The sequence below is a fragment of the Argiope bruennichi genome, chromosome 4, assembly GCF_947563725.1.
Source record: "Argiope bruennichi chromosome 4, qqArgBrue1.1, whole genome shotgun sequence".
NCBI classification, from domain to species: Eukaryota; Metazoa; Arthropoda; class Arachnida; order Araneae; family Araneidae; genus Argiope; species Argiope bruennichi.
This window is the reverse complement of record NC_079154.1, coordinates 89506713-89578801: the sequence shown is the minus strand read 5'-3', so window position 1 is coordinate 89578801 and position 72089 is coordinate 89506713. Positions and strand designations below refer to the sequence as shown.

Genomic DNA, 72089 nt, shown 5'->3' with positions numbered 1-72089 from the left:
TTCATTTCTTTCTCTGACTTTTCAATATAAAATGAAATCTAGTAGGTCCCTGTGTAATAGATGCCAAATTCGTCGCTAAATGGTCGCCAAATTTGTCGTCAAGCTCTGAGATTACTGACACGGCACCGGATCAGCAACCGACAGTGCTGATCGTAAAACGGTCTTTCCAGTAATTGCACTAGCCGTGCTGGGAAGCAACATTACGGGTTTATAACATTACATAAATGTATGTGTGTGTATGTGTAATTTGGATTTATTTCAGAAAGGCCTGTGCTTTATCTGCTTTTCCTCCCTAGTGACAACGGCATTCAAGCCAAAAATAAATGGACAATCTTCGAGGATCAAATATTTCTCTCCATATTTTCTGATATATTTAAAAGTTTCTTTTATCCATTTTGGCTATAAAAAGTATGTTTAGGACATAAGAAATTAAAGTTCGTTATTAATGACACTCGGAAACTTCGCTAGTGTGCTAATAGCTTCATACGGCTTAGATTGAGCAATTGCTCGGAAGATCAGAATTGAAATTGAAGTACTATAATGTGACTTTAAGTTGTTTTTACAAACAAGTTGAAATACTGATTGGTGCCACTTAATCGCAGTATCAACATTAAGAGAGAATGTTGTACACCAAGTCAAATGACTGATAAATCATAAAATTGTGTCTGAGAAATGAGGGTTAAGCCTAATTTGAAGCTCATTTAAGCCTCAGATGAATATATCATCTAGAAGGATACCTTAATAACCAAAAATGATTTCTTCAGACTTTTGTTATAGTATGTAGTGAACCAGTTGGCAAATCGTTTTATCTCCGTAAATGACAGCGTTCTGTGTCATAAATAATTTGGCGAATTGCATATGGAAGCAAATTATTAATTATATGAAAATGCCAGCATTGTCATTTAATCTGAATTTAATACTGTTTGTTAGAGATACTCTAAATAGTCTGTTTATAATAGACATTTAGGAAATAGAGCGTGCATTTGTAGAGAGAAAGAGAGAGTTATTTGTGTATTTGCCAATTATGAATCCTTTTAGCTGTTATGGTAGATCACAGATTCTATTAATAATGACGAATTACAAAGAAAACTATTTTTTTCCCTTTGAATTTCTACTTCCAGTTACTGATATTTTTTTAAATTTCCACAAAGACGTTTTCCCCTCTTAAATACATTAAAATCGGTTTATGAGTCAATATTCAATTTACAATCAATCCTTCCTTGTTTTTCTCAAAATTTTATTATTGAATCATAAATATATTTCAAAAATTAATAAATTATTATATTTTAATAGAAAAAGAAACATTAATATAATGTACAGCATTTTTGCCATTTATTGACCAGCAGGAATGATAGAATCTTGGAAAGGATTTAAATTATCACCTTTCTAATGTGTTCAACAAATTTTATTTAAATATTTAACACCAGGAGAAAAGAAATTTTGCAGCATTAAACTATGTATGACTGAACATAATGTGCGTAGTTGTTTTCCAAATATCGAGTAAAAATGTGCAGTATTTCAAAGAAAAAACATTGCAGATAAGTTTCAAAACAATTTCCCGAAACTTCGTGTTTGACATAAGAAAATAATTATTTCAAGAATCCCTTTTCATTTTTACTCTTCATAAAATAATCAAACGAAATTGTGATTAGGAAGAAGTATAAGAACTTTAATTAATATCTTGTGGTGATTAAATTCGTTGTCCCTTAGAGTAAATATTTCATTCCTTATTAAAACAACTTCAGTCTTATGCTACCTGAAAAAACAATCCGTGGTGTGCCTTGAAGGAAAAAGCAGAGTTTCATTTTTTCGATCCATCCTTTTTTATTTCAGTACAGTTGGCATAAATGCATTTATCAGAGATATGAGCCTAAGTGATTTTAAAATCTTGTGCATTTGATCGATTTAAACAAAACCAACAAACTATTAAAGATATTTTTTTATTTTGTTTTTACTAGAATTTTGATTACTGAGGAAAAACTAAAATTTAATGGTTCCATTTCCCTAAAGAAAAATTCTACAGATTTTCTGTCGAACGAATGCGGTAAATGGATTTGAATGCAACTTTATTCTTTTCAAACATGCAGGCATTTCTAAGAAAGAAGGTTTAACCTAATTTATAGGCGCCTTATGAATAAGAATCATGCCATAGTTTACCAGACTTGGAGTTTTGAATATTTTATTATTTCATGTAGTGCTTTTATCTTCCGCGGAGTTTTTTTTCCTATAATACCATAGAGAATTTATGGAAGTTTGGTTTTTTATAACTGAAACGCAATGTAAAATTGACAGCGAATACGTACATCACATCTAAAATGGAAAAAAATAATCCAGCAGTTTATTTGAGGATTTAAATTTACTTTTATGAGGCTGAAGAAGATTACAGAAGTAGAGTTTTTAAAGTATTTTGTTTATTAAAACTGAAAATGTACTTTTTATATCATATATATAGATTTGAATATAAAAAAGGTAATAAGATATTATTGAAAATAATTTTGTGAACATTTTTGTAAAAAAAATATTTGAATGAACTGCTTTCTAAGTGTTATTTTGTTTTCAGAATAATTTTTATATGCTATTTTAATAATGCATGCGTTTTCTTATGGTGTTTACTAAATATTTTATTACTATATCTGTAAACGATGATTTCCAATGATTGTTTTATGTATATAATATAGTAAGTGACAAACTATACCTTTATCAGTTAATAATTGCACTCATTGACCCATTTAACCTTAATAAAAGATGATTAAAAAAAATAATTTTCAGATTTTTATGTTGAAGATATATGTTATGTGAGATTGTTATATTGGAGACATGCAATTTGATTATCTCCGCTTTCGAAGAGAAATATGGGAGAAATTAAATATTAAATAGACTAATGAGGCAACTGTAGTAAAAGGCGCAAGTTAATTGAATTGCAAACTGATGAAATACTGTCATTACATGAACATTACATTTAAGTAATTATTGAAAAAAAATCTACAACTTTCTTCATGTTTTGAAAACAATGCATTTTCTGGTTACAATTTTCTTCATGTTTTGAAAACAATGCATTTTTTGGTATATTTTTTCAAAGAATATGCCATAAATATTCAAGAAATTTTGTATCTTGTTGTGGTGCTAAAATGGGAGTTGCAGAATGCACTTATCTTTATTTTACGATAAAGAAATTGATAATAATTTTGAAATGTACCTCGTAATGAAAAAAAATAAATAAAGAAGGAATAATATTTTCATTATTAGCTTATGTTGTCATGAATTCAATTTTAAGAATAATATATAGCCATAAATATAAACCAATGGTTCCGGTAAAAGAGGAAGTGCTGAAAAATCTGCATTTTTGAAAAATTCTTAAAAGTTTAAAACAGCTCGAAAAGTTTTTGAAAATTTTTAGAAATAATTCGCAATTTTTGTGTTTTATACTTTTAAAGTACCTATTTTTCCAGATCAAATACAATTAAAATATAATTCCAAATATTAAAATTAAAAAAAGAATAATGTTTATTTGGGCATGTGCCGCTTTAAAAAAATACTACTATTTAAATGAATGTCACAGAATTTTTTTTAAAAAAACTAAATTCTGTGACACACTATAAGGAAATAGGATTGAAAATGTAATAATTACAAACAAATTTCTTCATTTTTGAATTTTTAATTTCTAATAATAATATTATAAATAAAAATATCTTGTATCTGATTCTGAAATTAATATAAAATAATCGAAGTACTTGAAATAATTAAAATTATAAAAGTTAATAAAACTACTTGCATATTGGTGTTTGATATGCATTGAAGTTTAAAGTGTTTTATTTTAGTAATTAAAATAATAAACAAATATTATTGACAACAGAGCATTTTCTTAATTTTTTGCAAATTAAGTATTTATATATATTCTGTAATGATATCTACGATATAAAGATAAAGCTATAGATATCATAATTAATAAAGACAAATTTTCAGTAGCTCAAAGCATTTTTACAGCAATAAAATAGAAAGCGAATTCAGAGAATCTCAATCTCCATAAACAGAAGTCATTAGGAACACTTTTATTATCTGATTCTTCATTAGGCTAGCAAATTTCGAAAATATTTCAAAAGTTATGGACGCAATCCTAAACTGCCCGTAATGGCACCAGAAATGGTTTGTGAGACCAGCTGCTAAATGGATACGTTGAAATTATTTTAGCTCGAAAGCTTTGATTTAAGCTCGGAATTTGCAACATTTCTGGACGGAAAGCATCGCAAGGTAAAGAAAATAATTCGCGTAAAAGAGATTTTATGATCATTTTTATCCCTGCTCTGAGGGAACAAAATTGGTAACATGGGAATAAAAGAGATAAACATTACATAAAATGATTACTTTGATGTTTTCTGAAACGTTATATGACTCTTTTGACAAGAATTGCCACATCTGCTGCAATGATATCCTGCTAATTTTCGTATACTTCGAAATATGCTTCGCTTGTGAATAAAATGCATCTCAAATATTTCAACTGTTTATTTTACGTTTTTAATATGTAGAAATTTTTAATATGAGAACTATAAAGTTCAGATTTTTAGTTAGGAAAGAAAAAAAAAGTCTTGTCATGGGATTCCTCTTCGAGATTTATTCATTAATCTGTATTTCTAATTTTATAGTTATTCTTTGTTTGGCATTTATTTAATTAAATGCCAAACAAAATTTATTGGCATTTATTTAATTAAAGTGATATTTCAAACGTAAAATGAAATGGTGGGGCATTTATATAAGAAGTGATAGAAATAATGTTTATTTTTTATTGAATAAACGAATCAATTTTTTACACATTATATATAGCATAATTTTCAGATGTTTACAACTAATAATACATGCGATTCACATAAGTTTATCAAAAACTAAAATGCCTCAAGGACTATATATACGCTATTCTGGCTTAAAGGAAACAAGAAATTGATTGGCATTTATTTAATTAAATTGAAATTTCAAACGTAAAATGAAATGGTGGGGCATTTATATAAGAAGTGATAGAAATAATGTTTATTTTTTATTGAATAAACGAATCAATTTTTTACACATTATATATAGCATAATTTTCAGATGTTTACAACTAATAATACATGCGATTCACATAAGTTTATCAAAAACTAAAATGCCTCAAGGACTATATATACGCTATTCTGGCTTAAAGGAAACAAGAAATTGATTGGCATTTATTTAATTAAATTGAAATTTCAAACGTAAAATGAAATGGTGGGGCATTTGTATAAGAAGTGATAGAAATAATGTTTATTTTTTATTGAATAAACGAATCAATTTTTTACACATTATATATAGCATAATTTTCAGATGTTTACAACTAATAATACATGCGATTCACATAAGTTTATCAAAAACTAAAATGCCTCAAGGACTATATATACGCTATTCTTTCTTAAAGGAAACAAGAAATTGATTGGCATTTATTTAATTAAATTGAAATTTCAAACGTAAAATGAAATGGTGGGGCATTTATATAAGAAGTGATAGAAATAATGTTTATTTCTTATTGAATAAACGAATCAATTTTTTACACATTATATATAGCATAATTTTCAGATGTTTACAACTAATAATACATGCGATTCACATAAGTTTATCAAAAACTAAAATGCCTCAAGGACTATATATACGCTATTCTGGCTTAAAGGAAACAAGAAATTGATCATTGAATATTCATTGTAAATATGAATCCATGTACATTCATTACAAGAGCTTTGATTGTTCATGCAAAATTCGTTCAACCCTCTCTGGAGAAATTTAAAAAAGAAAGAGATCTGTAAGTGGCAGGATACTTTTGGTCAGATAATTCATAAATATAGGATATTTTAAATATTTTCTCAATCTGATCAGAATTAATAATGAAACGAAACTCTCTATGATATATCGTATTAATATGTTTTGTGGAATAATACATAATCATTCCTTTTCCCCGATTTGATGGAGATACAAAATATGTCATGATTTTCGTTGATTAAACAATTTTTGAAATAATGCTATTTGATTTAGAGGAAGTTTTGTCAATAAAGTCGATCCTGAAAAGAATAAAAATAATTTATTCCCTTCTTTTAGTACATATTAATATTGTTTAACATTAACTTTCACTTTATTCGATAGTTTAGATTTTGTAATTTATTTTTTGTTTATACGGGCTTCAACGAAAATAATTTCTTTCTCACAAACACTTTATCAGATATGGAATCTGTTGAATGGAGGAAAAAAAGTATTGAAAAATAGTATCTAAGTATGCAAATAAAATATTTAGCCAATTAAATTAGGAAGCGGGTTTCATACTTCCATTTAAGAAATTTAATTTTATGTTTTCAAAAGAAAATTCAGTAATTATATATAAATTTCATTTCCAGAAAATATGATTCATTAAATAATTTAATACATATTTTATATTATATGTACTGTATAATCTTTGTATTTGATTTTTTTTATTAGGTGCATAAATGATAATTTTCGATTTGTTAACAATTAGCGGTGCCGTTAAAATTTTACAAAATAATTCAGTTATCTAATAATTATGTACCCAAAGTAGGAGTTCAGATTTGTATTTGTAATAACATTACAAAATTTAAATTTCTAACTGTATCATTTTATTTTAAATTGTGTAATATTCTTCAACTTAAAAAAATTGTTTGAATAAAAAAGGGCACATTTTTTATTTTTTATTAATATTTCAATACATCTTAAATGAATCGCTTCGTAAAGAATTTGTTTTTAAGTGATTAATTTATTATAAATGCTAAAAAAGCAAGACCCACTTCTTAATTATCTCGTAAACTGCAACATAAATTTTCCATTTATAATACACGATGATTGTTAAATTCCAAACAAAGTAGCCAATTGAAGTCTACATGTTTTTGACCAATATAAATAAAACATTCCATCTTTAAAAGTTCATGATTTTTTCATTGACCAGGAATGGGATTTCTGTGTAATTTTGCAATTTGTTACGTGAAGAACCGAAGTAGCAGGATTTCATCGGAAGGAAGTGACATTTTCATTTCATATAAAACAGTGGAAAAATTTTCGACTAAGGAAATCTTTCGTCAGAAGATTGCCCATAATCTAATTTCGAAGTTCAACTTTAGCAACTAACTTGATTTATAGTACAGAAAATGGATGATAACTAATAGTTTGTTATAGAAAAACATCAGGTCATGTTTCCATCAAATATATATATATATATATATATATATATATTATTAATGTAATATATATATTGTTAATGTAAATAAATTAAACCATGAGCCGGCGTCCTGGCATAGGGGTAGCGCGTCTTCCTTCTGATCTGTACGGCCTGTTTTGGGCCTGGTTGTTTTCCATCTGTGTTCTATATGTGAGGTGTATGAATGTCCCCCCCCCCTGTGAAAAGGTGTTGAGCAAGCGAATGTGACGCATGAGTAGCTAAGCATCTTGGCCCTAGATGGCCACCGATTTTAAGCCAGAGAGTCTCTCTGAAACAAGAGAGACTCTCTGGCTTAAAATCGGTGACTTCGTCAGCGGACATGTATATGACAACAACAATTAAACAATGGGAAAATTCTTAAAGCTTCATGACGATGTAGCACAAAAATCATCAAGAGGACTATCGTTAGTTGTAGAAAGTTCTTTTGGATGCATCTTTGTACGTAAAAGTCTAATAAACAAAATTAATGCTATAGAATAATATGTGGCACAACTAGGTAATTTTATTTTTTGAAAATGCTTGGATAAAACGGAAATATAATTATTTATTCAAAACGAAATATTTATTAATGAAAAACAAGATATTGATTCATTGATATATATAAATTTTCACAACTGAGTTAATTAATTATGCTTTGTTTCTTCATTATTTCAAAAGTGCAAATGTTCGTTCAATTGTCTTTTTCGCTCCTTTAGGGTAATTGTTTGTTCCTGTTCTCAGACATTCAATACATGTGCTATTAGTCGTAACTTAAATCTGCAGTCATGGGTTCAGATATCCTAACATTCAATGAATTGTCTCCTGAATCGTTAAGTATTTTGCTCTAAAGAGAATATTTTTTTTTATTATTATTATTTTCTTGATGACTATAATATCAAGACAGTGAGAAGACTGTAACCAATATACAAGGGGTATTCAAATGAAAAGGTACGAACCGACACTGTGGATATAAATGAAGACTTTATTCAAAGTATACACCATAGGCCTGAGCACAACACTGCATTTGATTAATGAGCCGAATGATTCCTTGTTCCCAGAATTCCTGTGGTTGTTACAAGACCCAGTCTTTCGCCGTCCAAGGTCCACTACTTGTTGAATTCCACGACCATAGAAGAACCATTAACTCTGATGTGTACTGTGAGACACTCCGAAGACTACGCTGGTCAGGGACAAAAGACCAGAGCTACTCACGGGAAGTGTCATTCTGCTCTATGATAACGCGTGTCTACACGTCTCCAGTGTCACACACGTGGAACTGGCTAAGTTCAAGTGGGAGCAGCTCGATCATCCACCCTACAGCCCGTACATATTTCCCTGCGATTTTCATAAGTTTGGCCCCCTGAAAAAACCTCTGAAAGGGAAGAGCTTCAACTTGGACGGCGAACTCAACGACGCTGTGAATGGCTGGGCCTCGTTATAGCCACGTGAATTCAGGGAACAAGGAATCCTTCGGAGCGTTAATCAATGGGAATCATTGTGTTCAGACCTATGATGTACACATTAAATAAAGTCTTCATTTATACCCACAGTGTTGTTTCGTACTTTTTCATTTGAACACCTCTTTTAAGTTAATGGCGGGGCACTGAGTTTAGTGATTTGGATATTACAGTTAATTACCAATTACTTATTACTGGCACGTGTGCTGCCCTCAACGATCGTTTGAAGTATGACCAGTTATCGGGATGTGAACCCCGGGATCACATCATCACTACATAACTTCAAGAGATATAAGAGATTGCTTTTTTTAATCATTACAAAATATTATACAATATTTTGGGTAATATTCAATAATATTACAATGCAGAAGAAAGTCAAATATTGTAACAACAATATTGTACAATATATAATAATATTTAAGACGTCTACAGTTTTAATAGCATTGTTACCAAAATCTTCTGGTATAATCATATTAGTTTTAACTTAATAATTTGTTTAATTTGAGAATATTTTCTAAAGAAATTACAGAAAAAATGTTTTCAGGGAAAGCAAAATATTGTATAATATCATCCAGAATAAATATTCGAAAATATAGCCTTCCAAATTTTACAACATTAAACTATATATATATTTAAAATAAACTATATAATACAATATATATATTTACAATAAGCAACATTGTACAATATTAAACTATACTTAATTTATTTATACAGCTATTTCTCATCCTATATTTGAAATGCTCTCAAAGGAATTCTCAAAGTCTGGTGTTCACACAGGAAATTCATTTAATAAAATTTGAATATATTTTCAGAAGTGAACGTAAGCCTATTAAATAATGTATTATTACTACAGAAGTAACAGTGTACATTCTTTTTCATAGACGAAAAGAAATTTAAACTAGAAAGTACTTTTAGTATGAAAGATTTCTATGTATTTAGTTCAGGAATCCCAAGTCTCAGATTAACACTGATGTAAATATTTAAAAGTCAACATATTCTCAGAAATATCATAATCGAGCGGAAACTTTCTTGAAACGTGTTGAAAAGCGCAATGGTGGGAAGGAATTATAAGCCACAGACCATTTTCATACCAGAATTAAGTACTTTAGTTAATTAAATTTCTCCCTAATTCCACTAGCCTTAAGACTCTGAAGTCGAGGATTACTCGCGTAAAAGTATTCATTAATAGTATTCTGTAAAAGTAGAAAAATGGAATTTTTGAAAATAATGAACGTCTTTGGAATACAGATCATTTTCTTAATAATTGCTTTAGCTTCAAATATATATATATTTATAAAACTGTATTCATTTTTTTATTTATTACCAGGTTTTTTATTAAATTCTATTTTACTTCTTTCTAATGTAAAAACTTATATTGCAAAGCTTTTCAATAATAAAAATTGGGAAAGCAAATTTTCTTATTGGTTAATCTTTACATAAGCATCATTAATAAAGAAAGAAAATACATACAAGGGGAGTTCAAACGAAAAGGTACGAAACGACACTGTGTGTATAAATGAAGACATTATTCAAAGTATATACCATATGCCTGAGAACAACGATCGCATTGATTAACGAGCCGAATGATTCCTTGCTCTCAGAGTTCCTGTGGCCGTGGCGAGACCCAGACTTTACGGCATCCTTGAGTTCGCCGTCCAAGTTGAAGCGCTTCCCTTTAAGATGTTTTTTTCAGGGGACCAAACACATGAAAATCGCAGGGTGACATGTACGGGCTGATGGTCGAGCTGCTCCCACTTGAACTTGGCCATTTCCACTGGTGTGACACTGGAGACGTGGGAAACGCGTGTTATCATGGTGCAGAACTACACCCTCCGTGAGTAACTGCGCTCTTTTGTACTTGATGGACGGACCTACGTAGTTTTCGGAATGTCTCACAGTACACATCGGAGCTAATAGTTCTTCTGTGCTAGTGGAATTCAACAAGTAGCGGACCTTCGAAGTCAATTGGACGGCCCTCTTTATAACAGCTTATGCTCTCTTCTGCGCATGCTCCGATCTACGCCAGAGACTCCAATCTCATCTCTAGATGTTTCGCTCCGTTCTCCCTTAGAGGCAAAGGCAAATTTGTTAACGACTACGTTTCGTACCTTTTCATTTGAACATCACATGTATATATATTTTGAATTGATCAATGGAAAATTAATTCTTTTTTTAATATATGACGAAAGTACTATGTTTCGGCCATTATGAATTGAAGATTAATCATTTCATGTTACTGCAATAAGCGTGAAGAAGCGAAATAAATAGTTGCTATCAAGTTTTTTTTAATCGAGTTTGTGATTTAAAATTCAAATTAAGTATTAAAATTTTAATATTAAGCAAATTATTAGTTAGGAGGGTCAATATATCTGGGACAGATTTTAAAAGGCATTAAATACTGTTTTTTAAATGAGCAGGGGGACGACATGGCATACATATACTGAACATAAAATAATTGGCACAATGGTTGCACTTACTGACGCTGTTGAAATGCATAGAAAATAGTTGATTTCCCTAACTATTACCTCATGTAAGTAACAATTAGAATATCAATTTTCTTTTAGATCCTTAAAATCCTGAATAGAAGTTACTTTTCTAAATCAAAAGCAAATTAGTTGTACGAAATTTCTTTTTGGTAGTAAATTTTATTTCTAATGCTACAAAATACAATTTGTTACATAAAAACGCGGTCTGAACAGACCGTTTGATCAAATTTATTGTGGTAAATTAATTTTGCCAAAATTATACTATATTTTCTAAGCTATATTTCACGACAGACATTATTAATTTTATCCTTAATCAGAATCTAATGTTGCAATTTCAATTTATTCAGAATTTTTACATCATATTAAAATACAAAACTTTATACATTCACATGTGGTAAACCCTTATACGCAATGCATCTAAACTGGATTTTCTGACTCTGAATTTCAGTCACAGAAATTCTCCATTATAAGAATTTTGAATGAAGTACATTATATGTATAAGTAAGTACATTATAATTATTTTGAGAAGAAACACATTATAAGTATTTTGAAAAGAAATACATTGTAAATATTTTGAAAAAAACAAACAAACATTATATTTATTTTAAAAAGAATTCTCTCTTCATATGACAAGCAAGAATGAATAATATGGAGTAGCTTCCTGAGCTGTTCAGTGCTGTTTCGGCTAGAGTTTGAAGTTTCATTTCTTGAATGAAGTTTAATAAAAAACCGTTTTTCTTTTCAATTGGTGCTGATTTTTCTTTGGTAGTGAAAACATTATTAAAATTAAAGGATTTAATAGATGCATTCTCTATAAGAAAGAGAAAAGTTTAAAAGTATATTCGCCATTCAAATAAAGCAAATAAATTTATCTGAATAATTTTTACAGTGAAATGTATTCTCTGTAAGGATATTACTGATTTATTTTCATTGCAGATTTATTAGTATTTTTTTTAAAGATAGGGTCAATCCTTTCTTCTCCAGTATGGAAAAAAAAAACGTTGAATAATATACCCCATCCCTTTTCTTGATTTATCAATATCAATCAGCTTAAACTTTTTGTCTCAAAATAAATCATAAGAATTTATTCATAAATTTCATATTACTATTTTCATATTCTTGTTTTAAATTATTTTACTTTAGCCTGACAAGAAGTTCAACGAAAAATAAAAAAATTAACACAACTTCATTTTTATCAAGAAATCTATTCCATGTAAAACTTTTAGGTTGCTATAACCAAGCAATGTATTTTTTGTTTATTAATTTCAGGTTTGATTTTAAGGTTTTGGAATTTCGTAACAAGTTTAACAGCATGTGAATATATTATTCTGTAAGAGTGTAATTCTTACACATATACCTTTTATTCTTAAATAGTGTTCCTTTATTCAGAGTGTTTGTTGTTACATAACATATTCTGATTTGTATTTGTGAAAACATATATAACATTACTTAAATATTACCTTATGGATAGAAAAATAAATATTTGAGAAATGTTCGACAAGGAAAAAAAAATATTTGAGAAAATGGCCATAGACCAATGAAATGTATCCATTAATATTTCACATTAATTAAAAATTAATCAATTTGAAGAATGTCGTCATATATGAAGAATGCTAACTCCTATTTGGAAAATTCAAATGTTATTAGTAGAACTGATGTTATTTGTACTTTTGAACTTGCATTCATTTCATCGATACAAAGAGAATTAGCCGAACTGTTTAAAAAGATAGTTCTTGAATTTTGACAACTGAATCGATAGAAAAGACTATATTGTCAATATAAATATGATAAAAATTTTGCATGAACTCCTCGGCCACTATATATATTACTTGTAGATAACATTATATAGAAATGAGCACATAGCGTTTCACTAGATTCTCTTTTTATTAAATAATGCATCTTGGACGTTATATCTTAATTAATTAATTTTTAAATTATTGTCAGCTTCAACAATTGTTTGGAGAATACGCTATTGATAAGTTAGTATAAATTTACCTGGGCTAATTTTATCTATCACCTTTCATTTTTTTGAAGTGAAAATTAATAATAAATTTATCTTTACTAATTTCCGGTTTACAAACCTATAAACATCGTTCAGTACCATCGAATATTCTGAAATCTTTAGATTTTGCTAGTATTGACTAGTTCAATTATTCTTTGAAATCCGACGTCCAGATTCAGCAAAAATAAACGCTTCATTGGAACTGGATTGAAAACATCCAGCATTTCTAAAGAATGGTCTCTGAACAATAAACGTTTTCATAATGAACCTAAATGACATAGTTTAGCTATAGACTATGCTAAAACCATGCTAATATTCTGTTCGGATATATTCCAAGTAATGAGGACTCGGTATAACAATTTGAAGATGGTGAGACAATGTTTCGAATAAAATGTTTCTTTTCTTACAGCACAATGTGTATTGATCAAGACATTCTTCTTAGAGAAAAATAAATAAGTATATCATTAGAAACATCAACATCAATAGCATCACAAAAAGTACATGACCTTTCAATTTCCATAATAATTCATTTTTCTAATAGCTTGTGATTTATTACGATTTCATGTGGAAAAATAGTGGAAATTCATTCACTTTTGATTATTATCATTACTTATTCTTCGAAGTAAAGTACTTAAATTTCAAAGACAAATATTAAGCTTGAACTATTTGACATCCAGGATATGGTGTTTCAAGATTTTGATATTTAACAACAAGAAATCTGGCATGAAATTTAACTTGAAAAATTGTTCTTGATTTATATCTATTAAATATGTACATCAATTAACAACGTTTGAGTGTAATTAGCTCTCTTCAGACTTAATATTTACGCATTTAGAAACATTTTATTAAATGAAAACTTTGATTAATTCGACAACACACGAAAGAAATTTTGGATTTAACATACGTGAAGATTAACAGTATCCCGCAAACCCCCGCCAAATATTACGCAACGAAACGAATTAAAAATGGTTAAATTGTATCAATGACATTTATATTAGATTTTAACTGTACTAATTTCAATTAAAATTTTTAAATGTTGAGAATTTTAATTGGTGTTTTTGCTATATTTATAGAAAATAATTATTAAAGTAAAAATTTCTATTACAGTAATATAATAGTTATTATTTTTAGAATAAATTGCAATAGAATTTAGTTTACTTTTATGATGAGATAATATTTTGATGAAGGTTTATGCGTCTATTTGTTCGATTGAATAATAGAGAGATAAAATTGATACTAACAAAAAATTATTTTTTAATGTAAAATGCAAAGGTTATTTTGATAAATTATATGTTAAATAATTTAGTAAGAAATTTAGCTTAAACTAACTGCATTTCATTTCTGAGAAATATTAATTCTATAGTATTATTACATAAATGTCAACTGGTCTTCGAGCTCGAAGTATTTCTTTATAATAATTGCATTTTTTATTAATACCTTCTTAAAAATCAGAAAATACCAAAAAGATGTATGACGTTAATTTAATTTCGATATCAATATTCATATGATAAAAGTACCTCACCCAAAAATATAGCTGTTTACGAAAAAAAAGCCAATATCAATCATTGTCGTATTATTTGTGTTATCCATCACCTTTGCATCAGGATGGAAATTCTGTTATCTTTTCTTCTCTTTTGTTTCTTCGCCAGCTGCTCGCGTGTCAGCTGTTAAATCCAGCAAACAGCTAGGTTATATGTAAACAAATATAAAGTTGTATAACTCTAAATCATTTGCTGCGTTTAAAAGAATTTTCATCCATAAATATAGAGCGAGATTATATAACATTCAATAATTTTGTGAATACCACGAAATGCTGAATATCGTATCAAAAATTTTGCATAATATGTAACAATATTCAAAAGGTGTTGGAATTTTTAAACGCTTTTCCTTCAAAAAATCTATTTGTGTTAGCTTAATACTTAATTTCGATTCAGATGAGTTTTGAAAAATGAATCCCCAGCATAATTTTTTTTTTCTGAAATCATCTCCATTATTGTGAAATCAATATTGTGCAACAGAGTTTTTTCAAAATTTTACAATATTATACAAAACAGTGTTCTATTTTTGTTACTTAAATCATGATTTCTTATTCCATATTTGAAATAAAACTGGAAGAATTCTAATGCTGATAAATATCAAACAGTCCATCTAAAGCATTTCTATTAAATAAATACAATAAATAGTTAATTATCATTTCCAAAAAAAATTGAAAGTGATCTTTTATAGTTTTATGGATAGAAAGAAATTCAAACATGACTTTACGTTCGGTATCAGAAACTTATTTAATTGCAGTATAACATGCTCCATATTAATAATGCTGCAAATATTAAAATTCTACATATTCTTAGAAATATCTTAATCCAGCAGAAACTTTCTCGAAGCGTGTTGAGAAGTGCAATGGAGGAAAGGAATTATAAGCCACAGATAATTCTCATACCAATATTAATATCTTTGTTAATTAATTTGGCCTCTAATTCTACTGGATTTAATATCCTTAAGCCAAGGATTACTCGAGTAAAAATTTCGAATTTTCAATATTCTGTAAATATTGAAAATTCGAATTTCTGAAGACAATGAACATCTTTGGTTTACAAATCGTTTCCCAGCTTTAAATTTAAATTCATAGATTTCCGTATTATTTATTTTGTTACAAATGTAAAACTTTATATTGGGTAGAAATTGGTAGGCTGGCATCCTTGTCTACGAATAGCGCGTCTTTCCCATGATCTGGACGTCCCGGGTTTGAGTCCTGATTCGGACATGGTTGTTCTTAATTCTGTTTTCTATCTGTAATATATATAGCACAGATCCTCCCCTTTAAAGAAGGGATTGTGCAAGCGAGTGTGTGAATGTCATCTTCATATGAGCTAGAAGTCAGATTTCTGCTCTCGGGTGCTCAAGAAGGGGCCTTTACCTTCAGAAGCTACTGCATAAACTTGGCTTAAATCGCTGACTGTGTCAGCGGGCTTGTATAAGAGCCTAAGTAAGAACAACAGAATTCAGCAGCAAAAAGTATTAAAATTTCTTATTAGCCCATGTTCTCATTAGCATCAGTAGTTAAAACAAACAGAAATAAAATTCAATAATAGAAAGCCAATTTCTCTTTTTAAAAGATATGAAATATAAATTGGGCTTTGACCACAATGAGATAATTGGAAATTATTGAAATTTCTATAGTTAAGTGACAAGTATGAAGCAATGATACGATAATTTTTATTAGATGCTATAAAGTTTCAACTTCGATTTTGTGGATTAAAGTTCAAATAAAAAAATATAAGAATTTAAAAATCAGGCATATAACCAGTTACTATGGTCAATATAAATAAATTAAATTTTTAGATGAGCTACATATCGACACAAAAAAATATGGGTTGTAATAAAGCACAAATTAAATAGAAAATATTTGTGTTAAGAAGATAGTAGTGTTTTTTCTAAAAAAAAAAAAAAAAAAAAAAAAATGGTTTGAGAAACAGGATGTTATTTGCAGGAAGCAATAAGAAATTCCAATTTTTCTTAACCTTTTCGAGAATCATGTGAAGTATGTTTACTTCCAAATTCATTAAGCTTTCATATTAAGTCATGTAGGTAGGAAAAGTTCAGCCAAATTTTTCAATAAGACAGAAAATTAAATGTCTCAATTCTTTACCTCACACAAATTGGTGTGCCTTAATTTGTTAATTAATTATGAATTAACCAAATCAATTAATTAATAAAATTGCATGTATCTAATAGTCTAAATTAATACATTTTCTTAAGCCAATCTCAATCCTAAAAGTATTTTAATATGCCATGATTAGAAAACAAATGGCATTTTTTAAGGTTAAAGCGTTATTAATTTCTATAGTAAATTCGTGAATGAAAGTTATTTTTTAAAATTACTTCCTTCATGAAACTTATATTTTAACATTCTTGTCTAATATTGACTTTTGGTGGATGATATTTCTAAATACAGATTTAATCGAAACATGGACGAAATAGACCTATTGATCCAATTTAATTTGTCTGATTCACTTGATGAAATTGTATTGTATTTACTGAAGTCTATTTTAGGACAAGCATCATTAATATTTTCCTTACTCAGAACCTGAAATCAATCCATTGTCTTAGTCTTTAATCCTACATCATATCTAAATAAGAATGCGCATCGTCTTTGTCTTTATTTCTGCGTCATATCCAAATTAGAAAGTGCATTGTTTTAGTCTTTCTGTTTACGTCATATCCAAATAAGAATGCGCATCGTCTTAGTCTTTATTTCTACCTCATTTCCAAATAAGTATGTGCATCGTCTTAGTCTTTATTTCTACATCATATCCAAATAAGAATGTGCATCGTCTTTGTCTTTGTTTCTACGTCATATCCAAATAAGAATGTGCATCGTCTTAATCTTTATTTCTACCTCATTTCCAAATAAGTATTTGCATCGTCTTTGTCTTTATTTCCACTCCATATCCAAATAAGAATGTGTTCCCTGTTGTGATCGATTTCGTGTGAGCTAATTCAATATATGCTGTGCATCTAAGATGGGGCCCTTGATTCATCGTTTTCTTCACTGACACTTTACACATAGCCTGTTTGGCTCTAAAAGAACATAATAATAATAATAAAAAAACATTATATGCATTTCAGGAAGATTTTCAAGCAGCTTTCAGATGGAAGATTCAGAAAAGTTAAGGAGAAAACAAATAAAAAAAATGTTCATTTAAATTGAGTGCGTGTTATAAATATCGGGACTTAAAATTCGTGATATTTACTTCATATCAAAAATCATTTTTGTGCAATTATGTTCTTTTCATAAAAAAAATCTAGGTTTGCTATTAAAATGCAACAGTTTTAAATAAACTTCTACTTATTTGATGTTTTGTTAATCTGGAACTCTTCTGGTCTCATATCTGCTGAGAGTCTATTGAAAAAAAAATGATAAGAAATGGAGGAAGCAAATAAGTAAAAATTAAATAAATTCCTATTATTTCTAATCGATATTCATCCATGTTAATTTGCCATTGAGAAAGGTTCTCAGCTTTTGCATATTAATACCAGAATTTAAAAGTTGCGCAAACTTATATGGTATCTCTCGTCTTACAGTTAACTGTACGTTAACTTTGAAATATATAATCTTAAAATGTTCGCTAGCATCGCTTTTCCTTAATCTCTTACCAAGTGGCACTAAGATTCGCCTACAAATTGCGGAGATATATAAAAGATTCTAAATACAAAAAATGGCAGTTTTAGTACACGCCATCTAGTTATGATTAAAATTATTTGAATTTCATAATGGACATGCACAGTTAAATCGTAAGGAACAAAAAGAATTTAAAAAAATATTAAACCAAAAGCCTGAACAATTTTCGCATATGCTATTGTTTCCTTTAGCTTTATTTTATTGTTAATAATTGCGTTTAATTATGAAATAACGATAGCGTGTACACAAAAAAAATGTATTCAATATCATTGCAACAACGCGAGTAATCCTAAATGCAATAAATAATAGTTTTAATAGTGTTGTTTAAAAATGTATCTAAAATGCTTCTTAAAAGTTTATTATAAAGTATGAAATAAAATATTAAAAATTAAAGGTGTATTATAAAGTAGAGAAAAATAATGAATAAAAAAACATATAACTGAACATAACTCTAAAGTACTGTTAAAATTAACCTTGAAAATTTAGAACTCTTGAGATAGTAAATAAGTCATTGAGATTAAACGCAACATTTTTAATAATTTCCAATTTAAAAAAAAGACTATTTGTCAAATTTAGTAGTTTTAGATTTAACGTCCAACCCAGCTTTAAATGATTTATTTCATCATGCATGTTGAAGTTTATGGATAGCATGTCAGTATATAAACATTATCATCTGAAAATTAAACACTTTTGTTTATTTAAACCTTCAGTTAACTGCCTCTTTAACATTTTTCAGTGAGATATTTTGCAATCGATTGTAAAATCGTATTCTGATATGCAAGAAGATTGAAATTTACCACGCCTATGTATTTTTATATGCAATGTGATAGTTAATTCAGAGTTTAAATATCATCTAATCATAAGTTAAATTTAATTTTGATTTTGAATAAAGAGTGTTAGGAGAAATAAAAAAAAATCTATGAAATAAAAAGTAAAAACAAAGAGAGACAAAAAAAAATCAACTACTTAACTAAAATAAAAGAAGTGCATTTTTACCTTTTGAAAATCAAATCGTATTTTGGGGAATTTTCATTAGCAGTTTGGAGGTTTTTCAATACACTTCCAGAAACCTTTTGAAATTTTTTTATCCACTGCGGTAATGAACATTTCTCTCTTTTATTCCTTGCGGTTAATGAAAAAAATATTTAATTTGATTTTATCCCTGTCATTGTTTATGCTATTTAATCTGACAAATCATATATTTATAAAAATCAATCACTTTCTAGTCAACTGAAGCATAACTTAAATGAGAAATATTTTTTTCATTTCTTATTTCTGTTTCATGCTTTATTTAATATAATTCAGTGCAATTTTATAATATGTGAAAATATTAATTAAAAATGCTTAATGTGCAGTTTTACTCTGTGTTTTATTTTCTTTTATTTATACATTTTTCGAAATAGTTTAAAATATTCTTAAGCATGAAAAAAATTCAAATAAATTATAATGTTTAATATAAATTCTTATTAAAGAGTTTATTATTATTTTTGTAGTTTGTAGATGTCATTATAATATCAAGTTAAGCCGGAATATATTTTCTTTGAATTAATGATATGTATACTTGATATTTATCTTACAAATGCCATCTAATTTTTATTAATGTAACTAAAAATATTAGCATTTAATGAATTTATAGCATCAATTTATATTATAAATAGACATAGTAAAAATGCCTGGTATTTTTAATGTAATATTTGAATAAAGATTGATGAAAATGGAAACGTAATCACCCAATCTACTAATAAACCAGACTTTATCTTTTAAATAACGAAAAGAAATATAATGATAGTATCCTCATTAAATTTGTGAAGGAGGTGGCATGTTAATAGAAGAGAAAAAATTAATTTTGAATAATAAATGAAATAAATGCATATAAAATGCAGTACAATTTTGCGAATTCAATAAACAATGAGATAAAATATTTTTTTTTTTTTTTATAATTCTAAATTTAAAAGTCATTCTTTAAAATCTAATAACAATGAAATGTTTCCATTGTTTCATGTAATTCCATTCTTAAATTAATATAAAATTATAATTTATTTCGTATTTTTATGCCCTTTTAGAGTTTTCTTTTTTTAATATTTAGTGACATAAAACATTAAAAAAAGCACTGTCTGAAAATAAAATTTTATCTAATTATTAATTCACAAAAGAGTAGCAATTTATTTGTGCAAAATTTATAATTGAAACATTTATTTTAAAGAATTGATATCGAAATATGAAATGCGTCTATATTTTTTGTAATACTTAAATGTCAATAATTAAAAAAAAATAAGTCTTAATATACAATGTATTCATATTCATTTTAATGAATTTGTAAACAGGAGTTTTTGTTAAGATAAATATTTCTTTGTTGAAAATGTTTCATGCAGACGAAATGGATTTCTTATTATTTCAACCATTTCAAATCAAATCAAAATATAATTTAAAATATTTATTATTTAAAACACAAAACAGATAAAAAAAATTCAATAATTATTTTTTTAACTTTTTAGAACGTTAGAAAATGTTTTAGTTTACCAGGCATCATTATCATTTTCTTATTAATATTAAAATAATAGTTGGCGTTGAAAAGTAACTAACTAACAAAATTATATTCTGAATTTAATCTTATTCCTTATAATGTCATTTAATAAAATGGCGCTTAAAAAATAATGTATTAAGATGTTGTTTTGTTATAAATTTGGAAATTTTAAACTAGTATTTTCATGAAATAGAAAAATTTTGAAAGATTGAAAGATATTCTTCTAATTGGAGATTTGCGATGTTAATTGAAGTCATTTAATGAGGATTTGTAATTTTATTCAAAAACAAATTTGAAGAAAAAAAAAGAATATTGTAATCAAAAATTAAGGAGCGGAATATATTCTCCTCGTCTTTCTAATATAAAAATAAGGCCACTCTTAATTCAAATTATGATGGTTGATGTAATACTGAAAAAATTAAAAACTCTGGATGCTAGTGCTATTCATTTTCATCATATTTCTACGGAAGAGTCAGTTTCCACATTAATTTAAGTTACAGAATATTTTTAAAATCAAATACTTATTATTATCTGTAATAATTTGAGTATATAAGCAAATAACTCCAAGCAATTCAAAAATCTTATCAATGGTAAATTTTTAAATGATCGAAACATTTGAAGTAATCGTGAGAAAACACAAAGGGATAGAGAAGAAGAAGCATTTAAGTGGAAAATTCTTGGATTTCAAAACAACAACAGTGTGTAATTATTATAGCACCCTAATTTATCCACAGATAGGTTATATTTATCAGCAGAGAGATCTAAAATATCCCTGGCCATCATTCAGGAACAATAAATATTTGAGAAACTTAATTAGTTTCTATTAAATGGAATTAAAAATCCTATAAGATTGAATTTTTCATTATATTTCTTTAATTCAGTCTTTATAAGAAAAAAGGGTAAACTTAAACTATCAAAATAATACAAACCACTCTAAAGGGAAAAAAAATCCCGTAGATTTCTTCAATAACAGAAAATATTACATTCTTATTTATTTCGTCACATATTGTAGAAGATTCTTTGCTTTCTTTTCAACATGGTAATGTCCTTTACCTGATAATGCTTAGTTACATGGACAAAACAGTAAATTTACTTAAATCCTTCAATTATAATAAGCTGTGGTCCATTTTAGAGAAGGCGATATTAGAGAGTATTAAACAGAATTATTTTATTTCATTGCATCATTTTTAGTAAATTGGGCCATTATATTAAATTAGTGAATCTTTTTATATGCTACTGATGACGTAAATGCATAAATTTATTATGAATGCTTCGCATTTTTATAACATTGCATGGGAAATTTTTCCTTTTATAAGTTTAATTCGTTTCTTTAAATATATCATACATGCATGTAGATTAATTGTATCAATTATTACAGAATTATATTTTAAGTACATGAATATTCTAATATCTTATTTTAGTTAAATGCGATGATTTAAGTTTTTTTCCCTTCCATATTTGGAAATCTGAGCAATTCATAACATTTTGTTCTTATTTATTACCCTATTTATTTAAATAGGGACAAATCAGTTTAGTAATTATAGAGCAACTAAACAAGGAAACGAGAGGCTATGTTTTTAAGCCATATAATCCTTCAGAAAGATGGAACTGAATTATTAAACACCTATTTAGCAAATATTCTTTAAAGATAAATCCTTGAAAATTAAGTCTTCAGAATTTCCATTTTTAACCAGAGCACTTAAGCAGGCTTCTCTTCTCTAGGAAATAACAGAATTGTCCTTGGATCCCTTGAGTTCTTAACTTGGCTTTGCTATCCTTTTCTAATGAGGAAACAGAGTTTTATTCAAATGTTTTCGTCTCTGGAGAGGAGCTTACAGGCATTTCACGCATGGTTTTATTCTTTGATTATCCACGCTAGAGACTACAAGTGGATTTATATTAAATCGTTGCTGCTTCATTTGCATTTTTCTGTCATTTAATTGCTATAGGATGCTATATTTAATGCCAACTTAATTAGATTAAATGATTGATTCGCGAACATATTAATAAATCTTAGTTAATCAGGGAATCTGGACGTGGAATCCTTTTGAAATTCTCTTAACAAACCCCTCTCTCTCAATCTCGATAAGCTCTAGTTAACCTATTTATGCGAGTCGACTTTCCCAAGACTATATCTCGAGTTTGTTCACAGTCAACTAAATCATACTCTCAAAAGGGATCAGAAATGAAAATTTTCTTGTGAAATATCAGAAACTGATAACAACTCAATCTAACGCTAATCCAATTTAACGTCGTTTGTATGACTCTATTTCCAAAGCTTTTGGAATGAAATAAATTAAGAATAAACTACTGTTGATGGAAAAATTAGCATTTGCTATTTAAAGCTCTTCGTAATAAAAAGTGAGAAAACAATATACTATGAAATAAAGTACATGCTTAAAGAATTATGCCAATAAAAAAAATATTAAAAAAATTAAATTTGAAGAATTTTTTAATGCGCCTTCAAAGTAAAAAAAAAAATAATAATAAATTTTGGATCCAAATATTCTAACAGGGTTTTTCCACCCCACCATGACCAAATCACAGGGACAGCACTGGCGGGAGGTATGTTTGCCTTAAGGGTCATTGTCAGCTACGCTACAAACTTTTCTGTCTCTGATTTTCTCTGGGCTAATCAGGGCGGATACGAGAATCAATCACCTTGCCAGAACCTTCGTATCCTCATATTTGAAATGATCTCTCATAAATATTCAGATCAATATAAAAAAAATAGTCTATTATTTGATTCATATTTCATATGTCATATGATTTAATTAATTTAATTTGAAACAATGTAAATTGAAATTATCTATTTATAATTAAGATTCTTAATGGTAAATCGAATAAATTGTAATATAATATCAATAATGATAGAAATATAGAGTTATTAATGAATAATTTACTTATTGTGAACCAATTTTAATTAATAAATTAATTTTGTGATTAAATGATTATTTATTTAAATGATATAAATGATTATTTTCCATTTTGCGGCAATTTTAAAATATAAATTAATAAATGATGATCAAATGCATATTCAGTTAATAGTTAATTTACATACTTTATTCCATTATTAAACATAGATATTAATTTATTTAAACTATATGTTGTATCTATTCAATTCATTAGTTTAACTTCAATTAAAGCGATAAAAAAAAACAAGAAACACACAAGTTCTGTATTATAATAATTGATTTAAATATATCTGAATAACATATTTGCATTTAATTCAGAATTCGTTATTTCATTTGGTATCAAAAGAGCAAATTCCATATAATGAATTAAAATCAATAAGTTTACAACTTAAAAAGTATATAGAAGAGCACTTAGATAAAAATGATGCAGTAATTCTCATTTCATGTATTCTAAAAATAAATATAATCCTTTGTAAAGACACTATATTTGAATAAATAATTTATTTAAATCCAAAGATCTGAAAATTAAAAGTTTTTTTTTTTTTTTTACTTTTAGTTGATGGATCTGTAATAGACTTTTTCAAATGAGGGAAAAACTATAAATATATCATTTCGCTTTTTACAACTGTTTTCCAGACAAAACAAATAAAAAAAAATCATTCAAAATAGAACAAATTAATATTAAAGTTCTGTATTGTTTTGTTTTTTTTTACTAAGAAGGCTGCACGATTTATCTTAAAGGTATAACAAATCTTTTTTTGCTTATTAGTTAGTTTAATAATTAAATATTTTTTTTGAATGGAAATACAAAATTAAAAAATGTCACTTGCATTAATTAATTTCATAAAGATTTCTCTTTCTTCAAATGATGACAAAATAATATATATCTTAAAAAATCAAACTAACCACATACCTTATATCCCTGATATCCAGTTAAGAATTCCAGGTAGATACAGACATATTTTCATCTGCGAAAGAAGATAAAAGTTAAAACTAAGTATTCATTTAAAAAAAATATTTAAAAAAAAATTTTAAAAAATTATGAACTGTACAAAACAGTATTTACTTATATGTCGTTTTTGGTATGCGATTACAAACTTCAATATCTTAAAAAATTGTGTTTCATTTATAAGCAGTAGCACTGCGTGCTAGAAGATTATATTACTTCTATGGTAATATGCGTTAGAATCTCAGAAGATGTTGCATTCAACATGAAAGAAAATTTTTATTCTTGGATTTGATTCAAATAGTTGTCTCTTTTTAAAAACGGTTATTACTATTGTAACGTCCCACGTTTCACACACCTGATAATGGCCATTTCCGGCCAGATGTATCAATACTTGTCAATCCCCCCCCACACACACACATTGTTAAGTGCCTCCTAACTGCCAGATGGGGGATCCTCTTCCCCAGTAGGGTAATTGAGTCTGGTCATTAGTTGTGTCCATCTAAAGAACCGCACGTGCGTTTTTCATCGTTTCAGGGAAATAAATCGTATCTTCAAGGGAGAAGAGCGTCAAACCATTCCGATGTTAAACTTTATTTTTTCATTGTGAAGGGATCATTATCATCATGTGTTAAACGGCGTTCCTATGACCTGCTGCCTTCACAGATGTGGTCATAAAACTGCCACCCTTCTCTTCGTGGTGCCACCACTGCCTGTCCTGCTGTTCCAACGATCCGTCGTCTGAAGAAAACAGCTTCCCGTTCTCACATCATTTCCAGAGCTCTCTACCGGAGGTTGATATTAATTTTGGAAGTAATTTTAAATAAAAGTGAATGAAATGCTTGAGTCAGATAATGACCAAGAAAATACTTGTTCTGCAGCAGCTTATGTGCTCTTAAGTGGCGACAACTTGAGAAAAAAGACGGACAAGAGCAAAAGACGTTGGTAGATGACTTCGTTGAATAAAAGTCGAAAAAGGTAATCATAAATTTGATTGTAATAAATTATTTATAAAATTTAAATGAATAAATCACTTAAACTAGCTGCATTTAATCTAACTTCGATATATTTATTTACAGATACAGCGCGACTGATATGCTGAGTGATTTAAAGCAAGAACCCTCTGGCAAATTTGAAAATTTTTACCAAATGTCGGCGTTTGATTTTGAATCTGTGTTGGAAAAAATCGGAAAATTTATTGCGAAGAAAAGTACCAACATGAGAGAGACTATTCTGATTCAAGAAATGCTTGTGACAGTTATGCCAGCCTGTCCTATTTATTTAAATTTTCAAAATAGACTATATCTAGATGCATAGATGTTGTGTGTAAGGCTATCATACAAGAGCTGAAAGAAGAAATGAAGGTAAGAGGCACTAACTTACTTTAAAAAATTTTGTTTATGTAAAAGCAAAAGTTAAATGGTAATTTAAGAAATAAATTAAGAATTTATTATCATAAATATAATGAAATGCTATATTACTGAAAGGTATAAATACTTTTTTTTAAAAGCATGGCATTAAAAGAATCATAAGCATTGATGATGTTTAAATTAGTTTTATTCACTGTTCACATAAATACTGTGCTCACACAAAACCCACAATTATATATGCATATATTTCTTTTAACTTCATTGGCATTTTTATTCACCATTCGCATTTCAAACGCTTTTGTACATACTTGAACAAGAAATAGAGATAGTTTATGTCTTATCAGAATAGGAAATAGATATTTAGTTGGTAAGTGCGTTTCAATAGATATAATCTCTTTAAAAAATATTTTAAACTGTAATTTTTTTTAATAAAATATGACTTAAGAAATTATTTGTATAAAAATATTTCAATTTTTTTTATATGTAATTAAAATATGTTGTAGTATTTAATGAATTCATATAACTTTGGTAATACTATTGTTATTGTATCACCCACTTGGATTTTAATACTTTTACTTACACATTATATATTAATATAATATGTATTATACATTAATATAAATTTTACTTATATATCATATATTATCATTATGCTTTTAAAAATTAATCTAAAAATACATTTCCTTCCAATAAATTTCATGCATAATTTTCTCATATCTAGTATTAACTCAAAATAGTACCAAAAGATTGCTTTAAAATTTTATAAATACTTTCTTTACTGTACTAAAATACTTATACTGTAGAAATATATATGAAGTTTGATATTATTAATACACTGGTGGACAAAATTAAGAGATGGAAAGCATTTTCGCACATTTCTCTAAAAATACCGCACAAAACCTGGACAGTTGATTGCCATGTATGGTCACTGTAGCGCTATTGGCCCTGAGATAAGTTTACGTATTCTTGTGGGCGTTGCTAAGCCAGCAGGAGGTATAAATGACCGCATCGAGCTGTTCATCTCATTCCACTCTTCAACACAGTTGCAGATTTTAGTGCATTTTTGAATAATCGTGTTGTTATTTGCTGGTTTTTAGGTGAAATGAGTGAACATCATCGTTTAGACGACGGTATGAGGTGGAGAATCGTGGGTATACTTGAGGCAGGACAGTCCCAAGTTCAGGTTGCTAGGGAATTGGATATAACGCCAAGCGTCATTTCCAATTTGTGGAGTCGATTTAAAACTAGTGGGACAGTATGCAGACGACTAGGACAAGGTCTCCAGAGGGCTACAACGGCCAATGAAGACCGGTATTTGTTCGTTTCAGCTAAACGCCAGAGGACGGCTACAGCCACTCAATCTTCTAGGAACCTCGCTGCTGCTACAGGAACATCAATTTCGAGTAAGACAGTTTCCAGAAGACTCCATGAAAGAGGGCTGTATACTGTATGCCAGGAAGCCCGCTATTTGCATCCCACTCACTCCTTTTCACAAAAGAGCGCGTGCAGAATGGTGCAGACAACATCAGAATTGGACACAACTTCAATGGGCTAATGTTCTCTTCACCGATGAGTCCAAATTAAGTCTACAACCTGATTCTGGACGGTTATTGATATGGAGGGAACCTGGAACCCGATACCATCTCAGAAACATTATGCTGGTGGAGGACTCATGGTTTGGGCAGGGATCATGCAAGATACCCGCACACCGCTCCATGTGTTTGACAATGGCTCCGTGAATGCCCAGAGGTACAGGCAGGAGGTCCTAAAGCCCTATGTGCGTCTTTTCAAGGGCGCTGTTGGCCCTGAGTTCATTTTTATGGACCACAATGTGAGACCACATAGGGCTCTCATGGTTGATGAGTATTTGGAAAGCGAGGACATTCAATGAATGGATTGGCCAGCCAAATCCCCTGACCTGAATCCTATTGAACATGCTTGTGATGCTCTTGGGAGAGCTAATTGCGATGCGCCAATCTCCCCCCAGAACCATTCTAGAGTTAAAAATTGCTCTGGTGGAAGAATGGGAGGGTCTTCCACAACCCCTCCTTAACTCCCTTATTAACAGCATGCATACTCGTTGTGCATGCTGTCGGTCTGTCAGGGGTGACCATACACAATACTAGAGGCAACACACACTGTACAAGCCTCACTTTTATTGTCATCTTTTATCCTTAAGTTCAGACTACATTGGATTTATTGGCAATAGGTCTTGCCAGTGAATGGCACTTTCATTTTTGTTTTGCATACTTTATTATCATGGTATAAGCTATATCCATATGAAATTTCATTTATTTATATTCAGCACTTTTTGAGATATTTGGGAAAATATCTTCCATCTCTTAATTTTGTCCACCAGTGTATATTAATAAATATAATGATTACTATTTTTAAGATTTTGTTTAATTCTACTACATTTTTTTCTTATCTAAAATGTCTGGTTTTTATTAACATACATTTGATTTGAATACATTTGATCTCTAAGATATTTGAAAGTTCTGAAAATGTTCACCAAAAACGTCGTGTATTAAGAAATCTTAGATATTAATGATAATATATATATATATATATATATATATATATAAATCAATTTTTGTAAACATTTCATAAATTGAAATTCAGAAAAAAAATTTATAATATTTTCTGTATGAAGCATTTTTTTTTTAAAAAACACAGAAGCAAATTTTTTAAATAATTTATTTTATTTTTTCTATTAAAACTGAAATTTTGATTTTCATTTTATGATGCACTAGTCTGCGCCGGTAAAAAGTTAGTAACAGAAAATATTTTTGGCTGTTGCTGATGCTTCTTCTTTTTCTTCAAATTAAACATCAAGTTATTTATTTCGTGAATTGCTGTTTCTCTTGTCTCAGAATCTAAAGCTCTGAGTTGACAGCACAGCAACTCACAAAATAATAATAAAAAAAAAAATAAAAAAAAATAAAAAAAAAAAAAAACCTTTAATCTTTGATGGGTTTTGGCTTTGAAGCAACTTCCTTCAAAAAGTGAAAATGTGCTGGGATGAGCTGGGAATTGATGAGTGTGGCTAGATGGTGTTTCCTCAACAATATCCTCTTCAGAAATGTTTTCTAGTCTCTGAAAATAAAGCGCAATTTTTAGCCTTATTGAAATCATGTTGTTTATTACATTTAAAATAACTTTATATTTGTGTTGTATATGTAAAATATTTTTTTTCAGTTGCCAAAAAATGAAGATGAGTGGTTGTGCATATAGCATAGCAATATTAAAATCAGTGGAACTTTCCAAACTGTTTGGGAGCGATTGACGAAAAACACGTTGTAACACAGTGCCCAAATAACACATCTACAGAGTTTTTTTTTTTTAACTATAAATGGACTTTCATCTTTGTACTACTGCCTCTAGTAGATGCACGATATTGTTTTACGTTTTTGGATGTCAAGGGCGGATATGTGATGGAGGAGTTTTCAATAATTCAACTTTGTTATCGAAATTGAAAAAAAAAAGACAACTGAAACTTCCGCATGATAGACAATTGCAGCCATTAGATAAAAAATTGCCGTATGTCTTCCTCGGAGATTCAGCATTCGCCTTAAGTCGTCACATGATGATACCATATCCTGGTAATTTTGAAAAAGGTTGCACACAGAGAATTTTCAATTACAGGTTATCTCGTGCAGGCCGTGTAGTTGAAAATGTTTTCGGCAAAATGGCATCAGTTCTTCGCATTTTTAGAAAACCGATGGCCTTACAAGCGGACAAAGTAAGCAATGTCACTCTAGCGTGTGTCCTTTTGCATAATTTTATGCGAAAAAGCCCATCATCTTATTCTCCGCCAGGTACATTTGATACCGAAGCAGATGGGGAAGTTGTTCCCTGATCTTGGAGCAATGACCAAAGCGGAATGGCTTCCTTCATGCCCTTAAAGAAAGCACCTAGAAAATCGGGAGAAGTAGCCAAAGCTACTCGCAACTACTTTGCTGAGTATTTCTCAAAAAGTGGAAAATTATCTTGGCAAGATAAATATTGTTGAAGCTTAAATATTGTTTTTTTTTTTTTTGCTTTCTATTTGGTATTTATCAATTTAAATTTAATTGTGAATATATATTGTTGACATTTTAGTTAGATAGTTCTTATTCTTAATTGATATTTTGTATTAAATTGCACTTGTTTCTATTTTTTATTATTTATATATATAAGATATAATTCAGATATTTCGTAATAAATATGTCATAAATTGCAATTTTAATATTTAAAATATTTCAAGTTATCTAAAACATTAATAAAAATCTTTATTTACCTAAATATTCATAATTACTGCAATTTTCATAAGAAATTTGCGTTTAAATTACAAATTCTTTTCTTAGTATGTATACTGTTGCAACATCTTTGAATAATTACTTGAAAATTTTATACTAATAGTGAAGGAAAATGTCATATTTTCTGTTATATTAATTTAGCTGTCACAAATTTTTTTCTGTAATCTTAATCGTTCTACTCATTACATAGGTTCATGTAAATAATAACTACTTTCTATCCTTAATTTAAATTTAAAATTTCTTAGTTGATATAATTATTAATTATCTTTATAATTAAATTAAAATTAATAAACAAATATTAAATATGAGTAACTTCAAATATTAAGAAAAAATGAAATAAGTTAATAAGAAAAGACAATGAATTTCTTACCTCAGATGTTTTGGTACTCTTTGGACTCCTTGGCGGATATGAAGAAACGCATTGATTGCATTTTTTGGTACGCAAACCATTCCGGCTATAAATTTCGTCAGTTGCAGAAGCTGTTTTAACTCTCTCTCTCACTTTCATCGCCAGCTTCCTGAAAGTGGACATTAAATGTTCTTTCTTTTATTTTTAATAAATTTAAAGAGCATTCAAGGCTCATACTGCTCTGAATTCGTCTCCAAGCATCATATACCTGGGCCCGATCTTTGTGACATTGATGTTGTCGATTCCATAATATCGATTCTGGTTCATATAGATCCAAAAATTCAATTACAATTTCATTGCTCCACTCCATTGCTATGGAGAAACCGATGGACACAACTGCTTCGCAGGGGTGTTCAAAATAAACTGACTCTCAAAACTAATTGACCCTCAGTTTCTTTGACCCCCAGCCCCCGAAGCCCAAATAGATTTTCTGGCTCTTTGATGTTTGTCCATTTTACCGATATTTTGCGGGAAGCTCTCCTACGTCTACAGGCGTACCACTGGCGACAAGAGAGTGTGGTCCTCCAGTGGGTTGGATGTCAGATTTATGACCAAATGCGTGAGGTGGCAGGTCGTTGGAACGCCGCTTTAGGTAAGGGTCAGCTACGAGGATGGATCATTGAAGGACATTCCCACGATCGAAGGGAGACCATTGTGGAAGGACTGCTGAACAGCCATTGGGTGACAGGGAGCTCAAGTGCACCAATGTGTAAATGAGAGGCGGAGACTTGACAGAAAATAAAATTCGAGATAATTTTGAGGAGAAGGAGAACAGTGAAAGTGGTTTTGAGAAGAAGTCAGAGAAGCTTCGTGTGATCCTGTCTTCTGAGTTAAGATCAACCCGATGAAGATCGGTGGATTCCTACCTGGAGTTGCCGGATGAGCTAATAGTGGGTTAATTTTTCTCGCTATGTTACTTCTCCGAATTCATCGAGGAACTCTTCATGATTAACTTTCAACTGTTGTGTAAATTTTATCAATCAGATTAACCTAGATGAGAACGAGTTGTTCTTGTGTACATATAAGGCTGTAAATAAAGGAATTGTCTGTAATGCTACTTTCGTATTTAATCAGTCAGGATCAAGTCATTGCAATACTTAAGGATAATAATTAATTGAAAAAAATTTCAAGTTTTTCCGAAAATTCTTTCAAAAGTCAACAATAAGAGAAGCCATTTGAAATTTATATAATAAATCAATCTCACTAATATCATTAATTTAACTAAATAATATACATGGCTTACTCATAAAAATAACTTTATGTCTAAAAAAAATATATTGTATTAATTCCATAAATTTTATAAAAATAATTTTTGTAACTGTAGCAATATATTTATTATTGTAATTTCAGTATTACTTATTTGAAAGTTAAGAATACATTTAAAAAGGAATTAAGAAAGCTATATGAAGAGTTTAATTTATATACAATTAAATTTAGATTAATTCTCGTATTTAAATATTATTGTCACCTAAAATATTTTAATTTTTATTAAGACATTGATAACATTGGAAGAAAATAATGGCTATGGTTTTAGAAATGAATATATGATCTATTGCAATGCACGGTCAAAAAATTATCCGTTTTAGAAGAACTTTTAAATAAATGAACACAACATAAGTATAAGTAGCTCCTGTTTTAATGCACGTATAACATGTAGAATCATGCATATCATTCAGAAGATTTTGTTTTATTATTATTCAAAATAAATATAAAAAATGCAATGAAATTACCGAATCAAATATTTATAAAAACTATAGATTTATATTTTATCATGAAACTTCAGCAAACAGTTATATGTCTATTATATGTGCAATATTACTTCTGACAAACATTAAATAGTTCTAAGAAAATTCAAGTTATTTCACGAAATAAATTTAATGAAATCTCTATATCAAGTAAATTGCCGATTTTGAAATAAAAATTTTAAAACCGGAGATACATATTACTAAGGCGTATGAAGCAATAAAATAACAAATTCTAAAATTTCTGGCAAAAGAATCCCGATGGAAATTTTTGAGACGTAACTAATAATAAAGACGTAATAATGAGATTCAGATATATACAAAACTTATAAGACAGAATAGAAGAAAACTGTTTATGTTCAGAAATATCAGCTGGAACTTCAAAGGCTGTCAGTGGATAAATTAAATCTTACTTTAAAATAGCAGCGAGGAATGCAGTTATCTCCCGTCAAATTTAAAATATTGGATTTGAGTTTCACAAAGAATTTTAAATGAACGTTATTTTTAAGGAAAATACCCTGAAAAGTAAACGAATTATAAATAAAAACTTATTGGAATTTTTTGAGAAAGAGCTGTTTAAAAGATAATCATATACCTTCAGAAAGATTAAAAAAAAAAAAAAAATCACATTTCCGAAAGATTTGCCTAAATTCTAAGGAGATATTTTGATATCCTTTATCCATTATATATATATAGTGCAGTGATGCATTTTTCGAAATATTGATTTGAAAAGAAATCTAAAATAAAGTTGGAATAGAAATTAATTTGTTTAAAAATCATGCAGCATTCAAACTCAATAAAAATTTCTTGAGAATGAAGAAGTCGGCTGTTATATTTTATCGAATATGTAAATTATTTATTCGGAAATAATTATGAGCTCATAATCATTATTGCTCATTAGTAATTAATAATTATTGCTCGCATTTAAATAAAAAGCTTAAAATGAAATGAAAATGCATGTTAGGCATTTTGCCAAAAATGAATACAGATATTTCTTTGAGATAATATCTATGTAGTCAAAAAATAATTATTCAAAATCAACAATTAAAATTAAAATAATATAGTAAAAAACAATAAAAATCAAAATAAGTAACAATAAAAACAGTAAAATAACTAAAATTCTCAAAACTGCAAAATAAAAACATTGATTTTTGGAATTTTGAATACCAATTCAGAGTCTTCTCTGATGTACCACATCTAAAATTAAAGCGAGTTTGCTAAATTAGGTATGTGTCGACTTACAAAGAAATTTTGTTGGCAAAAAAAAAAAAAAAAAAAAAAGAAATTCTGAATTTTTTATGAAATTTTACTCTAGATCTTTCGAAATCAGTTTTAGTGTGATTAGCATTCTTTATGTACTATTTTCTCTACAAACAAGAAAAATTTATACATTTAATTTATTGATGTATGACATTGCATAATGCAACAAGATTTACAAGATAATGTGCAAATAATCAAAAAACTGTTCTATAAAATTCTAATTAGAATTATTTTCAAATTACATAATGCTATATTATACATTGGCAATATATTATAAATACAGCTTCATAGAGTTTTATAGAAATAGCAACATAGTGTAAAAACGAAAAATTAAAATTCCATTGAACATATTTTACATCTACATTACTTGAAGTTATAAATGAAGAAAAAAAATTGAAGATGAAGGAGATGAAGATTTAAGAAGAACATTTCAAAAATTCTAATGTGACTGTCTGGTTTTGATGAAATTTTCGTCTCTCTCATTTTATACATATTTGCGATCATCATAGAAAATATGGGATAATAAAAAACAGGAAGAAAATTGCTATAAATAAATATTATTCTTTTGCATACTTTGCTTCAGGCCAAGAAACTGAACATTCATATTTCAATATCACTCAAATTTAATTCTTTGGGTCCGAATTTTGCTTGACTAAAATTTTACGTGGCATGTGAAAATGGTTCTTTTTACAATAAGCCATGTAAAAGTTATGAATCATTTATTCATTATCAATGATTATTCCTTTATTCATTATTAATTTATTTATTAAATGTTATGATTCATTTATTTATTATCAATTAAGTATTATCAATGAACGTAGAAAGGGTGTTCAGATGAAAAGGTATGAGACGACACTGTGAGTATGAATGAAGACTTTATTCAAAGTATACACCATAGGCCTTAGCACAACGATCACATTGATTAACGAGCCGAAGGATTCCTTGTTCCCATAATTCTGTGGCCTTGACGATACCCAGTCTTTCACAGCGTCCCTGAGTTTGCCATCCAAGGTCCAATACTTGTTGGATTCTACGAGTACAGAAGAACCATTAAATCCGATGTGTACTGTGAAACACTCAGAAGACTACGCAGATCCGTCAATAACAAATGACGGGGACAACTCACGGAGGGGGATGGGTAAGCTCCATGATAATGCACATCCACATGTCTCCAGGATCACACACGTGGAACTGCCCAAATTTAAAAGGAAGCAACTCGACCATCCACTCTATAGCGCGGACATGTCGCCCTGCGATTTTCATGTGTTTGGTCCCCTGAAAAAACATCTGAAAGTGAAGCACTTCAACTTGGACGGCGAACTCCTTGAGGCTGTGAAGGCCTGGGTCTCGTCATGGCCGCATGAATTCTGGGAACAAGGAATCCTTCGCCTCATTAATCAATGGGATCGTTGTGCTGAGGTCTATGGTGTATACTTTGAATAAAGTCTTCATTTTCATTCTTAGTGTCGTTTCGTACCTTTTCATTTGAACACCCCTTGAATATCTCCATTTGGGTAGATAGACATAAATCTTCATCATCGTGATTTATCTTAATGTTGTGTTTGCATTTAAAATTTAAAACTGTGTTTATATTGGTTATTTACAACTAATAATCTATTACAGTATAGTCACTCATTTAAATAGAACTAAATTTTAATTTTTTTTGTATTTGTAATTCGGTTTCAATTTTGGAATGTTGTTGAGAAACGAGCTTGAAAAGAGCAAGCGGAAGAGGAAACTTTCGTTTCGAGATCATATGACTTACATAAATTTGACCCGCTACTAAGATTTTATCCACCTGCGTTCCATTATTATGAGTACTTTCATTAACGACGACGCACAGACTGATATCGATGACAATCTTTGGCCACAAACTAACTGTGATCCCCTTATAAAAACCAATATTTCGATATCAAGTCCAAGTGGTCCCATTTTGGTAATTCAATCTTTGGCGAATTCTATGAAGTTTTCTTGCTATTTTTGCTCTTCTTTGAAATAAAAAATTAAAGAAAATAATTTTCGATAAAATATTTCTTCAAGCCTTCTTAAGTGACATATTATCACATGATTTACTAATGTATTATTTTGAATGTTTAAGCTAAGTTGTCTGATTTAGAAATGGTATTCATGCAGAACAATAGATCTTATTTTAAAATTAAATTATTTATTTAGTTCGATATTTAAAGAAAAATTATAAAACTAATTCCACTATGCTAATATTATATATTAAGTTTAATAATTTATATAATGGGGTAACGGTGATCTCTCCGATGGAAATGAAATTGTAGACCTTGAGCATGGACCTGAATGTCACAAGTATTACTTTTATTTTTAGTGACTTGCATATCAGAGTAGTGTACTTCGTGAAACATTAAACAAATCCGGTAATTGTATAAAATTAACCACATGCCATTAATGAAGAAATGTTAAGAAAGAGCCTAATAACGTGTGATAATTGCGTATTTCCCTTTTTGACGATTAATCGCCAGTATACGGCTGATGCACATGTTCTAGAAAACTTATATATAATTTTTAGATGCTTTTATTTGGAACGAATGAAACAATCCCAAATCACATACCAAATTTCATTCACTTAAATCGTAGCGTTTCCGAGTTATATCTTTTACGTATTTAAACAGACCAACATACCTTTCACGAATTTGGATCCAAATTTAATATATATCTTAGATGTTAATCATGTGTTTTATTTGTATTGTTCTTTTCCTTTAAGTTATTGTGTTGATTTGTACTTCGGTGGACAAACATATTTCCTCAGAATAGATTTCCTTCAAAATTTGATCGAAATCTGCAAAGACTTTATACTAAATTTCAAATACTTTCATCGAATCCTTCATCTGCCGGCTAGTAGGTTATATTTACAAGCAGACAGAATGAAAGATAGGTATTAATGCAAAATGCATTTTTAAAATTTAGTGAGGCTTGAAATGTGGATATTCATAAAAAAAATTGAGTTCAAACTTTTTGACGGTTACAATATTGTTTTTGAAGAAAACTTTGTATAAGCAGTAATAATTTGAGCAGTTGAAAAGCAGTTTGAAAAAGCAGTAATAATTATTTCAAGAAACCTTCATTGTTTTATCTCTTTGCTCATTTTTCTTTCTTTCTTTTTCTACACAAATAAAACTTTAAAACTGTTATAAGCAAATTTATTTGAGGAAAGAAAAAAAAATAATATTAAATATGGTAATCTAATTTGCCATTATTAATTTATTTGGGGAAAGAAAAAAACAATATTAAATATGGTAATCTAATTTGCCATTATTAATTTATTTGAGGAAAGGAAAAAAAAACAATATTAAATATGGTAATCTAATTTGCCAATTTTCTGTTTGTAAACCTTGCATTGCATCACCTACATAAATAAATAAAATTGTTAGCTACAAAAAACTAGTTTGTTTTTTTTAATCCAATTTTTCTATGTAAATTTGAATTAATAAGGCAAATCGAGAAACTAAATTGATCTTAAGGATTCAAATATTTTTTTTTCTTAAAAATATATTTATTAATGTTTTTGCTTCGATAATTTTTGAAATAAATATTTTGTAACTTTATTACTTTGACAAAGAAACATTCTTTCTTCACGTGATTGTTTGAATGAATATCATAGAGTAGAAGAAAAATTTATTCAGGAGATCAACTTTCAATCTTCTTTTTCCTTTCCACTTTTCATGAGAACCGGAACTCTCGTTTCGCATTTTATGTGCACACATAACTTCGAGTTATGTGAATTTTTTCGCGAAGAAAATTGAATGAATCTTTTTCTTTAAAGCTCTTACAGAATTTATTACAAATTTATACCAATCGCTTGAAGCCTTGCAATGTAGAAATGTATATCAAAATTGCAATATTTTATATTTTGAAATTTTTATGAAAGATTCGTGCACTGGTCGTAAATCAGATACAGAATGCATACCTCCACTCATTCTATCTAGATTTATTCCATCTTCAAAAATATAAATAAAAAATATGATGATAGGGAGGACATCTCAATTCGTTCCAAGAGAAATTCAATCAATTCTTGTTTAAAAATGAAAGCCAATAGATTCAGAATTTTATTGGTATATAATTTAGAGAGGCAATTTTTAATCAGTAATTTATTTCTATAGATTTGTTAGGGTTACTGCCTAAAACTAAAAAATTAAATAGATAATACACATTTAATTGCTTTGGTTTCCATTATTTAAGGGAGAACAACAATTTTTAAGTAAAATAGTTGTAGTATTTTTCTCTCAATAAACACAAAATAAAGATATATATAGCAAAAATATAATATGGATAATAACGAATTTATAAATATACTCTAGAAATACTGGTGAGAAAGGGAAATATTCCAGTTTATAGTTCTTGCAAAGGAAAAAAAAACTTTTGCTTTAATGATGCTTTTTTAATGATAAAATCACAGTAACGTAAACTTATTAAAATTAATTTTATTATCAACTCTTATCAAGGGGTACATCCTTTTCATTGGGATATGTTCTTAACAAGGATAGTTAATCAAGAATATTGAAGTAAATTCTTCCTCTATCCATTTGTGCTTAATGTCATACCATATATATATATATATATATATATATATATATATATATATATATATATATATATATATATATATATATATATATATACAGGGTGTTTATAAAGTCCCGGACCCATTTTGATGTTTAAGAACTCATAAAATAATAAAGATATAAACACACTTATGGCATTTATTGATGGAATAACTCATATATTTTCCTTTTCAGGTTTGAATATTTTTACTTTTGTAAATATGTCTGCGCGTGTGGTTAATTTCAGATAATTTCATTTTCCAGTCTAAATATCTGTACTTTTCTAAATATTGTCTGCTTATTAATTGCATTTTTCTCTCTTTTGTTTTTGGCAACTATTGCAATGTTATGTTTACTTTTGATGTGTTTGTTCTATGTAGTACTTTTGTATGTGATGTTTTATTCGAGCGGATATTAAGGAGAATGCATACACCACAAGAGAAAGCACAGATTTTATGGTGGTTCATAGAAATGAAATCGATAGTGCAAGCACAGATAAATTTCAGAAGAATTTACCAAAAATATCCTCCATCCAAAAACAGCATCTTGCGGTGGAAAAAGAATTTTCTAGAAATTGGAAGTATCGAAGATGAGAAACGTTCCAGACGTCCTTGCACAAGTGATTTTGATGTTGAGCGTGTCAGAGAGACATTTTTACACAATCCTAGAATATCTGTGAGATCAGCGGCAACAGAATTGGATATGCCAATTTCGACGGTGTACAAGGTTATTAAGAAAAAATTAAGACTACAGGCATACAAAGTTCAAATTGTTCAAGTTTTGGAACCGAACGATAGGCCTAAGAGGATGGCCTTTGCAACAGATATGCTAAGGAGGATAGAAGATGCTGCTGATTTTCTGAAGAGCATAATGTTCTCCGATGAAGCATCCTTTCATGTTTCTGGCATTGTTAATCGCCATAAAGTGTGCAAATGGCTCTGTGGATGCCGACATGCTTGTCGCTACCTGGCGTGAAATTGACTATCGACTTGATATTCTCCGTGCGACGAAGGGGGCACACGTGGAAGTTCATTGACAAGGGTCATGAAACTTTTTGAGTCTATTTAACCATTTATGTTATTAATTTAAATCTATCTTTATTACTTTATGAGTTATTAAACATCAAAATGGGTCCGGGACTTTATAAACACCCTGTATATATATAAAGCTAAAGTATATGACGTAGAAATCGAGTTTATTGCTACTTGTCGAATGGCAACAGTCAGATGTATACAAACATCAAACGAATTTCATACTGCTTCATTAATAGAATATCTTTACAACTGTATTGATTCAAATGCTTCTGAGATGCAAAATATTATTAGATGTGTTCTGGAGATAGCTGCTCATGTCCCAAAAGATGACATTCAGTTAGAAGAAAATGATATAAAAGAAATCAAGAAACAGACACAGTTTCTCGACAAAAGAGTGTCAGTTGTCCCAAAAACTCTCTAAAAGTCTGCAATCCTGGGTGCAAAGAAACAAATGCTAACAACTTTTAAAGTTGATGCATTTGACAACTTGTAAAGCTGTAACTTTAACGACTTTTAAAGTTGCAAGAAAACATTGTCTCGATTATATTTGATGAGAAATGTTTCAATTTTTGCAACCATATATTAATATTAAGTCTACCCGTAATCGTTATGATTTGACTACGGGAATTGATGTTCATATCTTCGAAAACAATTATCTTTTAAAAATTATTTTTGTATTATTTTTAGTCTAATTGCATGTATTCTTTGTATTAACTTTTTTCATATTATTTTATTATTTTTAATTCAATTTGATACACTATCTGAAACGATGCTTTTAAATGCTATGATGGGATTCAAACTCTCCATCAAAACATTGAAACGTTCTTTCGCCAATTACTAAATCTGTAGAAATACTTTCACTTCCGCTTTTATTTCGTAATATATACACTTACAGTAACATATTCGTAATAAATACACTTATATATATTGTATATATATCGTAATATATACAATGAGCAGTAAACTGTTTTAATTGAATTCATGTATTTTAGCTGTATCAAATTACAATGTGAGATGTTTTTTAATGAAATGCATCCTATGTCAATAATTAACAGTCAAAATCCCCAATAATTTAGGCTAAAAAATTGGTCGCTAAAAGCAGTTAGCTAAACATAATGTAACTGAAATCTCATTTAATTCATTGAATTATCCATTTTATGAAATTTGTGCCTTTATCAACAATTGAATGAAGTCAAATCACAGATTAATTACCGTAATTGTAAACAACTATTATTAAAAAAATATAATTTATGTATAAAATTGAAATACAAATTAAGCCAGGAATTCTTATCTGTTTGACAAAACGCAAAGGAATAATGAAAATGCTGTAAATTGTACCATATTATTTCTTATGAAGCGAAATGGTAATATATTTATATCAGGTAATTCAAAGTGTACTATTTGTCGTCAGGCCACAAGGTTTTAATCTTAATGAATGGCGTATTGAAAATCTCTAAGATAATCTAATAAGACATTAATATCCTCCAAATGATAAACAATACATCGGCAGTCATATTTCTCAATTAATTTAGACAGAGATTGAAAATATGCCGTAACTCTCATTGATCCAACCAGTTTTCATGTATTTCGGTTTGACTTAGAAGGAATATTTGGAATAATCTGGCTCCCGAAATGAATGAAAATAAATGAAACTTGGTCAGCAGAATATATTTATTCTGATTCAAATTATGGCATTCTCCATTAATTTGATTCTATAATTTATTCTTTGTTAAACATAGAGAATATATATATATATTTTAAAAAATACTATTTGAGTAATAATTGGAATGACCTGAATTTGTATCAAAGATGAAAAAAAAGTAATAATAAATATGAAACACTGTTAAAAAGAAATAACTCAATTATTATCTAGATTATTAAAAAATGTTGGCTTAAAAATATTTTGCAGTAAAAAGCTATTAGGACACCAAGTTACATAAAATATTTAATTGAAAATTTAAGCTATTATTAATATTTGCGAATCGGCTGATCGCCAAGGGCAGCTAGTAATAAAAAAATTTTGTAGCGTTTGAATTTTTTTCTTAGATTGTTTGCATTTAATAAAACCTTTGAAAAAAACGCTTTAATAAAAAATAATCCAATATGTTAAAGAAGTCATACTTTGGCAAATATTTGTGAAAATATTGAAAATTTAAACATTATTTGAATTTATATCTGTGATAATATATATATGATATGAAGCTTTTCGTTTTCAATATTAAAAAAATGCACTTCAATCAACTTATTTTTAACATTTTCCAAATTTATCACAGGTATAGTTTAAATATCAAATTATAAGTTTAAAAATTTCATACGATAAATACGCCATTTTACATCAAATAAAGTATGAACCAAAACAGAACAAAAGTAAAATGTATGACTCTATTTATTTGATAACATAAAAGCAGGTATGAGAAACAAAATTAAAATTAGAAAGCAAATATTCGAGATTAAATTGATTAATAATTCTCATTCATAGTTATCATTTTCAAAGTGTTAACAAAATATGTGAAAAACGCATATTAACTCTCCGAATCATACATAAGAAATTGCAATGAAATGTAGATGGTATATAACAAATACTGAAAAAAGAAATTCAAATTGATTGCATTTATGTATGGAAATCTTTTATTAATTTTATTTCTCAATTTTAACAGCAGAGTAAGTTTGCCAATATTATAGGTCATCATATCTGATCTCTCCTTATAACCTATTTGATATGTATTTCATTTACTTCATTATGAAATTTTGTAAGATTTGTAAGTTGGAAGGTTATGTAAGTTGTTGCGCAATTCATTTTTTTTTTTCAGAAATAAATTTATTTAACATGCTAACAGGGTACTTTTCCTTTAGCCGGGCACAAATGTCACCAATTGTGAACCAAACGTGAATTTGGCGGAATTCTACATTATTTGGTGATTTTTCGCTTGCACCTTGTTAACTGATTGTAAACCAATCGCGAATCTGGCGCAAGAAATTTGGCGGATTTCTACATTATTTGGCGATTTTTCGCGTGCGCCTGGCTAACGGAAAAGTACCGCCAAAATGTAGCATTAGTTTGTTTTAGGAACCTGCTATGATTAAAATTTTGTACGCGTTTTTTCTGAGAAATTAATCCTATAGTTTGAAGCATTAATTTCAAAATGTTTTAGGCAATTTAAAAAAACAAATAGTGCTACTTTATTTTTACTTGATCTTTTTTTTTTAATCTAATCTTGTTATACTATGGAAAATAATATGACAAAAGAAATATATCTAACATGGCAAAGGGACTGCTAACACTATTAAAAAATTCATTTGTCGAAAGAGGTTTTATTTGCTGAGTGATTAAATAAGGCTGTACATTAGAAACGCTGTACACTGATATTTGTTCAAATTATACATTGAACTGCCTACTCTTCTATCCAGATCATTGAATTTGGCCATCATATAAGTGAGACTCAGTGATCTAGAAAAATTTCATTGCTGCAATACATTCATACTGTTGAAATATATTTCTAAATCAGCAAGCGATCCCGTACAACTTGAGAATGGGAATTAAGAATTCAGAAACTTATTATAAGGACATCATATAGCTTCACGTGTGCAATTTTCACAGATATATTAAAGACTGTTTTACTTTCGTGTATAATAAATCCTGCTACATGTTTATAACCACCTGTAGTTTAGTTACATTAACGTTCCGTTTGAAGCAACACTAGGGCTATTTTGGGACGGACCTCGTAATTTTAAACCGCGGTCAGATGACGATGACGACACCTGAGCTGGCACCCCCTCTCCACACCACACCAGCGGGAGGACGTTTGGTTATGACGGATTTAACGTGCAACAGACTCCCTTACACGACGGTTCTTCGGTGGAATCGGGTCTCTAACCTGGAACCCTCCGGTTCCGAGGCCGAGACCTTACCACCAGGCCACCGAGGCCCTATAACCACCTGTAACAATAATGCATAATATTCAATATTAGTTTCAGCTAAAGAATTAGAGTAACTTGAGGAGTAGAGTAATCTTCCAAAATGGAACAAACACACTCATCTGCTCGTCAAACACTGACCTCAGAGAGCTCGCGTAGGATGATGAGTGCGGACTGCAGAGTGCATTATATTACCATGTAACAAAAGACATGGTGGTAATACTTAAACAGGAGTGGCAAAATTTACCTTCAATTCCTCCTGTTAATTTGATCAAGATTATGCACCAGCAATGCTATGCATACTTGGTAATAAAAAGTGAACACATGTATTTTAAATGATTTTTAAAAGAATCTGTAATGAACATTTTAATAATTGGTCCATTTATCTCTCGGAAAACCAAAACCGGTATATTTACTCTTTGTCCCTTTATATCATTTTACTCCTAACAATTTGATATTTTTGCTTTAGATATATTTTTACATTTTTTTTTTAAATACAAATTTCTTTAACTTAATTCTTAAGTAAAATGATTTTATTCTTTAATTTATGTAGATTCATTATTTTGTAGTAATTGTAATGTAGATTCATTATTTTTTTTTTATGGAAGAAATCGTCTAATTTAAAATTTCCCATTTACATTAGTTCAAACGAACACTTTATATTTTCTGCTCCATAAATGTCCAGCCGTTCGAAATGTTTTCACTTCACAGCAGCACGGAAAGCAAACGTCTTTTCCATTTATTTAGTTTGAAATTAAATAATAATAAGACGGCGTACTAAAACTCAACACATTTCAGAAATATTTAATGTAAGGAATTAAATTTGGTGAAATGTTCTGAAAAGCGTAATGGAGAAATGGAATAATTTGTTATGAAACAGTCCACTTTGACTAACAGTAATAGCTGTTATATTTTAATTAAAGTTTTCCCTGCCATTACTAGCTTTAATGCTAAGGTTCTATAATGTCACGAATTACAAGTGTAAGGATGTTATTTACTAACTTTCTGAAAATGCATATTATTAAAATTTCTCAACTTATTAAACATCTTTGGCCCTTGAAGTGAAAATGATGTTGAATATTGAAGTCTAATGATGTTGACAAAATTGCTTCTCAAGAAAAATGATTAAATTTAAAATATATATTTTCCTTTCCTATGAAAGTGATAAAAAAATTTGATTACTTAAGCGAAAAGTAAATTATGCAATTATGCAAAAAAATTTCTTATTGCTGCTCGTTCCTCACAGAATTTCAATTAAAAAAAAACTATGAAAACGAAAAGATTAGCAGATGGAGTAAGTTCACTTGTTAACTGAGTTAAGCCAATTTGTGGCTTTACGTTTTGGTATTCAATAATGCTTAATTTCAAACAAAATAAAGAACATGTTCGGCACTAACTGTTTTCTCATTCAATTAAAAGCATGTGTAGATATTTCAACTGAAGAAATCTTTGTTTTTTTAAATAAAATATTTAAATTGCTTTTCTCAAATGCAAGTGATAAAAAAAAAGCGTAGTTGCATTTCAAATGATATTAGATTAAAATTAGCGGATGAAAAAGGCTTCTTTTCAAAATTTCATTATATTCGTTTTCAAAAATAAACCATTTCTGAACTTGATTGCACTGATTAAATCAATATGTTACAAATGTAAAGAGAAAAAAAGCTGTTTCATTTATAAAATTGAAAAAGAACTGGTAATTTCTTAATGGTGAGTTTCCTAAACGTAAAGCTAATTCCTAGTCACTTTGTTTGATAACAATATTATTTTAGTTAGTATTTGATGATGGATGCATATCACTGATAGAGTAAAATTCTATAAGTGGTTTCATTCTTATGGTGTAAAAACCTTCTTTCAAAATTTGAATTCAATAGTAATAAAGGTAGTTGTTTTTCAGTCGTAAAAGGCAGTAATACTAATATTGGGAAAAAATAATAATCTTTTATTATATATATATATATATATATTTCATTTCAGGTAAAGCAAAAACTTGTGATGAATATCAGATGGCACATGTTGTAAAAACCTGAACAATACATTTCAGGATTCACGTTTTAGAGTGAAGCACTCAGAATGTAAGGAAACTATTTTTCTGAAAAATTCCAATATTGTCCTTAAGCGTTTAACTTCGATTTGTAGTCATGTCGAATTAGCAAATAGAATTTGTTTAAAATATTCTTATCGTCATGGAATCAAATGACATTTCAAGCATGGCTTTCATCTTTGATTACCCTACCCTGATATAAAACCGATTTAACATTAAATAATTATTAATCTATTTAAATTATAGCGCCATTTAATATCCGCTGGAGATTAAATCATATATATGAATAATTAATTTAATGCCAAATCATGAATATTTCAATAAATCTAAAAACCAAAGCTTTATTCTATTCTCTTGAAATATTCTTTAACAATTAAAGGGTTTCAGTTCTATACTTTTGATATATATATATATATGCATCCTAATTTCGTGCAGATATTAAAGAATTTAGCGAAAATACAAAGAAATTATTCTTTCTGCATTAAAGTGAAACTGAAATCAGTCCAGTTACAGTATTCTTGAAGTTTGACTTAAGGTTTTTAGTTTGGGAAAAGTACCATTTTTATTACTTTGAAGAATTAAAAACATAATCATTGCTTAGAATTGACGAAGCTCTTAAAAATACGATTCCATTAGTGTAAAATTAAATCTTCCTAATGTTTTAAAAGATAAAATTTAGATTAAAAGTTTATACATTTTTTATCCTTCCAAAATTAATATCCTTCAAGCAGTTACTAATGGCTAAGTTTGATGAATATGAAAGATAATTTCTCCTTTAAGCTCTATCGAAAACCAAAATTTAATGTATTTTTTAACATAATTTGCTACATATTTGGCTATTAACGTAACTACGAGTGAAAGAAATCAATATTTATATTTAATTTTTGAAAACATTATCTTACATCTTGGGAAATGAATGTGATCGCCTTTAAAATAAATGAATTTTCCATATTTTTAGAATTTCCGTTCACGTATATGAAACGTTTGAAAGATGAATGTTTGGAAGACATTAGGCCTATAATCATCTGAGAAAGTATTAATGAATTTTCAGAAATCAATTTAACACTTTAAGAACATAAGGGATAATATTATATAATATGTAGATTCTTATAAGAAATTTACGTATCTGCGCATTATTAAATGGTTTTTACTTACAACCTTTGTAATGTTGAAAAAAATAATTAAAATATTGAAATTATGCATATTTTCTCATATGCTTATAGGCCGTTATCTCCCCTTCATTTACACAAATATCCATCGTTCAAAATTTTTATATACATATACAGTGTTCAACAAATTTTTATATTCCTTATTGTTGGATTTAGTCATATTCAATTACTAAAGGCTTAATTAGGCTTAAATAGATTTCCAATTACTAAATTTCATTAATAAAATAGAAAATTGCATGAAGATATTTTTGTTTCAGTGGCAATTGATAGTGGAGTTTTCAAAATCAAATGTTTATAAATCCCACAAAGTATAAAATTTTTAATAAGATGTTACATTCGTCTACGCACATACAACGCTCTACTTTTTTGTCTACAACATTTGCAGACATTAAATTTAAAAGTACATATTTTACATATAGATAAAAAAAGTTTCAATATCAATTTATAATTAGTCCCTCTAAATTTGAGGGACTAATAACGAAGTTATATTGTAATATTTGGTTCAGAAATGCAACTTTATTCACAGAATAATTGCCGCATGTAAATATGTGTCAAATAGCACAATATCTAATCATTTTGATTCAAAGAAATTTCTTAATCATACATCACGTTGATTGGTCAGCATTTGCTATTTCCAGTTTAAAAGAAAAGACAGTGCATCTGAGAAACTGGCCATTTATGACATCCCAGAGAAGTGTAAAAATGTAGAACAACGAACAAATATTCTTTACTTGCAAATCTGAGTTTTTTAAAAGAATAAAATATTTCAATAACAAGAGAACATTGAAAATGGTCTATTTTTGCTTTATGCAATTGTAAGATTGGCCTATTTGCAGAAGGAAACGAACGTGAGTTTTCCAGCATCCTTCTAGGAAGTGTATTTGCAGAACAGTTTATCGATAGCTAACTGCAAAATCCTTTCTTCCCCAGGGAGGGGTGTGGAAGACGAGGTGCTGTAAAAATGATACGGAAATTGATTGTTTGACTTTATTTTTAAATTTTCCTATTGCCAGTGTACGAAATTTTAGTCCAGAATTCAATATTCTAAAACAAAAATATAGAGCATATTTCAACGTTATAACATACGTAGCACATTCGTAGAGAACGTGGGCTACTACTACATTGGTTAGATGGATAACTATACGATTGACGCCTAGAATGTCACTGTTAGATCTTACCTTAGGTAAAATATATTAATTATTTTCTAAAAAATGCAGTTTCCATAGAAGAATGTATATTTAATCTAGACAGAAGCAATAATCTTCAAACTAATCACTTTGGAAAAAGTCAAAATATATTTTTCTTATATAAGGTTACACCAATTTTCAAAAATATGTTGCGTGGAATTTATGGAAACTCGTTGGACAGTCTCATTTTGCATATCACTATGCTGAGTAGTTACAAGTATCTTCAGTTATTTTTGATTGACATTTTATCTGAGCTAAGTACTGAGTAGCGTAAATCAGTACAATCTTTGTAGATCTTAAACAACGCATATTTTTACATATATCCTGTTTAATGTCATAAGAGATGAGCTGGGTGCATATACACAAGCATTGTCAAAACAACGCGGGATTGTATGTATGTTAGAAAATGCATTATCTCTTTCTGATCTTTTGTGATATGTATATTCTTATAACTTGTAACAAAAGCATAAGACTCGCTCACACACCAGTCAGGAAAATGGACATACAGCTTAAGTTAATAAATTAGCCATTTAATATCTTCGAAACATTAGCAGATAAAAGTTTCCTCATGCTCTCATTTAAAGAAACTCATTTTTCACCCTGACACGTTTGTTTCTCTATGGAGTCTGTATAGGAATTTAATTTTTGTTAATTCTTCAGAAGCTAAAGTCTTTTCATGCATTCGGGTGCATTATTTGATGAAACTTTGCAATTGGAAGTATATGTATAATTACAATGGAAATAAAAATGTGTCTCACTTTTTATATTTATTGTTGTTTATATGCAACGATAAAAATACGAAGATGATTTAGAATCCTCTCATTACCAATCTATAGTAGTGGGTGGGATTCTGTTTCAAATGATGGATGCAGTATGTAAAATAGACATCCGTTATAATAACTCGCTTTATATCCTGGTACACAAGTTTTAAATTTATACGGATGGCAACACCGGGTAAGTAGTAAAAGTGTTAATGTAATTCAGAAAAGAAATACTTAAATACGTAAATAATATCACTAAGTAATGTTAATCAAAAGAGGAAACATGAGAGAAATTTATATTCTAAATGATGATTTTTCTGCTTACTGGCCAAAGTATTATTATTTAAAATGGGTCATTATGTTCTGCTCAAGAAAACTCCACTATTAAAAAGTGAGTAATCTTAAATTAAAAGTATATATAAAAAATGAATAAAATAATTAATAAATAATAATTAAAATTGAAATAAAATAATTAAATAATAATTTGAAATTACATATAAGTCTTAAAAACATATCAATTACAACAAGTTTAAACTAACAACTTACTATTTGTGTATAAAGAAGCAGGGCAAGCAGAAAAACAGTTCACATACAGGAAGGAAAGAGGAAATAATAGTCGATCTGAAAAGTAAATGAATCAAAAACATGGCTAATATATATGATAAACATTCATATGTACTTATATTATATTATATATATATATATATATATATATATATATATATATATATATATATATATATATATATATATATATATATATATATATATATATATATATAAAGAAAGTAATTTTGTTTTGACCATGTTGCATAGACTTGAAAGGAAACGGATCGTATTAAACGCATCATTCAGTTCAAAGTAGGTAGAAATTCAAAAGTGTTAAAATTTGCATTTTTTTTTTAACCTTTCAGGTTTTGAAAATAGAGACGTTATTTCATTTAGGCAAACAATTACTTCATGACAGTGAACGGTATTTTTGCAAAAAGTATTTTCCTAAGCAGATGTGTCTCTATAAATATTTAACACTACTCGTAGATAAAAGCATCGCAATATCCGTTTACGTTTTGATTCTTTTAGCTCGGAAAAGCTGCAATATTTTCATGATTAAGCGTTTCACATTATAAATTTGTCTCTTTCTCAAAAAAGCATCTGGTGCTTACAAGGCATGCGTCGCGACGATAAATAAAAATAACAAAATAACAAAACAAAAAAAGAAGAAGAAAAGAATCTTTCTCCACCCTACTGACAATAAATTTGTCCAAGATACTTATACCAAAGCAAAAAACCAAATTCTATATATGTAATCAACTATTAAAAAATAATTAATATCATAGAAAAATAAGAGATAGGGTTTTGCGCTTTGAATAAAATATTTAAATTTTTCACATGTCAAAAACTGTTTTAATTTTTTGCAATTTTTCTGGTTTGAAGAAGAATCTATCTCTATCTTACTGACAAGTCCCACAGGGGGGGGGGGGGAGGGACTTCGTAATTAAGAATGAGAAGCTTCCGGTATAGTAGTTGGTTCTCGCCATCCTTGTGGTAACACATAAAGGTAGGCATCTGGCTGGTCCCATCGATGACGGGACGTACTTTCTCAGGGAAGGGTTGTTCCATGGCCGGTGACCCTAAAAACTCAATAACAGTTCCCACCAGTATTGCTGGTGAGGTCGTCCGGCTATTCAAGTTTTTCCGTGTGCATTTCGGCAAGTCAGAGTCGCCAGTTCATGGCTACTGTATTGGCAATTTTTTTTTTTAAAAAAAACTACTTATATCAAAACAAAATTAAATTCTTATATTATATGTAGTCAAATATTAATAAATAATTAGAAGAAAGATCTTTGCACTTTTATTAAAATTTTTAAAACCTTAAAAAATATTTTAGTTTAATGCAAATGCCATTAAAACTAAAACATGTTGAGCAGTTCGAGAAGAAAGAAAAAGAAGTATTAAGTACCATGTGGGTTGCACATTAATATTAATGTCAAAAATCAATCTAGCGTATCTGCCTTTATTATCTTTGGAAATGAAATCGTTTCAACTTCAGAGAAAGTCTCATTTAGTTATACCGCAAACATACACAGTTGAAAATAATCTTTCATCTTCAATTTTTTCAATAATTAAATAAATAAAATTCCCTCTTGAAAATCAGACTAACAAACCCCAACCGAAAAAAAAAGAAGAAACTAATCAGCAATTCCAGTTAAATATTAAGATATTTTCGTCTTTTACGGCACAAAAAATAATGAATTCCTAAATTATAGAAAAAAATGCATAGAATTTAATCATAAAGATTTATTCAAAATAAAGTCAAGGATTTCTTCTTTTAATATAAAGGAAAAGAAATCATTCAATTGGAGAAAACAAAAAATTAATTAAGTATTGATATAAAAAGGGATTGCTGTTGCGCAAAAACAATTGCAGGTGTGAATTATTCTTCCATTTTTTTCCCATTTAATTATGATACAATTAAATTCAATACTGCAGTTAATTTTTAAATTATTAAGTACTTTTTTAATTTATTCGCTTATTTTTAATTTCATGAAATAATTTTAATTCTTCAAAATTATTAATAATTTATTTTAATTAAATATTTTAATATATATACTTTAGTTTTGACTGTCATTAAAGCTTTAATATGCTGACTACATTTTTGCAATTTTTAAAAAAAATGTTTTCTAGATTTTTAGAAATATCATTTTTTTTTCTATAGAGGAAACATGTATGATTATTTTTTGAATTTTTTCAAAATAAATTTTATTAGATTGTGATATTGAATAAATATGAAAGCACAATGAATTAGAAATGAAATTAATGAAATTTTTGAGCTCATTGTTTCGAGCAGGGGAATTTGAATTTGTTACAATTTTTGTTTATATTTGCTTTACATTAATTTAATTTGATTCCATTATAAATACTAAATTTATGTGTAAAGTTATATAAAACAATGGTAAAATGAAATTTATTAATGCGTTATCAAGTTTTTATGACTTCATTTTGTTTATCTTGGACTTGCACATTTTTATTTGGTTGATAAAAAAATCTCATGCCTTGTAAAGAAAGAATATTATTTTTTGGTATTACATTTAAATTGTTCTTTTTTAAAATAAAAAATCAAATTTGTGTTGATTTTATAATTATTTTGCATCGACTCACACATACCGAATGAAATCGCGATATACTTCATTCGTTAAAGGATAATTCGCAATGATTATTATTCATTAAATACTTAATGGATATCATTCTAATGTTCACCTTCGAAGCATATTAATTAAATGTAAATTATTATCTCGTTCTCTACTCAGGTGATAAAAGCCTGAAGCCATACGACTTATTGACATGTCATACAGAAACGATTGCTATTATTAAAAAAATAACAAGCGTGTTTGCAGTGTTCAGCCCAAATCCAGAAAACAAATCTCGGTCAGTCTGGGGATCATCAGGGCGTTCTAAAATTGGAGAGCACTATATAGCAGCGCATCTCATAGACTTTTAAAATAAAGTAATAAATGAGATGTCTGCAAACAGAGCAAGTAATAAACACCGAAAACTACAGTTTTCTTACTCACTTATCCTTCTTATGTAAATTCAATGTGATGCAGAGGTGAAAATTGATTTTGTCATGGATTTCATAAAAATATGCGATAGCATTAATTAATTTTGAAATTTGTCATTTGAACATAGGAAAAATAAAATTTCTGGATGCGAATCATTTCCAATAATAATAATAATAATAAATAATGATTTATTTAAAAGCTAATAAAGCTAATAAAAACAATGAAATATGAAATTAATATTTTTTTAATTAATAGGTTTTAAACTAATCAATATGCTTTGTACTTTGAATATTTATGTTAAATAAAAATAAGCTGAAAAAGAAAAGAATAAAAGTAAGCTTTACAAGTTAAATCTTTCATGATGCTATAAATTAGCATACCTTTTTATATATAGAAGACTTTAATGTTTCCAAATATTCTATAGTGTATAGTTTATCTAATATTGGAAACATTCATCGCAATAAAATTTTAACATAAACATAGAACTGTTGAAAATGAATTTTTCTTTTCTTAATTCAGCCATTCATTTAAGTAAGACAAATGACTTTATAAAAACATAACTACTAATTATTAAAAAAATAGTGTATGTATTTAAGGCATCTAAAGCATGACACATATGTTAAATTCCCAGTAAAATCATGCGCCCTCCTTAACGGTGAGAGATATAATAAACAATATATCGTCTACTCTTATAACTATGGTTAAGCGCAATGTCATTACAGACCAAAAGCTCAGCCTACTGAAAACAAATTATAAAAATCTTGCCCTTAAAATCTTCAAGAAATGAAAGGCCAAACAATAGAACATGACTTTGTAGAACATTTTACACGAGGTGACATCTTCTCACATTAGTTAAGAACAAAAGGTACAAAAAGAGCATTTGTTTTGGTAAAAGTTAGTTGAAAATCTATGGTAAAATGTTCTATCTATGTTTGAATCTATGTCTTGAAGTTGGAAGAATTAAATGCTTATTCTTAATAGGTCCGTTTATTGTTTTTGCTGTGTTATTATCTAGTATATCAATTTCTCTTGGACTGCAATTATGAAAAGGAATAAAATATCACACTATTAACAAATTATATTGTTCAATTAAATACCGGCCAATATCGAACATATATTGCAACAATGTTGTTCGGCATTTTATACTTATAGAGCAGTCATCCTGCGGTTGTGAATTATTCATTGACTAGCATAATAGCTGTTCAATTTTGTCAGCTCATCTAGAATTTTGTATAGCCCTGTAATGCCTTCATGCTGGCTGCAGATGGCATTTTCATGACTGTGATAAGATATAGGAATTTTTGCTGCTAATAATTAAATGTATGTTTGTCTGAATATTATGAACGTTGATCGAAACAGAAAATGAATAATATAGATAAAATTGCATCACAAGAAGTCTTTATTAGTGTTGGTAAGTCACTATGAAAAGTAAATGATGGGAAATATGTTTTTAGCGCATTTTGTCAGTGAAAACAAATTAGAATAATGGCTTTTATAAAGCTTTAAATTAAAAGACTATTTTTGAAGAAAAAGAACTTTATTTATCCTTCATTTTTAATCAACACTAATTCAAAAGTTACGTTTTATGCAAAAGATTTCCTTATACTTTTTCAGAAAGAATGCAATTAAAATGCTAACAGCACATGGATTTGTTTATTTATTTTCTTTAATATTTCACTACAAATGGAAAAGTTGAGTATTTCTAAAATACAAGAAAAAAATTCATTAAGTTACCGACAAACCAAATACTGAAATGGGACTCTTGAACTCTCAATTAGTTCAAGTGTCCCATCGTGTTTTTAAATTTCCTGATAAGGTAATTGGGGGCAATCTTTTGTTATCTAGAAGAAGTTAAAGAACTTCAATCGATCCCCTGTTGAAAATTAAAATGCCTGTCGCGCATTTAATGAATACTTCATTCTACATTTAATGACACCCGTTTTCTGACTTCCAGTACTTCTTAGTCCCCTTAGGGCGAAACTAAGATTATACTTTTTCACTCTTTCTCTCCAAACGTCAGAATTTGGAATTTAGGGCTTTTGTAGGAATCTCGAGTTTAATTAAGCTCTCTATTGTGCAGAAGTTCTATAGGTATTCTAACAGACTGCAGAAAGAGAATGGATTAAGTAGAAACAACATTTTTTCTTCCGTTTTCAGTTTACTGCCTTGAAGCAGAAAGAAAAATGCTAGAAATTTAAAGGGAATTTCTTATTGTTAGAAAGAAAATTTTTCCGTTTTCCATTGATTGAATGTAGTAAGTGGATTTAAATTCAGTCCCATTCCTTTCAGGCATGCTGTCTTTTTTTTAGGACATAAAAGTTTTTACCTACTTTAAATGCATCTTATGAATAAGAACTGTAGTTCAGTTTAACAAATTTAAAAATTTTCCATATTTTATTCATGCTGTAAAATTCTGTTTATTTATTAACCACTTTTTTTAATAATATATCTATAGATATTTGGAAGATAATGTTACCTTTATAATAAAAGAAAAATAATCAGAAAATACACATGGAATTAAGAAAGGTACAAAAAATGCTATTACAAGAATTATGCATTCATTTTGCTTCAGACTCAGAATATTATATTAATTATTAATGAATTTATCTAAAATTTAAAGTTTTATATTAAAATTGAAAGAAATAATTTTATTAATAATTGAACAAAATGCATTAAAATTATATTAAAATAAAATATAATGTACATTAATATATAAATAAATAAATACGTTAATAATAACTAAATAAATATATATATATATATACATAAAATAATAAAATAAATACAATATTAACAATAAAATAAAGAATTACATAATTAATAATAAAAAAATTAAATACATTAATGAATATAATAAATAGAACTGTAAGAAAAAGTGTTTGGAAACAAAAGTAAATGTTTTAAAAAAATACATTATTTTTCAATTTCTTTATAATATATCTAAGGTGTTAAAAAAAGCTGCAGTTTAATTTTAAATAAATTTTGATTTAATGAAACTTAAAAATCTACAAAATAAAATATGAACTGTTATTTTTTTTTTCTCCTTCAATTAATAGAAGAGATTTGAATTCAAAAAATTATTTTGTTTAAAGATATATGTTTTTAACATTATGAAGGATTATCATAATGCCTGCCAAGCAATTCATATTTATACAAAATTAATTTTGAAATTCATTATTGATTTATAAATTTTACTTAAGTTGAATTTAGAATAAAATTAAGTAAACATCATGTAAAATCATTTGATTGCAAATCAAAAGATTTCAGAATTATTTATTAATTTAAACCTTTTAAATTTGAGTGCAATAATTAATACCTCTTTTTAATACTCAAAACTTCATTCTTGGTACTTTTAGATATTTGAACTCATGCAATTAGTTTTATATGAATGAATTATTATTTTCAAATATAAAAATGTAGAAATTAAAATGTATTTCCTCCCTTAGATTATTCTTCCTTTTTCATTTTTCAAGGATTTTAAAATTTTTCATGAAGTTTTTGTAGTAAGTGAATTTGTAAAAAAAATAATTTATTTATTTGGTGTAGAATGAGTAATATAATTGTTAATTAATTAAGTTTTCATCTAATTATTATATTTTGTATTTTTTATGATCATTTATATTCATTTATACTACAGATATTAGAGACGAAAATTACTTACCGATTCTTCAAAATACTGCATTTTTGAGATGTAATTGATTTTTGTTGAATATTTTTAATTAATTAATTTTGAATTTATCAATTATTTAAAAATAAATTTTTATTTTCAATATTTTTTTTTTAAATCAGAAATGAAATTTAATGTTTAAACAAAATTCTTTGAAATGTTATTTCTGTGATTACAAATAAACAATTCAAATGATCACGTTTTAACAATAGAACAATTGTTAAATGATAATTCAAAATTCCTTGTCTTCCCATATAAATATAGGTTAATCAGTCTGTTTGCATGACTTCGCCCTTAACATGTTTGTGTTTTATGTTTTATATTTTAAAGTCCTAATAATGACCCATTTATAAGTTTGTAAATAGGGTTTTGATTTGCACTTTTGTACACAAATGCAATTTCAATTGCTTTAAATGCATTTGATAAGCCATATAATGTAACTTTTAGGATTATAAACTCTTTTGTAGAATTTTTAAAATTGAAAGATTGGATTATTTCTGTTACGATTTAAGAACATTCCAATAGCGTAGATATATGTTATAGTGTCACAAGTGAAGTCAGAAATACTACTGAAATGCCAAGTAGTAATGATTTTGTTAGACTAACATGAAGAAAATCTTCCTTATAAATTCCGTAGGAATATAACAGAATCTGTAATATATAAATCAAGACATCTTTGATTTTTCAGTGTTCGTGCAATTTCAGTGTTCGTTCAATAAATCTGGTCTCTAGAAAAATTTTCAAAAATAAAAGATGCAATTGTTTCTGTTATTATTTAAGAATATTCCAATAGCATAGACAAATGCTATTGTGCCATGAAAGGAGAAAAGAAATAATACCGGAATGTCAAGATAATTCGAGCAATCTTATATCACAATCTAAGTTTGTAATGGTTTTTTTTTTTTGTTGTTGCTGTTAGACTACCATGAAGAAAATGTTCTTTATAAATTTCGTGCGAATATATTAAAATCTGCGGTATTATAAATCAAAACACAACAGATTCTGCTATCGCCAGGCAATTTTTGATTCAATAAATGTGGATTATACAAATTATGAAAACATAAAATTTGTTTCCCCAAAAAATTGACTCTTTGGATTTCATGTCCGCATATTAGTTTTTGCAAATCATTATTTTCATAGCTGAGGAGGAATAAATACAATATTGCATTATGCCACTCAAATCCAACCTGTTACGATGAAATTTTAAGATCAACATAAGTTTTCATTAAATATAACTTAAAGAATAATATACCATCGTTAGAATGAATAAAATGTTATTAGATATATGCACGAAAAGTTTAATCTGTTTCTGGTCGGTGATACAGAGTTCTCCATCGGCTAGGTACCTCGAAATTTCTTACTTTCTTTGACAAGACCCCAATCCCATGCAGACACAAAAAAGTGTATCATCACATACTTTCACAACTTCTCTTGAAATTCAACTTTTTAGATTTTCATGTGAAATTTAAAAGGTTAAATAAGCTAATTCCTTAATGGATTATTTATGTATAAGAAATATTTAACGAAGTACATTATATAAATATTGTGTGATAGTATTTATGGTATCATTTCAGTGCTAGTTTAATTGCCTAGTATAAATGAGTAGCATATTTAAGCATGTAAAACGATTTCAGTTATGTTAGTAAGTAATACTATATGTAATGGCTGTAATTGACATTGGTATTCAGAAGTTATTTTAAAATAAATAATTTATTTGTTTTAATATATCTATTGAAAGATTGTTTAATTATGTATTATCTTATGAACAGATAAATTCGACTGCATAAAAAGTCAATTTAACAATAAAATTAAATCGCATTCCTTTATTTTCGATTTTTATTACTATAAAATTTTAAATTTGTGAGCATTTTATTTTATTTTATTATAGAATAAAAAAAATTATACTGAAATCTTTGGTATTTAGAATGAATGGGAATGTGTTTCAATGTTAAAAGAACTTATGTTATGTTAGCTGGAGGGCAAATATAAAAGTAAATAGAAATAAAATTTCCATGACTTAATATTTTTTTCCTGAACTGAACTTCAGTAAGACTCATAGTCATATGAGTCTTGAGTAAGACTCATAGTCTCTTCACACACACATATCCTAGAATATTGTTTCTATCAGATAATATTCGTTATATTGTATAATATTGTTCAATATTAAATAATATATATTGTCCAATATTTTGCAGCATATGTGAAAACTTACAAATTAAAAAAAGTAGAATATTTTACTGAAAATCATCTTCATATTATCTTCCAATAGCAAACATCTGTAAAGCACTCCCTCTTGCCCCCCCCCCTTCGACTCTAACTGTCGCCCCTTTACAATAATCTGAGTTTTATTGCCCATATAGCGCGATTGGGACAGTGACAATAACAGTTAGTTCTATATATCATAAGCGAAAAAGATTAAAAAGAGCAAAACTTTTATGTTCCTATATTGTTGGAGTTTTAAATCCGATTATGGTTTAGTTTAGTTTAGTTATATTAACGTCCCATTATAAAGCAACACTAGGGCTATTTTGGGACGGACCTCGTAATTTTGAACTACGGTCAGATGATGAGGACGACACCTGAGCTGGCACCCCTTCTCCACACCACACCACACTAGCGGGGGGACGTTTGGCATGACGGATTTAATGTGCAACAGACACCCTTACACGACGGTTCTTCGGTGGAATCGGATCTCGAACCTGCAACCCTACGGCTCACAAGCCGAGATCTTAACACCAGGGCACCGCGGCCTAAATCCGATTATAAGTTAAAAGGAAATCTTCAAGGATTTTAATAAATAATTTAACAGTCAATTCAAGTAGGATATTCTGCCTAAATATCATCATAAAATATAATAATTTTTATGATGGTATAAGTTTGATATCTTTAATGAAACGAGAAATAGATATACAGTATTATTCCATTTCAACTATATTTATACTTTTATAATATAAACGTATATCATATATACAGGAATGATTGGCACTAATGATATTGGATATTTGTTACTATTTTCTGAATAAGTATAAGAATTCAGGAAATGATGTGTTTCAATGTTTCGTAAAGATATTCCTAAATTCATAAGATAGTACATACCTGACAGTTTCCACATGCCAGACATATTCAGATTGGTTTTTATCAGTCATACGGAAACTATTATTTATAAAGGAAATGAACTTCTAATGTGATTTCAACCAACGAATTCCGAAATATTTTGCGCTTCGGTTCACTTTTCCATTCGGTTTTCTTATGAATCACTCAAAATATTGACCTGCTATCTTTAGTCTGCGTCAAAAGATAAACAGGAGTTATAAAATGTTGTCACAGGATATGGGCTGAACAGTATTGTATAGAATTATGTGTTTTATGTTAGTATTGGAGAAAAGAATGAGAATAATAATAATAATAATAATAATAATAATATATATTCATTAAAAAATAGCAAAGTAAGGAGATATCAAGATTTTTTTAAGGACATTGCTTCGTTATCATTATCAAAGATTAACATTTATTTACCTTTTATCAGTTTTAATAACATTATTTTATTTGAATGCATGTTTTGGGACTGACTACATGTAAATGCACCTTTCGGAATCCAAGATGAATTATTTTTAAGAGTTCAAATAATTGAGTTCTATGTAAAACATTAAAAGGCTTTATGATGTTTAGAAAACATTAAATACTTGTTTCAGACAATTTTAATATATGAAATGATCTTATGCAAATTCATAAAACAGTAGATATTTATAGCTGCAAATAAAAGCACAATAAATAAATGAAAGACACTGAGAATGGTATTTTAATGATTAGAATTGGAACTATTAGAATTGGAAATTTCAAAATATCAATCATGTGCCTCTAAAATCACATTAACATTTTCCTTATTAAGTTTGTTGAAACAACGGTCTCTGTTTATTGCCTGGGCATTTTCCTATTGTCGCCAAATACAACTTACTAGTGACAATATAGCGAAAATAGTAGCAAAATGTTGGCAACAAATCGTGGCACCTTAACAATGGGATTACAAACTAGTCATTGGGAGGCTAAACTATTGGCACGCTTTGGCACTAAACACTATTCTTTCACAAATATTGGTGTAGCAATATTAAATAACATATTAGAAGTAATAGCCAAATATTATAGCTAAATATTGACATCAGACCTTAGGGTATTCGCTCTGTTGTTATTCTGTCGAAAAAATATCTGGTCCGGTACCAGTGAATGATTAGGATTTGAGCTACTCTATGTTTACTCTAATTTCCTGTCTGATTACGTTACAGGCTGTTCCATTTAAACTTCAAATTTATGAAGGGTAGATGGAAAGGTGATTGAAGGCTGAACAAGATTAAGAATTGCACAGGGGATTCAGTTATAATTATTATTTTATGTTTCCTTAAAATGAAAAAAAAAATGCCTGTATAAAAGTAAATTTATTTTTTTGATATTTTCTGATTTCAGCTGATTTTCAGTGTTTTCCGATATGATCTGATATTTTCATAAAGATACTGAGTCATTATGAAAATATTAGATTTTAAATTGTGCTAGAGTTTTCAGTTATCTCTTAACATAAAGACTAAAATATTTGGTATAAAATGCTTTGTTAATTGGTATTTGTTAATTTGTTTGGTGTGTGTAGCTCATTTCAGTTTCATGGATATATGATAATCAATTTAAATAAGAAGATAATCACAGATAAATATACAAATAACTTTCCTATTAGTTGTTTCTTAAATTAATATTGTATCACAGTGCAATTTCATATGAATAATTTTCATGCGGGCATTGTTTTTCTTGTGAATATATTCAAATGGCTAAAGTGGATAAATATTTTATGGACCAATTGATACATTTTTACATCTTTTACAAACTATTATAAATTAAATCAAAATTTGGTTATTTCGTAAAAAAACTTTAAAATGTATCAAAAATTTCAATTTTATGGAACTTTAACGCTCTTGCGGCACCTCAAGAGGTACTCTAATATTGCTCATATTTATAATTTATTTTATCTACACCAAAAAGCAACTTTTCCGCGCTATTCCAAATTAAAAAGTCAAAGAATCGTTTTTTTTTTCGTTCCACTCTAATATATATGGGGTGATCATGAAATAATATGAGCTGTTCGTAGCCCTGTAGCGTATTATGTACTGGAAGAAATATAACAAAATTTGGCCACCACACACATTAAAGTATGCAATTTTGATTTATCAAGAAAAAAAATGTACCGAAAAACGCCAATAGAGAAAATTCTGGTGCTGGATCGAAAACTTCATCATGTCATTTTCATATACGGGTGTTTTGTGACACAATATCGAGGATAAAAAGAGGGATTACGGGAATTCAAATCAATTTGCAAAAATTACCCCTCGATGACGTTGTCACTACGGCTCGATTGCAAGTGGATTGGAAGGTTTCCGACGATGGCTTGCAGCATATCGGCACTAATTCTTCTGTGCACATGAAAGCGAGCTTTATCGTTTCATAATATCTGCAACGGTCATTCGTCATCCACTTCTAATCGAGCAAAAAATCTCAAAGCAAACTCAAACAAGGTATTTATGTTTCTTGGGATTCTTGAATGGGTGTTTTCTTTTACGGATAAAATTTCAGGATCTTACACAGTATTTTCTGAACTGCACAGAACGGGATATCTGTCGTGATATTGAACGTGTACTACTGATAATCTGCTAATTAGCTATCGTCTGATCCATAAGCGGCAGTGCCAACTTCTTCAACTTGTTCTTGCTTGATACCTTTACGTCCTATGCCTGGCTGCGCCTCCAAAATTCCCGTTGTTTCAAATATTTCTGATCTTACCATTCTTCGTAAGTTAGTTTTAGTCATCGGTCCTCTACGTAACTGTTTTAACCGCCGGTATTCACGAAGAGCAGCACAGGCATTTTCATCCCGCGGATAAAACAGCTCGACTAATAAGACATGTTCACATAGTGACAAAGCCATCGAAGGGCGAATTTTTGCAGAATGACTTGAAGTATGGTAACCTTTTCTTTTATCCTCGATATTGTGTCACAAAATACCCGTATATGAAAATGGCATGATGAAGTTTTCGATCAAAGCACCAGAATTTTCTCTCTTGGCGTTTTTCGGTACTAATTTTTTTTTTCTTGATAAATCAAAATCGCACACTTTAAAGTGTATAGTGGCCAAATTTTGTTGTATTTCGTCCAGTATATAACACGCTACAGGGCCCCGAACACCTCCTGTTATTTCTTGATCACCCTGTATATTTAACGATATACTGATAATTAAAATGTTAATTTTTTTAATGTGTGTCATGGAAAAAAATATTAAGATAAAAATTTTATATTATATTATATATATTGTTTCTCTTAACGATTAGTTCCCTTACAAATATAAGCATTTAATCATTAATGAAGTTTATATATAAATAATTAAATAATTTTTAGAACCCACATGTAAGATTTTCTACCAATAAGAGATCTATTTTCTTTCATAAAAAATATCAGAATAAAAGAATTCGAAACCTCTTTGAAAGAATTTTTCTTCCCAACCAATAATATCACATTCACAGTTTATTTCCTTCATAAACTTTCCTTAATAGAAGTGAATAATCAATAACATCTGCATAATTGGAAGATTGAGTTTGCTATCGATTTATCTCCAAATGCTTGGTTTCCAAGAAATTTGCATCTGTGTACTATTAGGTGAGTGAGTTCTTTATCTGTTTACAATTCGGGTTTCATGAATGTTGAGATGCTTAAATATAATGACAAAAGCTTTAGCAATAAAAGGAAATGCTGGAGAATCTATTAAAGAGACAGAATGACGATTTCCTAATTAACAAACATTAATAATTATTTTTACCCTTTGACATTGAATCTAATTAAGCTCGCATAAATTATCCTCCTATAACATTTAAATAGCATAGGGATTCAAATGAAGCTATGGCAATTTTTAATAAACCCAGTTGCAGTCTCAAATCACCCAAATTTGAGAAGAATGACGATGCATAAAATATCATAAGCCCCTCTAGGGATGGCAACATTTGATTAACGTTCTGCCACTTCATTAATAAAGGATAACAAAATCAAGTTTAGAATAGGAAGGAATAGAGATCATATTGATATTTCCAGAAAATAAACTGTTTAAATGCCACTAATCCTACAAGGGGTGTTCAAATGAAAAGGTACGAAACGGCAATGTGGGTATAAATTAAGACTTTATTCAAAGTATACACAATAGGCCTGAGCACAACGACCCCGTTTATTAAAGAGCCGGAGGATTCCTTGTTCCCAGAATTCCTGCGGCCGTGATGAGACCCAGTCCTTCACAGTGTATTTGAGTTCGCCATCCAAGTTGAAGCTCTTCCGTTTCAGATGTTTTTTCAAGGGACCAAACACATGAAAATCGCAGGACATGTCCGGGCTGTAGGGCGGATGGTCGAGCTGACGTGTGGACGCGCGGTATAGTGAAGCGGAACCACACCCTCCGTGAGTAGTCCCGGTCTTTTGTTCTTAATTGACTTGCTAGTCTTTGGAGTGCTTGCTCGCAGTACACATCGGAGTCAATGATTCTTCTGTGCCTGCATCATCCTGTCTTCACATGGACTGCCACGTCAATTGGATTGCGCTATTTATAAGAGCCTATAATCTCTCCTGCCCAAGCAGGCCCTCTCGCATGCTCCGATCTATGTCGGAGACCAAAATAGCACCCCTAGATACCTCTTCTATGTTCTCACATAGCGACATAAGTAAATATTTTAACGGTTACGTTGTTATGACGTTTCTTACCTTTTTATTTGAACAAATCTTGTATTAAACTCCTTAATTAGATATGAAAATTTTTAGCTTTCAATTTGGAAAAATTAGTCTTTAAACGATAACTGTGGAATTAGACATATAATACATCGGATTCATGTTTCCAAATCTTGATTCTCCTTAAAGATATTTTTGTGAATTTTGTGCTTAGGTACTGTTTAAAAATAATAACGAAAGAGATAATTGAAGGTTTAGAAATGGTATGAAAAAAAGTTAGTTCGAATACTTCCATTTTATATGTTTTTCAATCATTCCAACAGCTACCTAAAGGAAGATGGCTCAATAAAAAGACACTGTTTCCTCGAGATGGTCACAAATTGCTCTAAAAACGGAATTAAAGGCTTTATTACTCGATAAGTTTTAATCATCGAAAAATGTAAACTTTTTTACAAAATATTAATCTGTTAGAACTGCAAATCAAATATGATTATTCGAACCGAGAAACTATACTAAAATGTGTAATTATTGTCACGCGCAATATATAACTGCTCTTTCCAAGTTAGAACAATATGCCAATATGCCAAAAGATAATTGTTAAGTAAACATCTTTTGCGTGGAAATTAGATCGGACATACTGCATACTATATGTAATAACAAAGCACCACTTCATGCATCATACCACTATAACATTATGGTAATTTAAACAGTGCCGAGAACATAAAATTAAATCTCAAACCCTTAGTATAATGATTCTTTTTAGTTCTCGCTAGCTAACCAGCATCAATAATTCGAATGTTCTTGAATATGAGTTCCTTGATACGGATTTGTCTTATTATACAGGTAAACGTTGATCCATTGCCATTATATGAAACTTACTGCCAAACATATATTTTCGAAACAAATGCCATGAAAAGAAAATGGAGGATTTCCGGAAATAATTAAGCATTAACAACATTTCCACTCAATCAAAACTCCAACTATCGGAAAAGTTTCAATGCCGTTTAAGAAAAAGAAATATATATATAAAATGATTCTCATTGAAGCTAGGCGTAGAAAATGTACCCATTCATATACGAGGTATTCAATCATTTCTTTCAAAATATTAATGATCCTAGTGGTCATTTGGGAATAATGAATCAAAAATATTCTGATAAGATATTGGAAACATCTAACCTATCACTGAGGAAGAAAATTATTACCTGCAAAAGGATTGATACTTTAGCTATCCCTTCAGGCTTCCCTTTGAGAAAAAGAACATGGCATTATCTGTGATAATTTGTGAATTATATTTTGTTGTTATTTTTTGCAAATCTCCTTAAACAGTGGCGCTTGAATGTACAAAGAATGGCTTTCTACGTTCCAGTCTTTATAAGCAAAAATAGTTGGGACAACTTTCTACGTTCCAGCTGCAATCAGAGAAACTCGGTGGGGCGATTTCTAAGTCCCAGCCGGTTGAAGGGTTAATGGAATATGCTTTTTCTCTGAGCTTTAAATTTTACTATGCTGTTTGTGATAATTTCCTCTGAACTCTCTTTATTACTTTATATATATAATTATTTTCTCAGTTTAGTTTTTCCAAGTTGTATTTCCGATATTTTTTATTTTAGAGAAATGAGATCGGTTTAAAAAACTCATCTGTCAAAATGAAATTGTTATCGCATTATAATGACAGAAACTAACATATCCTTTCTAAATCTAAACCAGCGTCATGTTTTTAATCGAATAGCATTTGTTTGAGAACTTCATGTTTTATCTGTAAGATATTATATCGACATAATTATGAAAATATATTACAACCTTTTATCGGTATTACACACGACTTCGAAATTCTTCAAATGTTTTCGAAATATGAAGACCTAATTCATTATATTTTAGTTGCATTCAGATTTCTCTGTTTTCTACAAATATTAGCAAATAAATGCGTTCATAAATCTCTAAGATTATTTAAACTAATAAACGTATTTAACGTAACGTTATTTAAACTAATAAACGTAATTAGAGAGAAATCGCATTAAATATGAAGTGAGATTGTTTATTAAATTAATTCGATTATTGAATTATTTGTGTAAATATATGGAAAAAGATTAAAATATAAATAAACGAATAATAAATATTTAAGAAAAGTTCTACGATCCGTTTTATGGCTTCTAATTAGCGGGATTCACTTATAAGCTAATCTCAATTTTTTTTATTTAATAAAATGGCGAAAGTTTACAAAACATTTACAAAAATGATAATTTAAATTATTTGATAGGGAATTTTAGATGAATGGGCTGTTTTTTCAGTAATGTTTTGTTCAAAATAATTTTGTTACAACCATAAAAAGAGCGATAAGAGCTGTTTTAATATTATATATATATATATATATATATATATATATATATACAAAAGTATTAGAATCAAGTTAATAGGAAAAACAAAAAATCAAAAAAAAAATTAAACCAAAAAAATTATAAAAAATATAAAAAAAGGAATCCGGCCTGAAGACTTTTTCAAGGGTCACCCTCAGGCAGGGATTCAAAGAAAGGGATTTTTTCTGTGAGGAAAAACAGACAAAAGTCTGTTTTTCCTCACAGAAAAAATCCCTTTCTTAGGTTATAAATTTTAAAATAAAATAGGTTATAAATTTTAGTTGCGATTTCGAAACTGTTTTTGTTTCGTTTTCATTTTAGTTTCGTTTTCAAAATTTCTTACTTAACATTGGTTACTATATATATATATATATATATATATATATATATATATATATATATATATATATATATAGTAACCAATCTAAAGTAAGAAAAAGTTTGAAAACGAAACTAAAATGAAAACGAAACAAAACAGTTTCGAAATCGCAACTAAAATTTATTACCTATTTAAACTAAAACCAAAAAGGAACTTCATAGTATGCCTGCCTGAGGGTGACCCTTGAAAAAGTCTTCAGGCCGGATTCTTTTTTAATATTTTTTAATAATTTTTTTGGTTTAATTTTTATTTGATTTTTGTTTTTCCTATTAACTAAATGACGAATATTTAAATGAAAATATCATTCCTAAAAATAACTGGCTTGAGTTATGTAATTTTAATATTACTGAAAATTACGTGTTTAATGGTATTAATTTTTATAAACAAGTCAAGGGCATTCCAATGGGGACAGCTTTCTCAAGTGCTTTAGCTAATATTTTCCTGCATTACTATGAGAAAAAAATAATTAAATATAATTTAATAAACGGGTGGAGATATATTGATGACCTACTTTTGATTAACTTCGACAATACTAATATTATTACTAATTGCTATCCAAAAGATTTAATTCTAAAAGATACAAATATAAATCAACTTGAGGCTACCTTTCTGGATTTAAAAATCGAAATTGCTAATGATAAAACAATAGTTGGTATATACGATAAAAGGGATGATTTCAACTTTAAAATAACAAAACTATGTAACTACCATTCCAATCTAAACTCTAAAATTTTCAAAAATCTAATTTTCTCACAAGTTAACATTATCAAAAGGGTTTGCAATAATAAAAATTCTTATATTGAAGCATCAAATATCCTCCTTAAAAATTTAATTAAAAATGATTTTCCTAGAAATTACTGTAATGTCAATTTTTTAATTAAACAAGGTATGGTTTGGGATTAATCTTTTGGCTTAAATAAAAATAGAAATTTACTTGCATATTGGATCACTCAATAGATGGCGCTGGGTGCCTACCTCTGTTTACATAATTTACCGTTAACTTTCAAAAACAGGAAATCACAATCGATTGTTTAAAGTTTCCTTCACTGTTGGATGGTATTTTTAATTTTAATTTTAATTTTAATGCTGTTTTTGTTTTTATTGTTATTGTTTTTATTGTATTTTTACTTTGTGGTTTTTTTCTAATTTGTTATTTTGTATTTCCTTTCTGTTAAAATGGTTTATCTCTTGAGCATAATTTCGGGGGATTTTCGGGTCACGAGGAATCATTATTAGACTTAATGTCTGTATGTCCTCACAGAAAAAATCCCTTTATTTGAATCCCTGCCTGAGGGTGACCCTTGAAAAAGTCTTCAGGCCGGATTCTTTTTTAATATTTTTTAATAATTTTTTTGGTTTAATTTTTATTTGATTTTTGTTTTTCCTATTAACTTGATTCTAATACTTTTGTATATATATATATATATATATATATATATATATATATATATATATATATATTCTGAATATAAACCATTAAAATAAACAAATAATAACAATTATTTTATATAAAATAAGCAACGTTTTTTTTAAATGAAATTTGTGAAACATTTAAATAAAAAATTTTCAAAAAAAAAAAAGCAAATTTTTAATTTATTTCGTTAAAAAAAACCCAAATAAGTCCAGAAAAGAAAATCTATAATATTTGCATAGTTGGGAAATTGAGGTTCTATCTATTTTTCAGAGTTGTAATTTTCCCAACACAATCTTCATCGATTTATTATCTTTAGAGGTATTTCTTGCATAATAACAAATTCGAGTGAAATCTTCACCAGGATGACGACGCTAAACTTTGATTAAGCTTTGACATCTTCATATGATGTTAAAAGCTTAACCAAAAGAAGAAATTGCTAAAGAGTCTCTAAAAAGGATTGGGGAAGATTTTCTAATTAACAAAGATTTATTATTAACTTTGGAACCATTTAATCCAATCAAACCTACATACTTTCTAATAATTAAAAGATGCAAAAATTCAAATGAAGCTAAACCCATTTATTACAATTCCACTGGCAAACTAGGCTAATGATAAAAGCAAACATCTATAAAATGTCATAAGCTACTCTGTATATGACATTATTTGAATAAATTTTGTTTCTTCATTAGAAAAAAGATAACAAAACTAGGGTAAGATTATGATGAAACAAAGTATGGTGCGTTTCAAGATCCCGGGACTAGCTTTATTACTCGTCCAATTTCCGTCAATAATATGAGTTGCTAAATGTAAATATTTCCTCCTTTCATCTTTCTTCTTAACACTTTTATGGCAAAATTAACTCCTACTGATACATGCGCATAAATGCAAAAGGTTTAAGAATCCAAGAATAAAAGATATAATAATAATTAATTCCAGAAAATAAGAGTATTATGAAGTGTCAATAACTTTTCAAGCCCCCCTTAGTTAAAAATAAAAATTATCGTTACTACATCTCAATATTGTAATGATTCAGCTTCTTCCCTGCTTGACCATGGTGACGTTTCTTTTCCCACGCTCCATAATTAGCATCCAGACAGCAGTATCAGCAATGGCGACGCCCTACCCCAGTGTAAGGGCTTCCAGAAGTGCCAGGTGGCCAACCCCTTTAAAGTAAGGACATCTGGGCAATTAGTGTGAGTGCAGATAAGGGACCACACCTGCATTGTATTTGAAACAGATGTAAACATGCATTCCTTATATTGTGAAGGGTGGCTCTTCAACGGATTCCCACGGTCAACGGTAGACCAGTGAAGTTGTTGCTGAACGACTATTGGATAACCAGGAAAATGGTCCGATGTGAATGAGGATGGGGACAGAATAAAAGTGCGAGGAGATTGGAAGAGAGAAGAATTGTGGAGAAGGAGGCAGAGAGCGGAGTGTCCGACGAGAATATTCCACCCTGGAGCTACGCCTGTGTTTGCGAGAACGCAAAGAGTTGGCTAGCTGTTTTCTTGGGAGGTTTCTCCGAAAGAATTCGAAGAACTATCCTTGTTGTGTCGAATAAGAATACTAATCACTCATTTAACCTAGATGATGAACTGTAATTTTATGTAAATAAAGCTGTAAATAAAGAATTTGATCATAACGCTACCCTTTATTGGATGTTTTACTAGATCTAGATTTTACAATATCAATCTTTAAGGGATAATAAAAGGAAAGAAAAAAAAACATATTAACGAATAAAGTTCATATTTCGAAAATTAGTTACATTTAAACAAATTTTTATTTACTTTAATCCTGAGCCCCTTCATTATTCAAAAATTACTTTGTTTTTTAAAATTAAATTCATGTTATTCGTTTCTTGGTCTTATGAAATGACAATGAGAAATTTTTAAAAAATGCATTACATTTTAATATTTTATTACCTACAGATTCAATAATCTGAGAGAACATAATTCGCATTAGGTGTGATTATATTCACTGAACAAGCTGGTCGCCAAAGGTGGTCAGTGTAATATGATTTTTTTTTAAATTTTTAAATAAATTTAAATGTCCTGATTTTTTTTAAATAACAAAAACATTACAATAACCAATAAAATAATTTTTGGAGTGTATTTTCAAAATAATTATTTATTTTAAGTAGATTGCACATAGATTTTCCCTTTTCATAGAAAGATTTGATTATATTTACTAAACACTTAAGGATGTTAGTGTTGCTTTCTATCACGCCATTAAAGAATAGGTCCGAAGAAAGAAGAAACAATGGCCTGAAAACATATGACAGTCAATAAAGATGTTATTTTTCTTTTCCATTAATTCATTTTAAGAATAAAATTATATGTGTAAGTAAAAGAAACATTATGTAATATTTTTATATTGTGCAAAAGAACTAAAATACAAAACATTATTAAGAAAGTTCTTTTTTTTCTTTTTCATATGTTATTTTTCTTATAAATACGATAAAGTTCAATTTAATGGTGATTACTTATAATACTTATTGACACTTCTAACAATACAGTAAGTATATAGTTTATATAATCATATATACTATGTTATCAGTAATATTCTTTTACATCTTGATCATTTTAAAACAGTTTTGTAGTTAGCTAAGCATTTTTTTAAGTGGTATAAAATAAATATTTTATAATGCACGTATCTCAAGACTCATCTCCTGTTTACACGCACATTTGTACAAATTTCTTTCTTTTCTAAAATATTTTTAAAGGATAAATGTCTGATATATTTTAATATAAATGAGACATTTTGTAAACTGCAGACGAATGTCTATTCATTTCACTTCCTTTTAGAAAAACAAAATATATATGTCGTTTAAAATGTTTCCTCAATTTTAGTCTATATTTATTATAAAGTTTTGAAGGGATGGATAATTCATACGTTTTTAAACTATATAAAAAACAGCTGCTAACACTTCGAGTTTTATATTCACTATTCATAAAAGATATTTTAAGTAGTTCGAAAATTTCAGTAGAATGTTTCGCGTTCAAGTATTTTTTCCACTAATATATAATAATAAGTAATTAAATGATAAATATTTCTCAGATTAAAGCTTGAAAGTAATCTCAATTAATATTCTAAAGAAGTTATAGCCAATATTTATTGGATTATTTATTTATACTACATAACTATAAAAGTCAACAGTTTAATTTTTATGAACATTATAATGAAATATGCACTTTTATTCTGATCCATTTCAAAAATATTATTTCATAATTTTCTATCAGGTGCAAAATAGTATTTTCATTCCTCATTAATCTTAAAAAATTATAGAAATATAATTTTCGTCCTTCATAATCATATCGCACATTCGCATATTTAATGAAGAATATAAACAAGCACAAATAATAGGATATCTTTAAACAGAATAGATGACTACTTTATTTTTCATTGCATTTATTCCAAGAGTTCTCGCAGAAATGAACAGAAGGAATTCTTTTGACAATAAATCTAAAAAAAGAAACTAAATAAACCATTGGAAGAAGCAAAAATTTAATTATGCATCGATAGGAAAAGGGGAATGCCTTTGCTGGAAACCATGGTAACACTGAATTATTCTTCTACTTTAAATAACGACTTCGGAATTTCGACATTGTATACGGTCGCAGTGCATTTCAATGAGTTTTATTCGAAGAATTTTCACAAGACCGTTATTAAAAATATAGACGAAATTGAAATCTTAAATAAAGGATTACTTATTTAAATTAAATAAGAAATAATAATCTTCTATAGGAGTATATGATAAAACATGCCAGTTAATTTTCTATAAACATATGAATGAGAATGTGTCAAGAAAGCATGTGAATTTTTTCCTACTTTTCTTGGATATGATAGATAAATATCTGACTTGAATATAAATGATGAAAATATATTGTCAATTATAATATAGAGACATAATTCAAGAATGTGATCGGCAAGAATGAAGTTGAGAAAAAAAAATGTTTTATTGGCACTAATATTTTTAACATTAGAATTTTATTCTCTTTCATCTTTACTTCATAAATCATTATTGAAAACTTTATGAAATATTGAAATAATTCCGCACGTATACCACGTGGCACAATGAAAGTGGAAAAAAAATTAAATTGCATTAGTAAATTAACTCATAATTAATATAATAATATGCTTTCATTGAGAAATTTAAAAAAAAAATCAAAATATAAGGGCTCTTCAAATGAAAGGTAACAAAGTAACCGTTAATATATTTGCCTATGCCGCTATGGGAGAACATAGCGACACATCTAGAGACGCGATTGGGGTCTCCGGCTTAGATCGGAGCATGCACGTGTGCCCGCATGCGCATGAGAGAACAGAGGCTCTTACAAAGAACGCCGTCCTATTGACGTGGAATTGCATGTGAAGACAGGATGACAAAAGCACGAAAGAACCATTAACTTCTATGTGTACTGCGAGATATTTCGAAGAATATGCAAGTCCGTTAACAAACAAAAGTCCATTTCAAGAACAAAAGACTGGGCTACTCACGGAGGGTGTTGTTCTGCT

General features: G+C 28.6%; 1 protein-coding gene across 1 annotated transcript; it reads left to right on the top strand.

Annotated features, from left to right (window-relative positions):
- The first annotated feature begins 29429 nt into the window (after window positions 1–29429).
- On the top strand, window positions 29430–29936 carry LOC129966363 (uncharacterized). The gene has a single exon (XM_056080786.1). It carries the CDS (start codon window positions 29430–29432, stop codon window positions 29934–29936), a length of 507 nt encoding a protein of 168 aa, XP_055936761.1.
- Window positions 29937–72089: the final 42153 nt, after the last annotated feature.

Excerpts from the sequence above, each read along its gene's own strand:
- LOC129966363 (XM_056080786.1), top strand. The coding sequence starts at position 29,430 with ATGGACTTTCATCTTTGTACTACTGCCTCTAGTAGATGCACGATATTG.